Source organism: Podarcis vaucheri, assembly GCF_965113315.1.
Source record: "Podarcis vaucheri genome assembly, chromosome: 14".
Lineage (NCBI taxonomy): Eukaryota > Metazoa > Chordata > Lepidosauria > Squamata > Lacertidae > Podarcis > Podarcis vaucheri.
In genome coordinates, this window is record NC_138752.1 from 28,312,202 (window position 1) to 28,384,290 (window position 72,089).

At 46.6% G+C, this 72,089-nt stretch overlaps 1 long non-coding RNA gene across 1 annotated transcript; it reads left to right on the forward strand.

Moving 5' to 3' along the window:
• Positions 1–3,350: 3,350 nt before the first annotated feature.
• On the forward strand, positions 3,351–31,908 carry LOC309518578. Its single transcript, XR_014213517.1, has 5 exons — positions 3,351–3,567; positions 4,433–4,759; positions 7,630–7,694; positions 24,325–24,454; positions 30,725–31,908. It is a non-coding gene; the product is annotated as an uncharacterized lncRNA (long non-coding RNA).
• The last annotated feature ends 40,181 nt before the right edge of the window (positions 31,909–72,089 follow it).

The following is a 72,089-nucleotide window of genomic DNA, read 5'->3' on the forward strand; positions in this document are numbered from 1 at the left end:
CTTGGACATACTTCTCTTCCTTGCTTTCTCTCAGGCATACTTGCCAGCCAAAATCTGTAATGAAGATCTCCTTATGGTGACTTTTCCGTTAGTTACAGTCCTGCATGTTGGACTTGTTTAGCTGTGATTCCTGCATTGCAGAGGGTTGGACTGGATGACCCTGTGGGTCCCTACCATGTCTACAATTGTATCATTCTGTGATTGTAAAAAAAAGGTAAAGGTAAAGGTCCCCTGACAGTTAAGTCCAGTAGCAGACAACTCTGGGGTTGTGGTGCTCATCTCGCTTTACAGGCCAAGGGAGCAGGCGTTTGTCCGCAGACAGTTTTTCTGGGTCATGTGGTCAGCATGACTAAGCCGCTTCTGGCGCAACGGAATGTTGAAACCAGAGCAGCGCACGGAAACACCATTTACCTTCCTGCCAGAGCGGTACCTATTTATCTACTTGCACTTTTTGATGTGCTTTCGAACTGCTAGGTTGGCAGGAGCTGGGACTGAGCAACGGGAGCTCACCCCGTCATGGGGATTTGAACTGCCAACCTTCTGATCGGCAAGCCCAAGAGGCTCAGTGGTTTAGATCACAGCGCTACCCACATCCCTCTGTGATTGTAGGGACCAACTAAAGGGCAGAGGCCTGGAGCCTGAGGTTTCACGGGTCCTGAATCCTTTGCAGTGCTAGGATTTCCGAGGCCAGGCCAACCAGCACCAAGACTGGCCATTTTAAAAACAATATTGAGCCTTTCTTCTCAGTTTGGGGCACCTGTGAGCTCACATTGGATCCCTAGTCCACTTGGCAAGCATTCTTCCTTGGCATATCCTAGCACTGCTCATTCGGTACTCAATTTAAGTGAAAAATTATTGTTTCCCCAAACTTGCTGCAAGGTGGGGCACCAACACCCAGTTAAACTTTTTTGCCTTCTGGTCTTGCTGATGAGAGTTTTATCTCACTGGAGATTTGAGACTTTGGCAGTTTATTATCAGGTGAAACATGCTTGATGCAACTAACAGATTAATAGAGAGGAGTTGGGGAGTGCGTGGGGGGGATGTTTAGCAACTGACTGTGCATGTCAAATATTAATTATGTTTCATTTCATATGTAGATGAAGCAATCAGCTGTATAGCGCCGAGATAATGCTTGCGTCTGGACTTGTTTTTTGACCTTGAAAAGGCTGCATGGCTCAGAAATCAGAATTCATATCTTAATTATACTATGTGACCGGAGTTAACACGAACCCTTCCAGAAGATAACAGGGTCCATGGTACTGTACAGACTTTGCCTTCAGATCATAGCTTTCCGCTGAGCACCCTGTAATCTGTTTGACCTCGGTGCTGACAACAGCAATGTTTTTCTCAGCCTCGTTTTTTGAATAATGGGCGGGAGGAGAGCCAGGGCAACTTCATTAAAGTTGCACTTTGCGTGCGGAAGGTCCCTGACTCCATCCCTGGCATTTCCAAGTGGGGGCTAGGAATGCCCCTTGCCTGGAACCCGGGAGAACTAGAGCTGCTGCCAGTCAGTGTTGGAACACAGAAAGGAGATGTAGACCAAAACATCTGGAGATCACCAGGTCAAGGAAGGCTAGCTTATGCAGTAGCAAGGCTGACCCAATGAAAAGTTTAATTATAGCTGATGCCCGCCCACTAGGCAATCCTACCACCCCTTTTGGGAACCACTGGTGGTAGAGAGTAGGGGCAGGGAACCTTTTTCCAGCCCAAGGACTGCATTCCAGTGGTAGGCGAGGCCAGAGGCAAAAAGGAGGTGGACATACCCTCCAACATTTCACAGACAAAAATAGGGACATTTCTCACTCCCCACAACTGACTCCCCATTTTTGGTCCCTCCCACCTGCAGAGCATTTCCTATCAGAAGAAGGGCAAGTGGTGCCACAACCACAACACCATTTTCCAATAGTACATTCCGGTTGCCACATTTGCCCATTAGTTTGCTTTTTTCAAAACGTCCTCATGATTTTTTTTTTATCCCCCCCCCCCTCATTTTGCAAATATTTTAACGGAAAAGCAAAGTCTTGACATAACCAATCTGGATTTCCCTCGACTTCCTTCCCCTCCTTTCTGGGGTTACTTAGTTTATATCTTTTTGTTACTGCATATCCAGTTCAAGCCTATTTACTAATTTCCCCTTCTAATTATTTCTTTCTGCGCATGTTTATGTCGACCCTGCTAATGTTTTAAATTGTTTACAGTACATCTTCAAATAGTCAATAAATTTTCCCCATTCTGTTTTTAAAAGTATCTCTTCTTGGAGTGGATCTACAAACAGGGGAAAAACGCTATAAATAAGTCAGAAATAAAATCGTTATAACAAAAGAAAAAAATGCTATGTAAAATTGCATATAACACATTTAAAACACTGCTTTTTTCTTACTAATGTATCTGAGTCCTTGGTTTCTTATTCTGCCAGTAAGTTTCGCCATTTCTGCATACTCCATCAGTTTTAATTGCCACTCCTCCTTCGTTGGAACTGTTTCTTCTTTCCATCTCTCGGCATAAATCATACGAGCAGCTGTAGTAGCGTACACGAATTATTATTTTCTTTTCTTTGGGTATCTCTCCACCGATTATACCTAAAAGAAAAGTTTCTGGGTTTTTTTTTAAACAAAAGTTATCTTCAATTCCCCCCCCAACTCATTATAAATCATTTCCCAGAAAGCTTTTGCTATCTTACATGACCATCAAAATGTCCTCATGAAAGCCTCTCTTCTTTTTATAGGGTAAGTAGCACTGGAGATGAGCTTATGGAATCCAGTCAGGGCTCAAAAAAGTTTGCAAACCACCGATCTAGTCCAGTGCTCTAACCATAACACCACACTGGCTTAAAAGGGCAATGCTGTTTGAGGCATGGTAAGAGTCTGGCAGTCCTCCTTGCAGTTTAAAATAAAATATGAGGCCGAGGGTTTGTGCATCTTGCTTCCATCCTCACCGATAACATGGTGTGACCAGGTAATGCTTGCAAGAAGTCTGGGAGGTAACTTTACCCAGCAGGTCACGGGGATGGCTGGAATTCCAAGGCATAAGCTAAGCCTGCCTTTAATTACCTTGGAGAAAGCATCTTGATCCACGCACGATTAAATATTCATTCTGTATAACTAGACGGTTTCGTTGGATGCAAAGCCATATGAAATTTAGCTGGCGCAAAGCCCTACCACCCAACACATCTAATAAATTCTTTGCGAGGCCTTGTGGCTTCGAACCAATCTTCTTTCCCTCCTCCCCACCCCCCTGCTTCCAACCTACTTTCTCGATCTTATTTAATTTTGATCTCTCTCTCTCTCTCTCTCTCTCTCTCTCTCTCTCTCTCTCTGCCTCCTTCACCTTTATGTCTGAACAATCAGGGCACATATGGGATTTTTTAGACAGGAGGAAATGATGGAATCTGGGCTCGGCCTGGGAAAAATAAACAACCAAATTGTTCAGCGAGGAATAGAGGCAAGAGGAAAATGTGATTCTCTCTCTTTCTCTCGTTTTCACAAGCGTTGCCAGCTAACTACTTTGGCAGCCAGAGCCACGGATAATAATAATCAAACCTCTTTTTAAAGTCAAGGCAGAGCTGAGGTAAATATTTGTATAATATTTTATTACAATCTGAATTTGTTCCTTGATTGAGAACATTTCCTACGGACGGGCCCACTGGAAAATCAAATTGATATGTAATTGAAGTTGCTGGGATTTGTATTTGTTTTTTAACAAGGGATTCTAGCTGGGCTGCCTACAGAATACTGGCCAAGCCTCTGTGAGTATCAGGACAGATTTCAAATTGCACTGCTCTTGGAATGAGAGGCAAAGAGGTGGGGGGAAGCCCAGGTAGCTCAGCAGATGAAAATCTCATTTTATACTGTTGTGGGTTTGAGGGCTCAGTCTGGATGATGCCCCAAGCCCCCTTCCAATTCTTGGGGTCCTGTACCCAGTACTCTATACTTGGGGTCCTGTACTTCAGTTAGAATTTAACTGAAGATTCTATTGTTTGAACTAGTCAGTTTCTTTGTAAGACAGTGACCTGATCTGGCCACATAAGTGTCCTCATCAACATCCCAAAAGAATTAGCTAGGCTGTGAGAGCTGTAACTGAGTGATGATGCCCTTCAGGCAAAAGGGTGGGCTTTCCTCTACCCCTCTCACCTAGCTTCTAGGTAGAAGAATAAGAGCCAGAGTAGATGTGTATGAGCTGGAAGACGGCTTGGAAGCTGGAGCCGTAGAGACCTGCTTGCTCTGCGCTCCTACGCCGAAACTAATGGAGAAGCAACTTCTGCTGGGTGTGTGTGTGTGTGTGTTAGTGCTATGAGCCCTTCCAGCTTATTCTCAAGTTGTATATAAGAGTAAGTAAAACCATATATCCTAAAGGCACCACAGTCTCTGTTAAGTTCTGGGTGAACATATCAGACGACACAGCGATTCTTCAAAAAGCTCTTGTTTATTCACAGGCTAGAACAGAACTGAACTGAAGGGTTCAGCCAGCCTGCTTATATAGAGCTCCACTACAATGCAACAGTAACCACTTTCTGTAACTATCCAATCACTGAAAGTCACTTTCAATCCCTTATTTGCATATGTGAACCTGAGTGAAAACTATCTACAGTATCCCCCTGCTGCCCAGGGTGGGAACTTCAGTACATAACAGTCTCCTCGTTCCAAGGAAACTGAACCTGGGTAAGTGCCTGGAACCCCTGAGTTCTCTCGCCACTCAGAGATTGGGATGGCATGTACCAGTATAAGAAGGTCCCAGGATGAATCTCCGATGGCATCACCAGGTAGGACTGGGGAGGACACACTGGAGAGCTACTGCCCAGTCAGTGTGGAACAGTACTGACCAATGGTCTGGCTTGGTATACGGCAGCTTGTTCCAGAAGAGCCAGTGAGAACCCACTTGTTTTTCTTGTCTGTAGGAAACTATGTTCATGTAGGCTTTTTCTGACGTGACCTGGGTTTCGGGTGTAAAAAATGGCGTCAGGAATTTTGCTGAATCGACAAAATGTCAGGGAAAACCTGAATGTATGGCAACGTGATGGAAAAAGCAGCGGAAACAGATCAAAAAACTTTAAATCACTATTTTTGGGTTAGGTTTCCCCAAGGAAGCGCAACAATTTTGGGGGCTTCTTTAAAAAAAGTCCAGGAATTTTACTTTTTGAAATATGGCAAACCTAGTTCATGGCAAAGCAAGCCTGTCTCTTTTTGAAAAATTCTACACAGGCAGAGACCCTGGGAGATGAAAGCTAAGTGGAATATCTCCATGTGACCTTGATCCTCTAAGGCAATGAAGACACTTTCTTCTTCTTCTTCTTCTTCTTCTTCTTCTTCTTCTTCTTCTTCTTCTTCACATTTCTATCCCACCTTTGGTTCTTCCCCTCCTCATTCAATCCCCACAGCAACACAGCGAGGTAGGTTAGGCTGAGAGGCAGTGATTGGCCCAAGGGTCACCCAATGAGCTTCAGGGCCAAGTGGGGATTTGAACCCTGGTCTCCGAGGTCCCCGTTCGACTCTCTAACCACTACGCCACACTGGCTCTCATCAATTCTGCCAGGAGGCTGCAGCGTGAATGATGGGCAGATTTCAGAGAGCTGACTCACACAGTCTAGGCAGAATTCAGTCTTAGCAGATGAACTGTTGGGCCTGGGCTCTAGGCGTTATATGTAGGGCTGCTTTTGAAGATGGTTCTGAAACTGCAGAGGACCCAGGTGTTGTGACCTCTAATGGTCCTCCTCTCCCCCATTTCATACTAACCAATCTAACCACTACACCACCACTGGCGCTCCTATGGCCTCTGGTTGGGTTTCTAGTGTGTGTTAATGAGTCTGCTTCACTTACATCTTCTGGTTGGCAGTGAGAGGTTCCTGTGAGCTCCTTCAAAAATAATTTGCTTTTCAGAGGGGTAGGAAGTGCTTGGGAAGCATTATATTTTTACTGGTGTGTGTGTGTGTGTGTGTGTGTGTGTGTCCATCCCTTGGAAGTGAGCACACACACATCCACCTGAAGCAAAGAAGCTTCCTTTTGAATTTGCTTACGTGCAAATTGAGGCGCCCTTAATGAGGCAGCCAAGGCTGGCGGATAAAGCACAAAGCCAATTAGCTGTCTTGGGGGAAAAAAGAAAAAGAAGAAAACCCAACGTGTTCATTAGCATGAAAATAAAGCTAAACTTTTAGAAGATAATTGCATCTCCCTTTAAAAAAAAAAAGTATTCTTGATCTATGACAGTCTCATAAATATGCATTCTTATATAAATACTCTTCCCGAAGGCAGGAATATGTGCCCCAGAAATATTTGAACCATTTCAGACAGTGACAAAACCAAAGCAAAAGGAATTATTCTTCCTTTCCTAAGCCTCCCTCCCAATATGACAAAAATCATCGGCAACACAATCCTGTCCTTGAGTACCAAGCAACACAATCCTGTCCTTGAGTACGCTTCAGGTTACAGCCTCCGCTAACCCAGAAATATTACCTCAGGTTAAGAACTTTGCTTCAGGATGAGAACAGAAATTGTGCTCCGGCGGCACGGCAGCAGCAGGAGGCCCCATTAGCTAAAGTGGTGCTTCAGGTTAAGAACAGTTTCAGGTTAAGTACGGACCTCTGGAACGAATTAAATACTTAACCTGAGGTACCACTGTATGCCTATTTTAGACTTCATACAGCACCCTTCAGCCTCTGCAGGAGAACCTATGTGGTGGGCCTGGGAGACCTGGGTTCAAATTCCCCACACAGCCACAAAGCCCACCCTGGGCTTCATGCTATCTCTAGCCCAGTCAGTAGATTATGAGACTTTTAATCCTGGGTGTCGTGAGTTTGAGCCACACATTGGGTGAAACATTCCTGCATTGCAGAGGGTTGGACTAGATGGACCCTCAAGGCCATCTCAAGGTTCTATGATTCTATTCCGTGCCTAACTTACCTCACAAGGTTGTTGTACAGATAAATGGGTGAAGTGTGTACATGCTGCCTTGAGCTCCTTGGAGAAAAGGTGGGATATAAATATAATAATAAATAAAACCTTGTGCCTTCTATAGAGTTCTGTGGGCTGGCTGGTGTCTCACCCTGAGCCGAATTGGGCCGACTGTTTCCTCAACTCCCTCACGAAGCTGTGCTGCATCAGGAAGGTCTTGAAAAAAGAGAGGCAGTGTGTCTAGAGTGTTGGAGACCAGGGTTCAAATCTTCCCACTGGGCCTTGAAGCTCTCTGGGTGAGCTTGGGCCTCTCAGCCTGACCTACTTCACAGGGTTGTTGTGGGGATTAAATGAGGAGAGTTGAACTGAGGAGGCCACCATGAGCTCCTTGGAGAAGGTGGGATATAAATGCTAAAAATGATTATGACGGTGATGTCAGTAGAAGGGGGCTGATGGGAAATGAAGTCCAAAACATCTGTAAGATGCCAGGCGGGCAAATGTTTTCTTAGAGAGTAGCTTTTAAGATGTCTGGCTTGGTAGCCCATAATAAGACCCCCCCCCTCCCAGCTTGTTTCCATGTATTTCCCAGCCTCAATCTCATCTTTCAGCTGTGGGTGTCAACACCGACACAGATGCTAAACCAGAATTGCTTAAATAGACTTTCCAAATGAGGGGGCGGAAAGCCATCCTGCAGTTCTTTTTCCTCTTAAGGTGTTAAGTGCTGAATTCTCTGACTCCTTTGCAGAACCCAAACACTTAAAAGATTAAGCTGGGAGAAGATCTGGGCATGAGCAATTGATGGCTTCTGTTGTGAGTAGCACCACCAAGAAAAGAAAAAAATAACCTAGCTTTCCCCTGGGGCTTTGGGCATGATGTGTGAGAGAATTGGCCTGTCAGGCACAGAGTGGGAGTGGGGTGAATATACCAACAGCAGGAAGAACCCTAGATGGATAAAGTGGTACCTCAGGTTAAGCACTTAATTCGTTCCGGAGGTCTGTTCTTAACCTGAAACTGTTCTTAACCTGAAGCACCACTTTAGCTAATGGGGCCTCCTGCTGCCGCCACGGCACAGGAGCCCGATTTCTGTTCTTATGTTGAAGCAAAGTTCTTAACCTGAAGCACTATTTCTGGGTTAGCGGAGTGTGTAACCTGAAGCGTATGTAACCCGAGGTACCACTGTATTGGAATGGCTGCTTAGGAAATGCTAGAAGATGGGCATTCACTTGCTGAAAACTGCGGCATAGGGCAGGATGGGAAGGGAAAAAGGAAATCATGGACTTGTAAAAAGGTAGGGTTGGGAGAGATCTGAGGGGTCAACTAGCCTGACCCACTGCAATGCAGGAAGTCCATTGTCTTAGACCTCATTGAAGCTCATCTTTTCACCCCCTCGCTGTTGGCTTGCTAGCTGGCACTCTCCCCCCAAGTATTGTAGGGGGCGAAGTAGATGACCCTTTGAGCCCCTTCCAGCTAAGTAGCAATGAGGATTGAGTCACAACCTGTACACGTCTGCGGACAGGCGGGGCCTTCTTTGCTCAGGCCCCTTGCCACTCGGAAAGCATATGTCAACATTATCTCAGAAGCAGAGGTGAGAATACGCTGCCTGGCGCTCAAAACACAGCTGATCAACAGCCATATGTATGAACTGAGCAACAGTGTAGTTTACCCCTCGCAGAGCTACAATTCCCAGCACCCTTAAACTACAGTTTCCAGGATTCTCTGCAGGGCAGTGGGAGTCTTTGTTCCCCGCCTCTTTGGTGTTCAGGGTGCTGCCTCTGTCTTCACAGACATAATTGGGTTTGGCAGCTAAATATAATAGCCAAGCACCTGTTCCCCACAGCTGTCATGAAAGCCGCTGCTAATGGCACCAAAGAGAGGCCTGAGGGATTGGTTGCAAATACTCTTTGGGCAGCAGGTGCCGGGAGCAATGGCCGGCCTGCTTGAGCACTCTGAAATACAAGCAGCTAATGGGTAACCCAGGACGAGGGAGATTGGAGGACCTAATGGAGGGGATTAGCAAGGACCCGAGCTGGGAAAGGCCACAGTCAGGCCTTCTTCTGAGGCTGTGATGGCCATTTTGGAAAGTGATCAAAGGCCGGTCTCTCTCTGACAAGGGTCTGTCATCAGGAAATCACTGTCCACAGCCAGCCAGCTGGGTGTTAGGGACTGTTCTGTATGGGTTAGGGATGGCAAGAGCTACTCAGAGCTCCTCTCTCTCTCATGCACACACACAAACACACGTCTCATGAATACATTATCTTCAAGCAGATTTATAGCAGAATTCCTTGAGTTTATGCATTTGAGCAGAGAATAAAGCTTTAACTGACAGAGCTCTAGCACTCTCCCACCCTGGCCCTGCTATCATGGTGGAGACTACCTCTGTATTATTGGACATTTGGAAAGTGGTACATATCAAGCCCTATGCCTGGTGCTTCCCCATCATAATAACATAAGCATAGCCTGCTGGATCAGGCCAATGGCCCACCTAGTCCAGCATCCTGTTCCCACTGAGATGTCTGTGGGAAATGAGCAATGGTGGAAGCAGAGGATAGCATAGCCAATAGCCCTCTCCTCCATGACTCCATGAATTTATCTCATCCTCTTTTGAAGCCATCCAAATTGGTGGCCAGCACTGCTTCCTGGGGCAGCATAGTTCAATTTTGCACTGTGTGAAGAAGAATGTTTTTTAAAAAATCTGTATTGAATCTTCCAAAGATCTTGATGATATGAGAGATAAAAATTTTCTCCATCTGCTTTCCGCATGCCGTGCATAATTTTTTAAAACTTCTATCATGTTGTCTTCTTCTCACCTTCTCACCCAATTGCTGAAACCTTTAGTCATAGGGGGGTTATTCCACCCCCTTGATCATGACTCTGGAGGAGCCAATTCTGCCTGACTCGCTGGCTATTCAGGGCTCCACCACAACATGGAGGATGTGCCCTAGGAAGGGCAGTATGGGGAGGAGTCCCAAGTGCTGTTTAGAATAATATAATTGTAGAGTTGGAAGGTCAACGAGTCTACCCCCCCCCCCACCGGCCTCTCCTTCATCCCATCTTCCCTGCCTTGAAAAAACAACTTGGCAGAAAAGTTGGGATATGTCAATTTTGATTTCTCTCTGTTTTCTACTTCTCCTGTTTCTAGTCTTAGGTTCTACACGTCAGCTTGTGATTTATTTATTTTTTAAATAAGTTCTCATGGAAGTTATTCATCATTTTAGCACGAATTTCTCCTGATTTGTATGCAATTTTCTTTACTGCGTGCATTCTCCTGGTATAGTGCATATTGATATTTTCACTAATATGTATATGCATTTTATTCTGTTAGATGCATTTTCCTACGCATTGTTTGGCTGAAGAACTGCGTTGCAAAATTCAAAGAATTGTTACTTTCAAAGGAAGGTGTTTTGATTTGCATAATTAGGCAGATTAGATCACCTCTCATTTAAAAGCAGACTTCGTTGAACTTTTGTCTCACTCATCCTCACAACTCCTTCCTTGGCCACCTCAAAAGTAAGGTAAGCATGAGGCAACCCAGCGATGAGAATTTCATTGAAATCTTCTTTCCCTTTTGATCATTTTGGAAGGCAGTTTCTTTTCCCATTAACTGATGGAGAACAGTTTTTTTAAAAAACCAACAAGAGGGATTTTTCAGAATGTGGTGCTTCTAAAGACAATATTCATGACAATATGTTAATGATAAAATGCAAATATTTATGTATTGGCAACTCCTGGAAAATTAATATGAAACTCCGAGGTAATCTTGCAGGTATTTCTATAACAAATTTCTTAAGTGCCGTCCTCTTTTGCGTGAATACTCCCAGTCCCTGTTGCATCCTGCATTTATTTCTGTGCCTTTGAAAAGGAGATGGGCGGCTGGGAAACTGAGCTCGGGGAACACAAGGTGAACTCTGTTGCTCCGATATAAAGTGCCCTGTAATTCTATATGTGGACAGGATGTTGGCTTAACATCGTATCAGCAAGACGGGCCTTCCGGGGCGGCTGGGGCTTTTAACATGCTGCTGACAGAGAGCAAACAGGCTGCCCTCTTAATGCAGGAGGGCTTGGGTTTCTCCCCCATCCATCACTCCCATAATAGCCCCGAGGACAAAAAGGGTTCAAAGACACCCAATCTCCAAATCTTGGGATAAACTGCAGGCACAGGGGGATGAATTCCAAGATTTAAATGTTCCTTAAAAATGAGTGAAAGTGATCTCAAATCTGGAATTATAATGAATTCTGGTGACATTTAAGGGCTGGGGAATGAGTATTTACACCGTTGTTCCCTGAGGGTCTTCATCAGTTACCACAGCCTTAAAAAGATTCGTAGGATATATTATGTAGCTTATTAAGAATCAGTGCCTGAATTTGTTTGTTTTTCTGTTCTTGGCATCTGTGAATTTCAGTTTCAACCAGTTTCCCATTTTTTTCCCCATTGGAAAAAAAAGAAAAAGGAATATTATGCAGATAAACAACAAACAAACCAAAGAGCGTTGCAGGAGGGGGGAGGGAGTCTTTGCCAGCCATATCAGCAAAATCCAAAGGCTCCTTTGCACAGTAGCTGTAGTCAAGAGGTAAAGTGCCCAAGGCTGGACACAATGTGCTTAAAATGTCATTATCCCTCTTAATAGGAGTAACGGTGTTCTGTTGAGTAAACCGTCTGTTTGCTTTGGAGTCAACACAATGGCTGGCCGGCGGGTTTGATGAATGGTTCAACGTACATATAAGTCACTTATTAATCCACTGTGACAATGCAGACCGTGCTTTTCCCATGTTCATTGTCTAGGGGGCATCCTGCTACCTGTTTCCACAGATTACACTTACACACACATCTCCCACGGCATGTTTCATAAATAGATCCCTCGAATTACGATCAGATAATTTCGATTTGAATGCTATTTGCACAATGGGGCCATGTGATGATATTGTATGCCTTCATCCATCTTGACTGGCTTTGATGGCACCTGAACCTGTCTGGCTTGTGCCTCCTAAGTAGGAGGAGCTTCGGGGCAGCTTAGGAGGGGTTGGTTAAGGAAGATCTTGCCCCACCCCCAAAAAACACTCTGGAGTGGCTGCTGGCACATGAGACCACAAGGCACAATACATTTGTCAGTCTTTAAGATCCGAGAACCGTAGTTGAGTTGGAAGAAACCCCAAGCCTCATCCAGTCCAATCTCCTCTACAATGCAATGAATTGCAGCTAAAGAATCCTTGGCAGATAACTGTCCAACATTTGTTTAAAATCCTCCCATGCCATCATCACATTCTTGGTTCTTCAAACATTATCTTGACCCGTTGTAATCTGTCCATGTTTTAGCACCAAAACAAGAGCAATCTACCTGTGTTCTCATGAGCCAGACCTTTGGATTTAGTAAGTTAAGCATATAAAGCTTACTTAACAGTGTGTGGTCTGGTCATTACGAGAGGGGTAAAGGGAGGGAGACAAGAGCTTTAAAGCCGACTAAGTGGGATATGCAAACCTATTTTCCACTCTGAAAGTGATTTTTACTCTGCTGGAGGCTCTCTCACTCAAGAGAGTGCGCAGAGCCCTGCCTCTTGAATCCAGGCACCCACATTTTCTTATGTTAATTACACACATGTGGGTCAGATCTATTTTCCACCTCCAGGGACCCTGCACCACTTTCCTAACAACACTCCAGCAAGCTATTGAGTTTGTGTAATGCTGTTGTTGTTCTTGTTGTTGTTTGAAGGGTGGGATTTGGCTGAAATCTGAAATTAGTTTAGTAGATTTCAATAAGGGACCACCTTCCTTCCTCCCCTCCTCATTTCAGAAATTCTTTGAGAGGTGAAAAGCACATAGTTATACTATGGAACTCACTGCCACAAGAAGCAGTGATGGTCACCAACTTAGATGGCTTTAAAGGAGGATTAGACAACATGGGAGAGAGGGCTATTGATGCCTACTCACCACAATGGCTATGCTCAGCCTCTACAGTAGGAGGCAGCAATGCTCCTGAATCACAGGAGGGGAGAGGGTTCTTGTGCACAGATCCTGCTTGCAGGCTTCCCACAGGCATCTGGTCACGCCCCCCCCCCTAGATGGGCCATTGGCCTGATCCAGCAGGCTCTTTTGTACTAGCTCCTAGCCCTGAAAAAAAGGACACCTATCCACTATCTCAACGATTATTCATTTAAATGTTAACCTCTTGACTAATCTGCCTCATTCTCACTGGAGACCTCTTTTGCTATCTGCATTGCAATGTTTATCCCCTGCAATTTCTGAAAGGATAAGAGGACCATCAAGCTTTTCCTAGTTAAACGCAACCCTGACATTTCAGGTAATCCAGGCGCTGGCCTCAAGCTGCTCTTTGCCCGCTCTCCCCTCTTCCTCCCTCACAATGATTAACTTTGCTATCCACACAACAAGGCCCGGCTAATCTCTGCACTGCAAATACGGTTGTTAGCAAGAGCAAGCTATAATGAGCGCAAAACGCAACCCTTCCATTTAAAATGCAGCCTATCTGTAAGCTCAGGATGAAGACCAAGAATGTACGATGCCTTAAGAGGTATTCTGAGAATGGAGATGCCAGCGATTGAAACTGCAGCCTTCCGCATGCAGGGCAGATAGATGCTCTACCCCTGAGCCATTCTCTTCCCAGAAAATGGGACTTTAAGCTTACAGCCCCTGGCAATTTTCCTGCACGCTTGAGCTAATCCTAAGGTCTGTAGTGCATCCCCTCCTCACTGTCACCACTGGTGTGCGGCATCCCCTGCTGGACTCGCTTCCCTTGGTTGGGACCACTGGGGCAGGTCTGCAGGGTCTGCTCAAATTTGGGTGGGTGGCATTTGGAAAGTTGCTTTTCTTAAGGATGTAAGAACCACCTGCTGGGTCAGGCCAGGCCAGCTTCCTGTTCTCACCGTGGCCAGCCAGAAGATTGGGCTGGGAAGTCCTTAAGCCGGACCTGGGCACAAGACCACCCCTCCTGCCATTTCCAGCAACTGGTATTCAGAAGAATTCCTGCCTCCAACCATGGATGGCAGCAATTTCACATGACACCTTGCAGTGATGGGGAAGAGTTGCTCCTTTGGTGAGTGGGGGTGCTTGGGTGCTGTGTCCTTTCAGCCAGACCCCCAGAATTTATTAAAGGTAAAGGTAAAGGACCCCTGACAGTTAAGTCCAGTTGCGAACGACTCTGGGGTTGTGACGCTCATCTCGCTTTACAGGCCGAGGGAGCCAACGTTTGTCTACAGACAGTTTTTCCAGATCATGTGGCCAGCAGGACTAAGCCGCTTCTGGCGAAACCAGAGCAGCACACGGAAACGCTGTTTAGCTTCCCGCTGGAGCGGTACCTATTTATCTACTTGCACTTTGACGTGCTTTCAAACTTCTAGGTTGGCAGGAGCTGGGACCGAACAACAGGAGCTCACCCCGTCGCGGGGATTCGAACCGCCGACCTTCTGGTCGGCAAGCCCACGGCTCAGTGGTTTACACAACAGCACCACCCGCCTCCCCAGAATTTATAAGCAACCCCCAAAATTGTTCAAGGAGACAGCAGGCCTTTCATGTGTTGCTTTCACCAAACTCCCATATTAGAGATGAACCCCTGCCTTCTCGAAAGGAGAGGTCCCAAGTCCTAGCACTGTCCCCCTTTCCAGGAGCATTCCTTATTCCCTTGCAACTTAGCCTCATTCAGCCCCCTCTTGGCCTCGCGAAGAGCTTGGCTTGGCCTCGAAAGAGTCCCAAAGGCAAGTAAGAGGTGACATGATGGACGTTGATAACAATTTTTGATAACAAACGTTGGACAAATTAATGGAGGAGAGGGCTAGCAATGGCAACTAGCCGGGATGGGATACCCACCAACATTTATCCGATGAAAATATGGACATCCAGTGGCTATGCTCTTCCCCCACAATTTGAGGCGGTAATGCCTTTGAATACCAGTTGCTGGAAAGCACAGGGAGCGAGAGGGCCCTTGTGGTCAGGTTCTGCTTGAGGTTTTCCCAGAGGCATGTAATAAAAAATTAAGGTACTTTATACAGTGGTGCCCCGCAAGACGAATGCCTCGCAAGACGAAAAACTTGCTAGACGAAAGGGTTTTTCGGTTTTGCGTTGCTTTGCTAGACGAATTTCCCTATGGGCTTGCTTCACAAGATGAAAACGTCTTGGGTTTTTTTTTAAAAGCCGCTTGAAGAGGCGCAGTTGCGACGGACCCTGCTTCGCAAGACGAAAAACATCGCAAGACGAAAAGACTTGCGGAACGAATTATTTTCGTCTTGCGAGGCCAACAAGAAAATGCAATCAGATAAGGCCTTATCAGATAACCTGGCAGACAGGAAAAACAACAACATTCAAATTTCTGTTGTAGACCACCTTTTCTGTGATGTAGGTATGATGTTTGTGGGGGGTGGTCTTGGGTTACACCCCTTCTGTGATGAATGGAGGGGTGGTCTTGAGCTCCAGAGAAGGCAATTTAAAATGTCTATATAAGGGCAAGCACACCTTTGTTCTGGGTCCTCCTCCTTTCCTGCGTATGAGGGGAGCACCCTGTTGCAACAGTTCAATAAAGATCAGGCTTATGATCTGCTTTGCTTCTCAGTACTCTCTGGTTGCCCTCTGTTATTTTCTCCTGCCAATGGAGAACTTACAAAGGACTCTGTAAGGGCTCTTGTGTCCCCTATAAGGGAATAAGGGCAGATTTTGTTTACAACAGGCACCTGGTTGGCCAACGTGAGAACATGATGCTGGACTAGATGGGGCACTGGCCTGATCCAGCAGGCTCTTCTCATGTGGCTATGTTAACACCGAGATGACTCAGGGCGGTGGGGAGCCTCTCAGGAAGCCTCAGTTAATTTTTATTGCTTCATGGATTTAAGGATTTGGAGGAAGATAAATTCCACGGAGCCCTCCACTGCCAGCTCACCCAGATAACATTTGCATGCTCTGGGTGTTTGCTGCCTTGCTGATCCCTCTCAAATTCCGCTCCCTGTTCAAACTTTTTCCCCCTCCACCTTGCGAAGGATCAGTGGCTACATCAAAGGTTACATGAAGGTTGTCCACATTCCTTCCGAGCTGTTTGCACAGCCCTCCAGTTTGCTCTGCTAACACCCCAGGCAGCTCTCCTTGCAATCGCTCTGTTTGCCCAGCATTAGGCCCCTGTTTGCCCAAACACCTCAGAGAATCCGAGGGGGGCGGGGCGGCCGGCTTTCTAAACATTGGGTCCCATCTGTCAATCAATAACACCAATCAGTTTCCTGATACAAACAGCAAACTCTGCCAAAGCCAATATTTGCCCAACTTTTACTAACTCTTTGTGTGTCATTGGGTTTGGCTTTTTTTAAAAGCGTAAAATGCATCTGAGCAGACGTTTTGTACACAGAATTGTCCTCTCTTAATGGTTAACTCTGGGCAAACAGAATGTATGATTTCAGTTAACGGAAGGGGCAAAAAAAAGAAGAAGGGGAAAAAACAACCGGGATTTTTATTGCCACCTTTTAAAGAGGAGAAGAAAGGGAGGCGATTTGCATAAATACAGGGGTTGTTATCTGTTACCATAGGCAGTAATGAGAAAGGGCAAGAAAAAGGACTCCATTGAGTCAGCCATGTATACACCCAGCCCCACAGGCTCACCTTTGACTGGTGTTTGTTTCAGGTGATGTTTATGCAGGCTACAGACCCATAAACCCACTGATGTCATTACTGTGGAATGGGAACAGCACGACACTACAAGATCCATGCACACATCCTGCAAGGGACAAAGTGCTCCATGGTCTGCCTTGGGAGTCCAGGGGTGCCAACTTGAATAAAATATTGGGGCGGGGGGAGGGTTCCAGGTAAGCCTTTCCCTACATAATCAATCACAAGACGATTCACTGGAGGTTTTAAGCTGAGGTTCGGTGGCCACTTGTCAGGAATTCTTGAGCTGTGATTCCTGCATTGCAGGGGGTTGGACTAGATGGCTCCTGGGTGTCCCTTTCAACTCCACAGTTCTATGATTCCATGACTTGTTTACAGGCTGTGCTTCAGTCTTCGGCTTTCTTCCTCCTTGCCCCCTTTTAAGTTCTTAACATTTCTTTCGTGCCTTTTCAATATCCCTCCTGGAGCTTGGCTTGCGTCAAAGCGATTAGATCTCACAGCCCCCCTAAGGATGACAATACTGCTTGTCTTGTAAAGGTATTTCTTTATTATATCATTTTTTTATTTTTGCTGGAGGTTTGTTCAGAGAGAGAGAGAGAGAGAGAGAGAGAGAGAGTGCTTCTAGCAGCTCAGTTCATGTTTAATTCATGATGTTTTGCCAAGAAAAGGAAAACCCAGGAAGAACTGGGCCAGATAATGATCTGCCAAGAGGTGTGTGTGTGTGTGTGTGTGTGTGTGTGTGTGTGTTTAATATATCACGTTTTGGTAATCAAATAAATCTCCTTTTGAGATAAATGTCAGAAGTATTTTAAAAGCTTTTCTTCACAGGGAAGGAGCCTTTCGCTGAAAGGGGCATCAAACAGTCATTTTCACAAGGAAAAGATCCCTTAATTGGGTCTGACAAGGATGGAGAGAGGAAAGAAAAGATACCTGAACAGCAGCCTCCCCCAAGCTGGTGCTTGCCAGATGTTTTGGGCCGTGGCTTCCATCAGTCCCAGCCAGCTGTTTTCTTCCCCTCTTGTCTAAATGCCAGAACTTGAACTGCCCTGTGATCACCCTCTTAAATTTTGTAGGGAAGGTAAAATCAGCAGGAGGCAAACAGGTTGAATCATAGAACTGCAGAGACACCAGGGGTTGTTTAGTCTAACGCCCCACAATGCAGGGGTTTTAACTAAAGCATCCATGACAGAACAGCCATCCAACCTCCAGCTTAAAAACCTCCAATGAAGGAGAGTCCGCCACCTTCTGAGGGAGTCCGCTCCACTGTCAAACAGCTCTTACCATCATTAAGTTATTTAGTCCAGTGTTTCCTAAACTTAGGTCTCCAGCTACTTTTGGACTACAACTCCCATCATCCCTAGCTAACAGGACCAGTGGTCAGGGATGATGGGAACTGTAGTCCAAAAATAGCTGTATTATACAGTGGTATCTGTTTATTAGGACGCTAGTGGTGCTGTGGTCTAAACCACAGAGCCTAGGACTTGCCGATCAGAAGGTCAGCGGTTCGAATCCCCATGATGGGGTGAGCTCCCATTGCTCGGTCCCTGCTCCTGCCAACCTAGCAGTTTGAAAGCACGTGCAAGTAGATAAATAGGTACCGTGCTGGCAAGAAGGAAAACGGCGTTTTCGTGCGCTGCTCTAGTTCGCCAGAAGCTGTTTAGTCATGCTGGCCACATGACCCAGAAGCTGTACGCTGGCTCCCTCGGCCAGTAAAGCGAGATGAGCGCCGCAACCCCAGAGTCGGCCATGACTGGACCTAATGGTTAGGGGTCCCTTTATCTTTTACCTCGGGTTACAGACGCTAACCCAGAAATAGTACCTCGGGTTAAGAACTTTGCTTCAGGATGAGAACAGAAATTGCGCAGCAGCGGCACGACGGCAGCGGGAGGCCCTATTAGCTAAAGTGGTGCTTCAGGTTAAGAACAGTTTCAGGTTAAGAATGGAACTCCAGAACGAATTAAGTTCTTAACCCAAGGTACCACTGTATTACATTTATATTCAACCTTCTCCTCAAAGAGCCCAAGGTGGCAAACATAACTTCCCCTCCTCCTCATTTTATCCTTACAACAGCCATGTGAGGTAAGTTAGACTAAGAGACAGCAACTGGCCCCAGCTCACACAATGAGCTTCACAGCTCATTCAATGGTCCCAGGGTGGGGGCTATAACCATTTTAGAACACAATGGGCAGTATCCAGCTAGTGTATCCCATCATTTCAAGGATTTCCGCTTGTGCAATGGAACTCCCTCCTCTCCTCCCCCTGTGCCCTCCCCAGATTTGCTCTGGAGGTTCGGGGGAACCCCTAGAATAAATTTAGTCGGTGCCTAGGAGGAAGGGCGGGAAGAATATTTGCAAATTCTTGTGTTGACGAGACATGATAGTTGTTCAATATTCTATTAGAATGGGACTCAGTGTTGCCGCTGCGACCAGAAATTGGCCAGGAGGGGACCAGCAGGCGCTCACACCTCACTGGTAAACTGTGGAGATTCTCTTGGTCCCCCCAAAAGCCAATACTTAAATTCAAACAGAAGGTGGCGCTAGATGAAAAATGATGGCTTTTTACCCTCCCCACCCCCCAGCTTCCTGTTCCTTCTTTATTGGAAGCAAAGATTGTTGAACTTCTGATACCATCAGAATGGTTCACGTGGAGGGGGTTGGGGATCTGCAGTGGTAGGAAGAAGAATATGTGTACAGTGAACATCTCCCCATCCGCTAACTTAGAGTGGTGGGCCATTATTTATTCCAGCCTTGCCCTTTCCAAATGCTGGCAAGCACATTTATTTATTAGAATCGTAGAGAGGCGCCCCAAGGGCCATTTAGTCCAGCCCCCTGCAACGCAGGAATCCCGTCTATCTATTTACTCGACTTATTTATTAGCAATGCCCCTTATTCCCCCTGAAGCCAGGAAATGTTGCCACCGCTGGCAATCCAAAAAAAATAAGGAAGCCCAGAGGCTCCCAAAATCTTACTAGGTTTTATAGCAGTCCAAATGTATTGCTTATTTATTCAGAAGTGAACCCTGTTTAAATCAGCGGGGCTTTCAGCCATGAAATATTGAAGTGCACAAACATTATTGACAGGCCCAGTGCCGTCAAATGAATCCAAATAGAGTAATGCAGTGATTGCCACTTTGCCGCTAAATAACCTACAAATATGTGGTCTCTAATCTACAGTTCTTGGGAAGGGAGATTCTCTTCTCTCCATTCATGGAGCCTCTGCTTTGCATGGAGAATGTCCCAGATTTGGTTCCTGGCATCTCCAGGGAAAGTTGCTGGGAAAAGCTTCCACTGGAAATCATGGAAAGCCACTCCCAGCTGGTGTCAACATTGCTGGTTGACATCCATCTGTCTAGGGAGACAGCGGAGGAGCGAGCCTTTGGAACTGTATATATTTTGCTAAGAATTACATAACATACCCTCTAGATGGAAACCCAGGCAGATGGGCAGGGTACAAATAAAGTATTATTATTATTATTATTATTATTTATTATTATTACATTTCTCTGATGAAAATAGAGATGATGGTGATGATACTATTTATACCCCCCATGTGACTGTATTGGCCCAGCCACTCTGGGTGGCTTCCAACATGTATAAAAACACAATAAAACATTAAATGTTAAAAAAACTTCCCTATATAGGGCTGCCTTCAGATGGATCAGGATTCAGATAACTCCATACCCTCCACCATTTCTCAGATAAAAATAGGACGCACTAAGGGAATGTGGGACATTCTGGGATCAAATCAGAAACTGGGATGGCTTCTGTAAATCTGGGAATGTCCCTGGAAAATAGGGACACTTGGAAGGTCTGAAAACATATACAGTGGTACCGCTGGTTAAGAACTTAATTCGTTCTGGAGGTTCATTCTTAACCTGAAACTGTTCTTAACCTGAGGTACCACTTTAGCTAATGGGGCCTCCTGCTGCTGCTGCACAATTTCTGTTCTCATCCTGAAGCAAAGTTCTTAACCCGAGGTACTATTTCTGGGTTAGCGGAGTCTGTAACCTGAAGTGTCTGTAACCCGAGGTACCACTGTAGAAATATGGGGCTCAAAGCCTCCTTCTGGACTGCTTGTTCCCAGTAATCTGTACTGTCTGTCTCCCCACCCACACCCTCCCCGTCATCGGGCCCTGAGGATAGATATTGGTTGTGGCTAATAGTGTGCGTCGATTTCTGGCTGTTTGTGTTGCATGGGTACACAGGGTGCCACCACAACCTGTGGTTGTTTGAACTAGCGGGGAGCGTCGATGCCAGCATGAAACCCAACAGCTGTACTTGGGCAAGTCCCACCCCCATGCTGCACCGCTCTCACTCCCCCTTCCCATCCCAAGTACCATTATGGCACCATATCCTACATGGGCCTGATGGATTGGTTTCCCTGTTGTGCTCTGTGTTATCGCAGCCCTGTTCTAATACTAGTCAAACATCATCGTGAATAGCCCAACTCAATGGCAGCCGTGTTGGGCTGGAGAGTCAATATTAGCTGAGCAAACAGCGCAAACAAAGAGTTGCTATTTGCGTAGCTATGAGGAGCTGTGTGCTTTTGTCACCAAACAGGCCACTTGGAAATTTCGTGAAAAGGAAAGCTCAGAATTCTCTTGCTCAGCAAATGCTCTCTGTCAGGGCTAAAAACAGGCTGGGTTTTGTTGTTGTTGTTAAGCAAGTATATTTAAGATCAAGACTGGTTCCCATGCTTTCATAAGAGCCTGCAGGATCAGGCCAATGGGCATCTTGTCCAGCAGTGGCCAGCCAGATGCCTGTGGGAAACCCGCAATCAGGATTCGAACACCAGAGCCCTCTCCCCTGCTGCGGTTTCCAGCAACTGTTAATCAGGAGCATTGCTTGCTTGGTAGAACACGAGACTCTGAATCTCAGGGTTGTGGGTTCGAGCCCCACATCGGGCAAAAGATTCCTGCATTTCAGGGGGTTGGACTAGATGACCCTTGTGGTCCCTTCCAACTCGAAAAATCTATGATTCCATGATTCCAACTGTAGAGGAAGAGCCTAGGCATCATGGCCAGTACCAACAGAAACAAATGATAAGCATTAGGAAGAGCTGTTTGACAGTGGAGTCACCTCTTCGTTGGAAGTTTTTAAACAGAGTTTAGATGGGGATTCTTGAGCTGTGATTCCTGCACTGCAGGGGGTTAGACTAGATGTCCTTTGGGGGTCCCTTCCAACTCCACAGTTCTATGATTCTATGCCCATCTGACACATTGCTCCCTGGGTCCCCATATGGGTGGCAGAAGGGCTGTCAGGCTTCCTGATATTTAGTCTTACACACATGTGTGTGAATCAGCAGCTCTACAAATGTGCACATTTCAGCTTCAGAATTCCAGCGCGGTGGCCTTGTCACCGAGGAAGCTCATTTACGGTGCAATTATGGCAGGAGTCAGAGGCTGTTTGGAATAACGAAGCCCCCGTGGCAGACGCCGTTGCATTAATTTTATTTATCTCGAGTGGGTGAGTGGGAACGAGTGGCAGAGGCAGAAAAATAATTGTTTTGCTTCTAGGTCACTGGGATTGCTTATCGGGAGGGATCTCGGAGGCGCTGCTTTCCCCGGCAGAGAAGAGCGTGATATGAAATGCAGGAGGCACAGCCGCGGTGCATAAATACGAACATAATTTCTGAAAAATGGAATTAATGAGGCAATGAGGTTGTCTTAATGAGTGCAAGGTCTGCTGTAAATGTCACCGCGCCAATGTCTTCATTGTAAATTACCGTATGAATTTCTGAACACCATTTTGAGAGGCAGAAATGAGTCGTGGGGTGGGGAAGAGGAAGGAGAGGCTGCGAGCGCATTGGGGGGTCAGTTTCCAGGAGAGGGACAGGCAAATGTGCTGTGAAATTTGGCACACTCCCCAGCCCAGCAGGATGGCAGGTACAGGGCGGCTGTGTGTGCTGTGTGTAGTTAAAGGTAAAGGGACCCCTGACCATTAGGTCCAGTCGTGGCTGACTCTGGGATTGCGGCGCTCATCTCGCTTTATTGGCCAAGGGAGCCGGCGTACAGTTTCTGGGTCATGTGACCAGCATGATTAAGCCACTTCTGGCGAACCAGAGCAGCACACGGAAACGCCATTTACCTTCCCGCCGGAGCGGTACCTATTTATATACTTGTACTTTGTGCTTTCAAACTGCTAGGTTGGCAGGAGCAGGGACCGAGCAATGGGAGCTCACCCCGTCGCAGGGATTCGAACCGCCGACCTTCTGACTGGCAAGTCCTAGGCTCCGTGGTTTAACCCACAGTGCCCCAAACAGACGTGACACATAAGGGAAAAGGGATGGGGTGGGAGAAGGGGGGAAATGCAAGCTTAGGCACTGGTTCTTAAAAATTACAGTTCTTCTTAGGAGCAGCTGGGATGGAAATGGTTTGTGTAACCTATGTTTCCACTGCTTTTCATTCCGAATTTTAAATTTTAACCTGTCCTGGGACCTGCTGGTGAAGGGCGAGTAATAAATTTAAGGATGATGATAATGCTGCCAGATGGGGTGACAGGCAGTCAGGAGATCCATGCAGAGCTTCGGTGGGCTTGCGCTTTCCATCCAAACATCGGGGATGGAGGATGCAGGATCAGGGCGAGGCGAGGCGGAGTCTATGGCTAGGAAGTGCACACCTTCCACTTGTTCAGTGGTAGCTCATTTCCTTGCATGGGAACTGTTGGATAGGGGCCAAGGGGTATCACCTGGTTTGCTGTGACCTATTGGGATAAAGAGGAACACCTAGGTGCATAGTCTACAATGGGCCAGAACCATGAGGTACCAGATTGAGAGCGGTTGCAGACATTTTCCCCATTTCATTTATTTCATTTGCTATATTAATATCCCACCTTTTCTTCAAGTAGCTCAAGGTGGTTGCGTGGTTCTCCCTTGCCCCATTCTATCATCACAATCACCCTGCGAGGTGGGCTAGGCTGAGAGTTACTGGCCATTTATCTCATAGTTCACTGCAGCAAAATCAGGCCACTAACATAAGGTGGTGGACTCTCCTTCATTGGAGGTTTTTCTATCAGGGATTCTTTCACTGTGATTCCTGTGTTGCAGGGGGTTGGACTAGATGACCCTTGGGGATCCCTTCTAACTCTACAATTCTACGATCTTATGATAATTTATGCATAAATTACATTATCCCACCCCAATCCTTTTAGTGCAAGGGAAACGGAATGCAAAAGAATGAGTGGGCAGGGGGAACATAATATATTTTATATTGTTTGTGGATTGGAAGCAACAACCATCCAGTCTTTACTGGGCTGATTTCCGTTCTGGATGGGGGATGAATAAGCAAATATTGACAATTTCTGCTCCCATTTCTGTTTTCACTGAATTCTCCGGCACTTCTCCTTGAGGAGTCTCATGGGGAGAGAGGCCATTCTGCAGAGCAGCATAGATTAGGTTTGCTCGCCCTATTGATCTGAACTGAAACTCCCATTTTCCAAAGCCAGTCCCATGCCTATTGAAGGACCCGATACAACTTGACTTGGAGGAGGACAGCGCCAGTTCCTGCGTCTGGATTCGCACTCGCCTCTTCGGTTAGCATTCCAAAGGTGCATGTGCTCATTTGACTGATGCTCTCTATCTCTGGAGCTGCTCCTGTGAAAAGTGGCTGTGCTTCTAAGGAAGTCAGAATCTTCCTTTGGGTGCCAAAACCTTCTTTGATGCAGCTATAAAACAAACAAGACTCCTTGGGCTCTCTCCTCCTCTTACCCTTTCAACAAACAGCCTGAGTCAATTTTGGCGCTTTTGCCACCTTCAGATGCATAAGATGGCTGTAGCTTCCTTTTCGGATAGAAAGGGCGCCCGTCAACGCCCTGAAAACGAGCCAGGAAGATGACGATTCTTTTCTTTTTTCCAGGCAGGTGTGGTCTAATCAAAACATGTAAGTGTTTAATTCCTCTCATTCAGTTGAAGAAGGCAAATGGCAGGCCTGGCACACTGCTCCTCCTCTGCTCCAACAAGCCCAGTGAATTCCCACTGTGCTTCCGGTGAATGACTGGCCATTTCTGGGTTCCCTAAGCAGAAGGAGGGGCTGATGGCTCTGGGCAGCTAAAGCACTGCCCTGCTTCCAATTGACGTGCTTCTATTATTATTATTATTATTATTATTATTATTATTATTATTATATACACTGCCCATCTGGCTGGGTTTCCCCAGCCACTCTGGGCGGCTCACAGAATATATAGATGTTACATACTAAAACATCAAACATTAAAAACTTCCCAATACAGGGCTGCCTTCAAATGTCTGATCCCTATGGATTAGGGATGCCGGAATCTGTCCAATTTGAGTTTTCTCCATTTCTCATTTTTCTGACTTCAAATTCAGGTCTTTACATTGCCAAATAGTTAAAAATTTTAAAAAGATCCCCATTGAAAACCAGTATTTCAGTGCAAATTTCATAAAATCATAAAGTTGTAGAGTTGGAAGGGACCTCAGGGGTAATCTAGACTAACCCCTGCAATATTTGAATGTACATGTTATTCTGCCTAATAGATACATTAATTAATTATTATTATTATTGCAAAGCATATTGGGTGGAATTCAACTCAGTTTTACTCAGAGCAGACTCGTTGAAATTAATGGACCTAACTTATATAAGACCTTAATTAAGTCTATGCTAAGTAAAGCTTAGTTGAATATCACCCAATTTCTCCTAAAATAATGCATTTTTGTATATTCACAATTATATGTATTTTTATGCACACTTTAAGTAAGAGTATGCATTTTTGCACACATTACTTGACTAGAGAAATGCATTTCAAAACACAGAGCACGGGGGCTGTTAAAGGATAGCTGTGTTTCCATTTTCATATTGCATACATGCAAATTAGATAGTTTCCTCTTCACAAGCAAACTGTATTGAATCTCTCCCCCATCCAGGTGTTGCTGGACTACAACTCCCATCATGCACGGAGACTGGCCATGTTGGCTGAGGCTGATGGGAATTAGAGTCCAACAACATGGGAGGGTACTAGAAGCCTGAAATAGCATCATGGGGTGGTGGGGATTTCCTTCACCACATTCATCGTCATAAAAAGAAATGCTTCTTTCACATTTATTCATTCATTTTATCTAACAGAATGTGCATGCTGCTTAATTGTAAAAACCTCTGAGCAGTTGACATAAAATACAACCGAAACCTATAGATAAAAGTCAGAAATTAAAAACAAGATAAAATCAGCCTTGAGGTTTTTAAACTGCTTTGAGGTTAAAGTTATCGTTGTTATTTAATAAACAAATCATGCATATGAGGTTTCACTTTTCCTGAAGATGCTTTTTTAAAAAAAACAAAAACAAAAAAAACACCAACAAGGAACTTCTGTTGCTTGCAAACAAAGGTTTTGCAACTTCCAGACATCCCTCTGTGGCCTTCCTTCTCTTAGGCCAATTAGGAGGTGCCATCTGCCCAGCGTCTGTTTGCTTTCTGAAGAAGGAAATGGGGTAAAAAATCGACAAAGGGCTCTCTCTCCCCCATCAAGAAGTGTCAGCCTTTTGTGAAGATGTTTGCACTCAGCTTACATGTCAACAAACTCTTAATCTGCCTGGTCTGGTAGAGGGAAAGACAAATATTGATTCTCCAGGCTCACAAGATGGCCTCGCCATTGTTTTCATGTCAGCTTGATCTCAGGAGGTTAAGGAATGATTTTGGAGGTTCTCTGGTTTGGGCTTGTAGTCAACCAACCAAGTTCTACTCAGAGAAGACTCATAGGGTAGAATCATAAAATCACTAGGGTCCATTAGGGTCATCTTGTCCTGTCTCACGCAATGTAAGAATCTTTTTGCAAAAGAAGACAAAGTTCCACCCAGAGAGGAATGGCTGATGAAGATGATGGACTATGCTGAAATGGCGAAACTGACTTGGAAAATCAGAAACCAGGAAGAGAAGAATTTTAAGAAGGAAGTTGTGCATCTCTACGCATCTTCCACTGCCTAAACTCCAGGGATGGTGGCTGCAAGCGCAGCTCACCCTGGCATCATCTCGCCTCGCAGAACTGGCTTGGCAATGATGCCAACCCCACAGCTGCCAAGTTGGGACTTGATGGGCAGGCGCAGCACGAGTGCCTGCTGAGAGAGAAACTTGGCAGCGGGCGAGAGGCCTTCTGAGTGGCGTCTCTCGGGTATGTTTAGCCTCCCTGCCTGAGAAAGTGAAGAAGCCCCAAGTCGGCAAATGTGCAATCTTTCCTGGAGCTATTTATAGAAGGAGATGATGAGAGACAAGCATCATTCAAGGAGTAAGGGTGCCGGGAGGCGGGGGGTGGGTGGGGAGGAGAGAGAAAGAGAAACAGAAGGGGAGGGAGGAGTGCAAAAGGCTGGCAGCTTCCTTATGGCTCAGCCCAAGTCGAGGCACCTCAGCTGTCAATCTGCATCTGCAATCTGGCTGCATGTGGGCCCCAGCCACAGGAAGCAAGGTGGGGCTTCTGAGATTGGCAGGGAATGAATTTAAATATAAGTATGAATATGAATTTAAATTTAAATAAATATTTATTTATTTTGGAAAGGGCATGTGCTTCAATGGCACACATGAAAAAAGGAAGAAAGGAAGGAAGGGAAAATGCAGATTTGGGTTGTTTTGGTCACAATTCCTGAAATAATTATGATTACTGGTATTGGGAGCAGGGGTAGCATACCCTCCAAGTGTCCCAATTTTCCAGGGACAATACCGGAATTACGAAAGCCATCCCAACTTCTGATTTGACCCCGGGATGTCCCTGTTTCCTCTGCCAGCGCCATAAGTGCTGAGCTCAGGGAGGAGGATGAGCCAACGCTTGTCCCAAGTGACGATGACAGCAGTGGCAGAGGCTGCCAGGAAGCATCCCGTTGTCTCTCTTAAATGACAAGTAAGGAGATTCCAGCAAAATCTCAGGAAGAACTTTCTGGTGGCAAGAGCCATTCGACAGTGGAACAGACTACATCAGAAGGTGGTGGACTTTGCCACCTTGGAGGTTTTTCAACAGAGGTTGGGTGCTCATCTGTCAGGGATTCTTTAGATGTGATTCCTGTGTTGTTGTGGGGGTTGGACTAGATAGATTGGGGTCCCTTTGAAATCTATGATTCTATGAAAGCTGGCTTTTGCTTACGAAATGCCCTCTCTGACGTCACAGCCTGGCTTGCAAGACAAACAACTCACATTCCATGGTGGGAAAAGACTTCAGATGCAATAATTGTGGCCTAGAGTTGGCTGTTGAGATGTGGAGTTTGGGAGGGGAAGATAGGCAGAACATGTGAAAGCTATTGATCTCAGAGCATCCGTGAACACACTCTTATTAACCAACAGTAAATCTCAGCTGCTTTATAATTAGGTTGCTTCCTTCCCTTTGAACTCTCATTGCAAAGAGCCATTACTTAATTTGGCTGCCGTGATTTATATCTGAGAGGAAATACTAGGTTTGCTGGCATCACCGCTTACGCTTGAAAGGGTGTTCACATTTGTTGGGGTTTTCTTCCCCAGGGAATTGTGTTTCTCTCTGAAGCTTTTGTTGTGTAACCTGTGTGGGATCACACAAACATACCCATCGCTGCCCCGGGGGCTGTATATTGTCAGTGGTGGTTGCCTTTGGTGGAACAGAACACTGTCTCCCAGGATCAGAGCTGTGATCCAGGGCACGTCTACTCTGCAAATACGAACCGGTTTCAGATGTGTATCACTATCATATCAGTGCCATCGGAACAAACTGCAATCATGTTAATGTTTGCATTGCAGTAAGATGCAGATCACTCCTTTCTGCCTATGTTGGATTTCTGGAAATATGGCTGAAATCAGGGGTTGCCAGAATTGGATGTGGTGGTGAGGAAGCTGAGGCTCATTTGGGTAAAAGGGTTGCAAAGGTATATGAGGGTAGGATGGAAAGGCAGTGTAGTGTAGTGGTTAGAGTCTTGGCGTTGTAAGTGGGAGAGCCAGGGTGACTTTGGACCAGACACTCCCTCTCTCAACCTAACTTACTTCACAGGGCCATTGTGGAGATTAACTGAGGAGAAGAAGAATCAGGTGGTTACCTTGAGCTCCTTGGAGGAAAAAGTGGGATATAAATACATAAGTAAGGTGGGGAAAGAAGCCTTCTTCTTCACACCAGAATGGTCAAAGGGCTGAAGCAATTCCCCTATGAGGAAAGAGCACAACCTTTGGGCCTTTGTAGCTTGGGCAGGGGAAGTCAACAGCAGCAGCAGCAGCAGCAACAACAACATTAATAATAATTTCTATGACGGCCATCTGACTGGGTTGCCCCAGCCAGTCTAGGCAGCTTCCAGACAAGTAAGGAGGGGACATGATAAAGATGTCTAAAATTATGTGGAGACTTCCTGTGGGCATCTGACCAGCCACTGTGGCTACATTCACACTACACACTTAAAGCATCACTTTGAACTGACATGGCTTCCAACCAAGGAATTCTGGGAACTGCAGTTCGTTAAGTCATTAGGAGGCCCCCTATTCTTCCTCCCAGTGCCACAATTCCCAGAGTTCCCAGTGAAGAGGAATCAAATGTTGAACCACTCTGTGGAATTGGGTTTCCTGACAACTCTCAGCACTCTTTATTTTATTTTATTTTATTTATTATTTATACCCCACTTCTCTCCCCACACACACCCCAAGGAGCTGAAGATGATGTACATGAATCTTTCCCTCATTTAATCCCCTCAACAACCCTAGGCTAGGCTGAGAGTAAATGACTGGCCCAAGGGGAGCTCCATGCTTGAGTGGGGTTTGAACCCTCGACTGTCCCAGGTCCTAGTCTGAAAGTCAGGAGGCACTTCATTTGGTGCCACACTCTCACAGGAGGCCGTTGACTCGTGTGAGAGCATGGCACCACAGCAAACTCCAGTGCCAGCTGCTCCTCTTCCCCAAGTTTGGCAGGGAAGGCGGTGCTGGAGGGGGCGGCGGAATGGGACATTCTGGGATCCAATCAGAAGCCAGAATGGCTTCTGTAATTCCTGGGTGTGCCAGGGAAATCAGGATGGTTGAGGAGTATGCACCACACTAGCCCTGACAGTTCCCAGAATCCTTTGGGGGAAAGCCATGACTGTTCAAAGTGGTACAATAGTCCTTTAAATGTATGGTGCGAATGGGGCCACTGTGAGACTAGGATGCTTGACTAAAAGGGGGTTCTGTTTAGATCCTGCAGCCAGATTTCTCTCCTCTTCTTAGCCATGCACTTGCAAACAGAACTGATATGAGTTTGGGGAGGGTTTGAGATCACGGGCTTGCTGGGGAAAAGTTCAAATGGATCATCTCTCGAGCCAGGAGGCGTGACTGGTTGGGGGCCTCCCGCAGCTCTTCACACGTTGAAGAAGAGAGCCTCAGGCATGGCTGGCTCCAGGAGTCTCTCAGATGTTTGTTTTAAAATTTCAACGCTGCCTTTTCCACTTCAGTCGAGATGCTCATGGAAAGTAAGGGATGGGATTAGAACAAAATTCAGAGTAAAAAAAAAAGTGACATAAACAATAAAACAGCTGGTGCAGTGTAGGAGTTAAAGTGTCAAACTAGGGCCTAGGAAAGACCAGGGTTCAAATCCCCACTTGGCCAGGAAATTCACTGCATGACTTTGGGTCAGTCACTGTCCTTTGCAGCCTAACCTACCTTGCAGGGCTGTTGTGGAGATAAAATAAAGCATACCCTCCAACATTTCTCCGTTGAAAATAGGGACGTCCCCTTCCATCATGATAATTTTACTATTTATACCCCACACGTATAGCATAGCCACTCTGGGCAGCTTCCAACATATAGAAAAACATAATAAAACATTAAACTTCCCTATACAGGATTGCCCTCAGATTACTCGGGGGTCAGATAACTCCATACCCTCCAACATTTGTCCAATGAAAATAGGGACATCCTGAGGAAAAGCGGGACATTCCGGAATCAAATCAGAAACCGAGACGTTCCTGGAAAATAGGGACACTGGGAGAGTCTGATAAAGGAGGCAGGAGAGGACTGTGTCCGCCACCTTGAGCTCCTTGGAAGAAAGGAGGAATATACTGTAGGTGGGAAATAAATGCAATAAAATATAATAAAAAAGTAAATAAATTATGACTCTAACCAGACCACCCAAGCCTCTTGACACCCTAATCTTTCCTCCATCTTAACCAGGATTATTTTTTCTTCCTTGTGAGAATTAATAGTGTGTGTGTGTGTGTGTGTGTGTGTGTGTGTTTGGTTGTAATAGACCTCGGTTGCCCTTGGCAACTTTGTCGGAGTTCACTTGTCTGTTCACTTCTCTCTAAATCTTCCTTTTTCTCCCCTTCGGGCTCTTTCCTGTCAGGTCGCAGCCGAGGAGAAAGTAAACAGAAAAGAGAAAGAACAACAACCCTGTAGCTGACACAAGACGGGCTTGGTTTCCCCAGGTGCCCCTGAGGATTCTCGCATCACCTCTGCTGTTGACAGATGGCTTTTGCTTTTCGCTTTTGAATTTTGTGTCAATGACTTTCCAGTGACTGGAATACATTATGTTCTCGGGTCCCGCCCTGGCTCTCGAGATGCTTTTAATTTGTAGGTTTAAGCTTAAATTCCTCGACGGGTGCCAACTTTTCTGTTTGTTTTCCTCGGGAGCGCTTTGCACTATGGGTTTCGGTAACTGTTAACCGTTGGGGGGCATTAATTGCAGCTCCCGAGGTCATCTTTCAGAGCTGACTTATATTTCTGTCGACACCAGAGTTGCTCCTCGACGACCTGCCTTTCTGCTGCGGCGCAGCTTTTTTTTTGACTCCTGTAATTACCCTCTGAATTTAAGCTGATTATGTCGACTTTGGAGGCTGCGTGTTTGTTTAATTCATCCATTGCTGGGTGTTTGCACAGCAGCTCCACGAGTAAACACAAAACTGATTGCGCATCTCTCAGAAAAAAACGGGTTTGCCCGATGGCTGTTTCCCCAAAGATACAGTCAAGTAAACAAGATGAGTTTCTCCAGAGCTGGCTGGTATCTGCTCTCTTTCACAGCCGTGTGAAATGTCAAATCATGCAGGCTTTCTGCAAATGTTTCCAAATGGAATCACCTAAAAACCAGCTACTGCCTCCAATGAGCCACCTCCTGCTATTGACCAAACCGCTTTTGATGCCAAGGAATATTGTTTGATGGAGGAAGGAGCCAGGCTCGGAATGTTGGCAAACAGTTCGGCTTCTGTGTGTGAAGTGAAAGGTCCATTGGGGGAAAATGCCTTCAAGCAGGGCTGTGCTGAAACAGGACCTCTCATTTCTCGATATTTTTGCTCCCCTGAGAAAGAAGCTTCTGCTTTTTCTCCTCATTCTCAGAGACTTTGAAAATTTCTCATACCCTCCAACATTTATCTGATGAAAATAGGGACATCCTGCTTAATAATAATGATAATGATAAATTTTATTATTTATACCCCACCCATCTGTCTAGGTTGCCCCAGCCAACATATATAACATGCAGCTTCCAACATATATAAAACATAACAAAACATTAAACATTTTAAAACTTCCCTATACAGGACTGCCTTCATATATATTCTAAAGTTTGTGTGGTTCCTTATCTCCTTGGCTTGGGGGTCGCATAAAAGCTCTTTATATGCAGGGTAACCCCAAGCAGACCTGGCACAAGAAGAGCTTTTGTCTCCACCTTGCTTGGATTTACCTTACTCAATTTCAACCAGCCTGCTTTCAACCACGTATGGTTGAAATCACACAAATTAAGTCGCACATAAGCTGTAACCATACTGGATATTATTTAAGACTATCAAATACTCAAAAAGTAATCATCAGTTTGGTCCAATGATCATCAGTTGGGAAATGCCTGGGCGAAGAAGATGTGTTTAGTAAGTTTATGAAACATGCTGTAGCTAGAACCTCCTAAATGCCAGAGCAGAGAACCATAGGCGCCGACTCCATGGGGCTTGAGGGGGCTCGAGCCCCCTCAAAAAAATTTTTGGGGGGGCTCAGCCCCCCAATAATCTCGGGCGGGCGCCCTTCCAGCAGAGCGCCGCCGCCGTCCCCCGCCTCCTCCTCACCTGCTCCTTCGCCAGCCAGCCAGCCGCGCGCCCTAATCGGAGGCACTGCCGGAAATCCCGCGAGAACAGGGGAATCCCGACTGGCCACACCTCCCAGCCAGCCAATCGGCTGGCTGGGGGGGGCGTGGCTTGCCCTATTTAGGGCCGGAGCCACTTTATTTGCATATTCATGAGCTTATTTATTATTCATGAGCTTTCCCGGGCCCCCCCAATATTTTTTCTAAGTCCGCGTCCCTGCAGAGAACATTCCAGAGATAGGGGCCACCACAGAGAAAGCCCTGCTTCCATATTGCCTGTAGGGAGCAGCCTGCATGCCATAGCAAGGTCGGCAGAGCCTCTTCGGATTATCTCGGTGATTGCACAGGTATGTATCGGGGAAGGGAATCCACTAGAAGGTATTCTGTGCAATTGGTATCTCTCTCTGTGTGGGGGATATGATTTTGCCCCTTCCTCTGGGTTGATGTCTGACTCCCTGGAGGGGGTTATGGCACACTGGCAGTGCATCATAAGGACGCCACAGGTTTGAAGTCCTGTAATAGCACCTCTGCAAGCAAACTCAACAAAGCTTTGATGTATTGCGATGATGCATTATTGGGACAATGGCAGTTTGATGCATTGCATTAAAGCATCATCAGAACAAAGGCACTTTGATATATTGTGGAAGCGTCTTGGCGTATTATCTTCCTCTGCTGCCGACGGGATGGCCTCTTAATGTATTTTCAATAATACATCATTATAGAGACAGACAGTGCTTAATTTCTAGGAGAGCGGCTGGAATTGAGTCTCCTGGAACAGAGTCGAATAGTGTTCTCCAAAATAATGCTCCTCTGATTCATTTCAGAGACACTTGTGCAAGAGGACTTTGTGATGGTTTTGCCCCCTTAATAAAGGGGTAGGGGTCCTTTTGGCTATGGGGGCCAGTTCTTTATCTGCCCCCACCCCGTGCACCAACTGTGACCTATATTACCTATAAAGTCCTAAATGGCTTGCACCCAGGCTCCCTGAAATTTCGTATCTCCCTATAAGAACCTGGCCAGGTGTTAAGAGCCCCAGGTGAGCACCTTCTCTTGGTCCCATCACCATCAGAGGCATGGTTGGTGCTGACATGAGAGAGAGCCTTTCTGTGTCTGCGCCTATGTTATGGAACTGTAGAGTTGGAAGGGACCTTGGGGGACACCTAGTCCAACCCCCTGCATGGCAGAAATCAAAGCTAAACAATCCTTGCCCATCCAACCTTCAGTGGAGAGTCCTTCCTAAGTCGCCCTTTCCACAGCTGAGCAGCTCTTACACCAGAAAGTTCTTCCTAATGTTTAGGCTTCAGGCACAGCCCTCTGGAACATGAAGCACAGATAATTTGTGTGTTGTGGGTCTCTCTCTGAAAAGGTCTAGCATGGCCTGGGAAGTTGTCATAATTGATGGGAACTGTCAAGGAGGTTCCAGGGAGCCCCTGCTCCTGAAAGTGGCAAAATGCAAAGTCACTGCTGCAATCCAGTTCAAACTGGACCTATCTGACTGGGATCTGCTGCTGTAGAGTGTAGATGTTAAGTTGTGGGTGAACATATCAGACGACACAGCAATTCTCCAAACAGCTCTTGTTTATTCACAGGTCAGAATAGAAGTGAACTGAAGGGTTCAGCCAGCCTGCTTATATAGAGCTCCAGTACAACGTAACTGTAACAACTTTCTGTAACTATCCAATCACTGAATGTCACTTTCGATCCCATATTTGCATATGTGGACCTGAACTATCTACAGTATCCCCCTGCTGGCCCAGGGTGAGAACTTCAGTACATAACAGTAGACACTCCAAGCTCTTTTGGACACCCTTTGCCAGCTTGGTACCCTTGAGATGACTTTGTAGGGTTTTGCCAAAAGTTGTCAAACTTTTCTGGGCAAAATCACAAGAAATGGAAGTTTTGGGGCTTTATGAGTTCAATTAAAAGTGTTGGTGCTGACCTTTAAAGCCCTAAACGGCCTTGGCCCAGTATACCTGAAGGAGCATCTCCACCCCCATCGTTCAGCCCAGACACTGAGGTCCAACTCCAAGGGCCTTCTAGGGTTCCTTCACTGCGAAAAGTGAGGTTATAGGGAACCAGGGAGAGGGCCTTCTCGGTACTGGCACCCGCCCTGTGAACGCCCTCCCATCAGATGTCAAGACAATAAACAACTACGGTATTTTTCGCTCTATAAGACACACTCTTTCTCTCCTAAAAAGTAAGGGGAAATGTTTGTGTGTCTTATGGAGCGAATGCAGGCTGTGCAGCTATCCCAGAAGCCAGAACAGTAAGAGGGATTGTTGCTTTCGCTGCGCAACGATCCCTCTTGCTGTTCTGGCTTCTGGGATTCAGAATATTTTTTTTCTTGTTTTCCTCCTCCAAAAACTAGGTGCGTCTTATGGTCTGCTGCGTCTCATAGAGCGAAAAATACAGTATCTGACTTTTAGAAGACATCTGAAGGCATCCCTGTTTAGGGAAGTTCTTAATGTTTGATGTTTTATCCTGTTTTTAATATTCTGTTGGTAGCCGCCCAGAGTGGCTGGGCAAACCCAGCCAGATGGGTGGGGAATGAATATTATTAAATCACCAAAAACGGCACTGCCGACATGGGTTGCCATGTGTCCGGGTTTTCCTGGACGTATTTTTGGGGAGGCTGATTTCCACACGGACACGGTTTCCGACAGCAGTATACTGGGTATGTCCGGGAAAATCCGGGCCTATGGCAACCTTCATTTTTGACTACAATTCCCATCAGCCCCTGTCTCCAAAAACACTTGGAGGGCACCAGGCTGGCCACTTATGCTCCTGCAGAGCTCATGCCAAGCCCATAAATTTATGCCTGATTTTCTCCAAACAAATTCAGAGACCGAGAGTGAGGCAAAGCTGCTACGGAGGGCTGCCAAGAGGAATCTATCTCAGAAGAGGCGCTGTGGGAGCGGCGCTAATACTTTTGGAGATTGAAATGCCGCCCATGAAATTACAGATCATTTATCATCGCCAAGCGCTTTATGGAGAAAAATGGTTATTGCTTTTTAAACACTGGTGATTGCAGAGAAATTCTATCTAATCTTGCCTCTTTAATATGCATCTTATGAAAATGTCTGCAAGAGTGAGAGTGGGGTAGCAGCAGCAGAGGTTTTCAATGCGTGTTTAAATGCAAATATTTGCTTTATACAGTTTATTCCACTGAAACCTTGAAACCGTCCGGTGTCAGAATTTAATCCAAACTCCATTCTTGCCGCTGAAATAGTTTTCTGTTGTTCTGTTGGGAGGGAGGTGTGATGTGCTTAGAGTGCCAAAAATAGCACTTAAAACGTTCATGGTATTTTTTTCAGGTCAGCGGCCACACTTCCTTGTGGCCAAGCTTCTGGCAGCCATGGAATCATGGAGATGGAAGGGACCCTGAGGGTCATCTAGTCCAACCCCCTGCAATGCAGGAATTTATTGCCCAACAGGGGCTTGAACCCATGACCTTGAGATTAAGAGTCTCATGTTTTGCCAACTGAGCCATCTCAGCCAGCCAGGTGCCAGCAGTGGGTGGAGCCAGAGCCTAAAGTGGGTGGAGCCAGATATGAATTTCTCCACCTCCAATGCAAAGAAGCAAGTCCAGGGACTTATTCAAGCAAAGACAGAAGGCCTTGATGATGGGGTGGAGCAGTGCTAGTGAGGGGAGTGGCCATGGAAGGGTTCATGGCCCAGGGAGAGTCCTGAGGGCCAGATTGAGGTCTGAAGAGACATTTGTCTCCCAGGCCTAGTTTCCTACCCTGGTGCAAAAGACTCGTGGGGGGGGGATCTATTGAACATGTGCAGAGTTCTTTTCTCTCATCCCAGGGTCTGCACATCTAGGAGTTCAGGAGGCTGGGGCCTTCCAAAGTACAAAGGGGGGGGGGCATATAATAGACTTCTATCTAGAAACTTTTCTTAGGTCAAACTCAGCTAATTCCCACCTTGTTGGGGGAAAACACAACCATCCATCAGATTTCAATCTTCGCTGAAATTTGCAATATACTTTTTGACTCAAAAATGAACCCAAAGTATGCGTTTCAGGATAAAATACATTTAGAAATACATACGTTGAGATAAAATATGTATTTGACAGCTGTCCTGCCATGTCCTAACACCCCCATGGAACTCCAGAACACCAGGAAGTCTCCCTTATCTTCAGAGCCCCTCCCTCCCACTGAGTTTGGGACTCTGGTGGGCTCCAGTTTGGGGAAGCAGGGGCTTAGATTAATCTGGGGGCAAATGGGCTGGAGAGAGGAGCACCTGCATTTCTCACCTGATACCCCAAAGTGCCTTTGGCTGGTGCTAAAGTGTGTTTCTCTGGGCTGCAAAAAGAAACATGAGAAATTCCTTCTACTGCAGAGTTCTCCCCATCAGTTTATTTCCTGTATTCAGTAAACAAGGATCTCCCACAAGCTAAAGTTTGAAGGTGTCATCATCCATCAGAGGCATTGCGCTTGGAAGAAAATGCATTAGGCTTTTCCTTTTTAAAGAATAATAACAACAAAAAGGTGTTGTTCTTTTGTGGGGTTGGTTTCTCTCTCTCTCTTTTTGGCTTGGGTGGAGGAAGAAATCAACTCTGGAAAAATGCTTCTCAAAATGACAGCAGCCCCAAGAACCCCTTGATGGGATGGATAGCAAATGTGCAAAGTTAAACTATGGAACTCCCTGCCACAGGAGGCAGTGATGACCACCAAGTTGGCTTTCAAAGAGATTGACCAATTTATGGAGAAAAGGACTTTTGACGGCTGCTAGCCATGATGGCTAGGGACGCGGGTGGCGCTGTGGGTTAAACCACAGAGCCTAGGACTTGCCAATCAGAAGGTCGGCAGTTTGAATCCCTGCAGTGGGGTGAGCTCCCCTTGTTTGGTCCCTGCTCCTGCCCACCTAGCAGTTCGAAAGCAGATCAAAGTGCAAGTAGATACATAGGTACCGCTCCGGCGGGAAGGTAAACGGCATTTCCGTGCACTGCTCTGGTTCGGCAGAAGGGGCTTAGTCATGCTGGCCACATGACCCGGAAGCTGTACGCCGGCTCCCTCGGCCAATAAAGCGAGATGAGCACCGCAACCCCAGAGTCGGTCACAACTGGACCTAATGGTCAGGGGTCCCTTTACCTTTACCTTTACCTTTAAGACAGGATTTTGGAAGGAAAAAGACAATGGGGAGGTTTCCCACTTTGACCTTGCAGAGAAATAATTGAGGTCAATTTGTTCAGGACTTTTTTCCTGTGGGGTTTTCAGACATGTGGTTTATATATTTATGTACGTGTTTGCTGGGTACATTTATAAACATTTATTACATATCTACAGGGGCGCGGACTTATAAAAAATATTGGGGGGCCCCGGGAAAGCTCATGAATAATAAATAAGCTCATGAATATGCAGATAAAGTGGCGCCGCCTCCTCGTGAGCGAATAGGGGAGAGCATGCTGCGCCTATTAATCAGCTCCGAAGGAAATTGGGTGGAGCTTTTGTTCGGGAGGGAGGGCAGGAGGCATGCAGCCCGACCCTGTGCATTTTGGGCTGGGGGAGGGGCGGCGGTGGCGCTCTGCTGGAGGGGCGCCCGAGATTATTGGGGGGGCAGAGCCCCCCCAAACGAATTTTTGAGGGGGCTCGGGCCCCCTCAGGCCCCATGGAGTCGGTGTCTATGCATATCTAAGACCTTAAAATTCTTATCACACTACTCTCTACCTCCACAATTGGAGGCAGCAATGCTTCTGAATACTAGCTGTTGGAAACCCAGGAGGGGAGAGGGCTCTAGCACTTGAATCCTGCTTGCAGCTTTCCCAGAGGCACCTGCTCAGTCAGTGTGAGGAACAGGGTGCTGGATGAGATGGGTGACTGGCCTGATCCAGCAGCCGCTGATGATGCTCTTATAGTCTTGGCAAGACCTAGACAGCATCTTAAAAAGCAGAGATATCACCTTGCCAACAAAGGTCTGTATAGTGAAAGCTATGGTTTTCCCAGTAGTGATGTATGGAAGTGAGAGCTGGACCATAAAGAAGGCTGATCGCCGAAGAATTGATGCTTTTGAATTATGGTGCTGGAGGAGACTCTTGAGAGTCCCATGGACTGCAAGAAGATCAAACCTCTCCATTCTTAAGGAAATCAGCCCTGAGTGCTCACTGGAAGGACAGATCCTGAAGCTGAGGCTCCAATACTTTGGCCACCTCATGAGAAGAGAAGACTCCCTGGAAAAGGCTCTGATGCTGGGAAAGATGGAGGGCACAAGGAGAAGGGGACGACAGAGGACGAGATGGTTGGACAGTGTTCTCGAAGCTACCAGCGTGAGTTTGACCAAACTGCGGGAGGCAGTGAAAGACAGGAGTGCCTGGCGTGCTCTGGTCCATGGGGTCACGAAGAGTCGGACACAACTAAATGACTAAACAACAACAACAGTCTTGGCAAATCCTGCCACAGGTGTTAGAGGCCAACTGCTGGCTGGGAAGGATCCCTGCCGCCCCCTCCCATCGTCTGCCACCCCAAAGAAACAACATTTGTTGCTCTCTTCTCTCCACAGCGCCACCCCCACCCCTCGCCGTGTTCCCTGGCACATCATGCAATGCGACAATGAATATATATTGACCTTATTATAGCAGCCGGCTGCTGGTGCCAGAAGCAGGCAGGCATACTTTGCTCAAATTAAAGCTGTCAGCCTGTAATTTATGGTTCGTTGCAGGAGAGGAGCTCTGAGGGGAGAGCTGTGGAGCTGGGGAACAGGCAGGCAGGTAGGAAGATGAACCCTGGGGGGAGGTGGGGGAAAGATCTCGCTAATGATGCCATGCTAGCGTTCAAGTGTCATCTCTCTCCTGATTTTGCACATCTTTCAAAGCGGCTCGTTTGCGGGAGGTGATGTCTTGCTCCCCTCTTGCCCGCCTCTCCTTGCCTTGGGATTGTTTCTCCCCCAGAGTTAAATTACTGGTTATACCTGAAAAGGATGAAGTAGGTGTGATAACAGAGGGCTAGACAGAAGTTGTCTGAAGACAATGGGGTAGCTTTGTGTCTTCCAGCCTCATAATATGGTATCGTTTTCCTAACAGAGCTAACAGGCTTGTCAGATTAAGACTCTGTGGGTGGGTGAGAGAGAGAGAGAGCAGTCTTGCTCAACCTGTACAAAAGGAAAAGTCAAGTGTGTTCCTCCACCTACTTTTGCATGTGGCCCTGTCAACCCTCGCACACAGCTCCTGACAGGGGGAGCATAGCCCCATGGCTGACAATGTTCCCCCTGTGGGGCAGGAAAAATAAACATAGTTCACCCGTGTGAGGGAATTAATAAAAGACTTGGCTGGATCCCTAGATCCTAAGCACAGGGCTAACCACACTCTTCAGCAAGACAGAGCCCCCAGCTGAGTATTAAAATCCTAGAATCATGCAGCACAGTGACGCAAAAAGGAATACAGGCTGTTAGACCTTTTAAACACCCCATTTAGTCTGCTTACAGAGCTTCCCCTCTCCACCTTTCTCACAATGAACAGACCACACTGTTAGCAAGTTTAAATGCTTTACTTACAAACTCCGAAGGTCAGATTTGTGCATTATTCCATGCAGCAGCAAGAAGAACACAGGTAGAAATCTTGGGTTTACAAAATACAGAAAAATATTTCTGAGCGCGTGGTCTGGGCTTGAAGGAGTCAAGCCCAGACATGTTGCCAGGGCAGCATCACATGGTGGAAGGGAACGAAGTAAGAAGCTTCACTTCCTTCTTCCCTGGAAGTGAGGGGGCAAGACCTGCCTGAGTCCAGGAATACAGATCTGTAGTCCTAACCCCTTCATGCATTAACTAGTCCTAAGCTAGTGGGTGGGGGGAATTTGACTGCAATTTCCCCACCCCCACCCTTCCTCTCCTGGCAGATAAAGGCCCGCAGCGAGAATTTCAGGGATTCCTTGGGAATGATATGTTAAACTTTTCCGATCATTTCGACTGTTGATATTCCAGTTGTTCTGTTATGACGAGCCCAGCTGCGCACTGCCGGTCAGATCTGCTGGCAAGGGGCCTTTCTGAAGGGTATCTCCATGGCTACCTATGAAAGGATTACAAGAAACATTAGCATTATTTGTTTTTAGGTCACCCTTCTCCCAACTTAGTGCCCTCCAGCTGTGCTGGCTAGAGTTCAGAGGCATAGCCTGGGGGGCAAGGAGGGGCAGCTGCCCCCTAAATCAGTAAAAATCAATAAAAATACATAGCAAACTGAGGTTCTGCCCCCCCCCCAACAAAAGGCCTGCCCATCTCAACAAAAATCCTGGCTACACCTATGCTGGGGTTAATGGGAGTTATAGTGCAAAACATTTGGAGGCCACTAGGTTGAGGAAGGGCATTCCTTGATGGGTAAGGTAAAGGTAAAGGTAAAGGAACTCTGGACGGTTAAGCCCAATCAAAGGTGACTATGGGATGCAGCATTCATCTCGCTTCAGGCCAAGGGAGCCAGTGTTTGTCCGCAGAGTACATTCTACAGTACAGTTGAATACAACTGGTTTGGCACAGAAATTCTATGCTTGAGCCAGACCCCCAAATTCTTATGCAATGTACAATACTGAACATGATTTCTGAAAAGGATGAAGGTTGGCTTGGGTTCCATTGGAGCCCCCCTGCAATGAAACGGCTAGCACAGTGGGCCGACTCCTGTGGATTGACCTCAAAGGGATGCCATCAAAGTGTTTTTAGCCTTTGGGAGGCATAACTCTGGGAGTCACCTCAAGGATGAGGGTGCTACCTTCATAGACCTTGTTTATGCCCCCCCCCCAAGCTTGGGTGAATATGTTGCTTGGCGAAAGAAAAGTTTCTCGTCACGAGAACTGCACTGCCAAATCTATGTGGGTTTTGAAGGATGGCGGTGTTTTGGTTTGTGGATTCCTTCAACAGTTATGAATGAGGTAAGGTAAATGTAAAGGGACCGCTGACCGTTAGGTCCAGTCCTGGACGACTCTGGGGTTGCGGTGCTCATCTCGCTTTACTGGCCGAGGGAGCCGGCGTACAGCTTCCGGGTCATGTGGCCAGCATGACCAAGCCGCTTCTGGCGAACCAGAGCAGCGCACGGAAACGCCGTATACCTTCCCGCCGGAGCGGTACCTATTTATCTACTTGCACTTTGACATGCTTTTGAACTGCTAGGTTGGCAGGAGCAGGGACCTAGCAATGGGAGCTCACCCCGTTGTGGGGATTCGAACCGCCGACCTTCCGATCAGCAAGCCCTAGGCTCTGTGCCTATAAATGCGGAACGAATCAGGTTTCTCTCTCAACCCTGCAACACGCCAAGCATCTACAGTAGACGTAGCAAGATGGAGATGACTTTCTAGAGGATGGGAAATCAGCCTAGACTCCAGCAGAGTCAAGCAGGGCTGCTTTCCTTTCCCTGATTTATTAATTAATGTATTACTAGGCTGAAACAAGCATTTGTTTTGCTCATTGAGGGATAGCGTGAGATGGCGCGGACAGTGGCGGCGGCGGCAGCAGCAGGGAGCTGAATGACCTCAGCATGGAAGCATTTTTATTTTCTCGTTCCCCTAGATTTAGGACAGCGTTCTTTTTTGTGATTAGCACCTCTGAGCAGGAAGGAGGCTGGGGCAGCTGATGGTGGCTGAGTGGAGCAAAAGCGATCCGGGAAGCAAACTGAGGTCACGCAGTCTTCTTGACAGCCCTATTTGGACGCCCAGGAATCGGTGGCCCGAATACCTGCGACTGGAGGCCTGGAATAGCGTGAGGGACGGAGTGGAAAGAGACACCCTCAGCACATTGCAGGCTGAAGAAGCAGAGGAGAGAGCCATGGGGAAGGGCAGGCTCTGGCATTCTTGTCCATTTCTAGAGCATCGAGCAAATTTGGATGGTGGGGTGTCACCATGATCCCTGCAAGAGCAGCATAAGATGGCTGTTTCGCACGTTACACAGAGGCTAGGGTGGGTTGACCGCAAGAGTGCGTGCCACAAGTGCCTGCAGCCCATCCTGGCTGTGTGTTGTTGACGGAGTTTGGGGGAAGGGTTGTAGCTCAGCGGGAGAACATCTGCTTTGTGTGCAGGAGGTCCCAGCATCTCAAGGTAAGGTGGGGACTGTTCTGTTATAAGAAAAAACTGCTCCTTTTCCCTTACAGGGTACCCAAGAGCCCGTATAGAGTCCTTAAGTGGGTTCCCTATTGGCAGGAGAAAATAACAGAAGCCAACCAGAGAATATTGAGAAGCAAAGCAGCTAGTAAGCCTGATTTTTATTAAACTGTTGCAACAGGGTCCTCACTCATCACATGTAGGAGGAAGGAGGAACACAGAACAATGTTGCGCAAGCCCTTAAATAGACTTTTGAAATTGCCCGCCCTGTAGCCCAAGACCACCCCACAAAACATCATACATACATCACAGAAGGAGGCCGTCTACAGCAGAGGAGGCGGTCTACAGCAGAAATCCTGTTTTGCCAGGATACCTGACAATGGTCACTGATTGCTTTACCTGGGCAGTCTGACCATTCTTTTGTGATGGTTAATAGTTTAGTTCCTGAAACCAGGTCACAGGCTCACCCTATTCATACACAAATATGCCCTTAAGAAGGATTTGTAAGCAAAAGACAATGGGGGGAGGCTTTCCCATTTCCTTTCTCCTTGCAGGGAAATATTTGAGGTCAATTTGGGAGAGTCAAAATGGCGTCAGGATTGCTCTCCTATACTGTTTCAGACACATGGTTTATATACTTACGTATGTGTTTGCCTTGTAAATTTATGGACATTTAATTTATATATTTGAGACCTTAAATTCTTCTAACAGTTCCTTTCCTGACACCCCAGGGAGTCATTGCTATGTAGACCAGTGGTTCCCAAACCTTTTTGGGTCTCTGCCCCTTTGGTTCCATAAACTCATCCCCCCTGCCCCCTGCCCTATAAAAGGCATTATTCAGAATAGCAATTTCCATGACCCATTAAGGAAGGTAATAGCGCAATAAAATTCAAAACAGCAACAATGCATTGCACATTTATTCAAAATCCAATTTAATTCAACACAATGGACAAACCTGATCCAGCGATAGCAGCTTTTCAAAGTCTGATACACCTCCAGCAGGCTTCCTTAACTTGCAAAATGCTGCAAGGTTGCCACAGGTTTGGAGGGGATTCCAGATTTCGGGGCTTGCAGTTAACGAAGCTCCTCCAGCACCTCCTGCTGCCTCTTAGCACCCCCTAGGTGATCCCACTGCCCCCATGGGGTTTCCCCATGCATTTTGGGGACTCACTAGCATAGACAATTCTGAGCTAGGTAAAGGTAAAGGTACCCCTGCCCGTACGGGCCAGTCTTGCCAGACTCTAGGGTTGTGCGCCCATCTCACTCAAGAGGCCGGGGGCCAGCGCTGTCCGAAGACACTTCCGGGTCACGTGGCCAGCGTGACATCGCTGCTCTGGCGAACCAGAGCCGCACACGGAAACGCTGTTTACCTTCCCGCTGTAAGCGGTCCCTATTTATCTACTTGCACCCGGGGGTGCTTTTGAACTGCTAGGTTGGCAGGCGCTGGGACCGAACGACGGGAGCGCACCCCGCCGCAGGGATTCGAACCGCCGACCTTTCGATCGGCAAGCCCTAGGCGCTGAGGCTTTTACCCACAGCGCCACCTGCGTCCCAATTCTGAGCTAGATGTTCTCTTATAAGGCAAGCTACCTTTGTTCCCTCTGCTGCTCCCAATTGAACAGCCTTCCCCACCCTGGTGCTTTCCAGATGTTTTGGACCACAAAACCAAAGGCAACATCTGGAAAGCACCAGGTTGGGGGAGGCTGTTGAGGAAGACGTTGGCTTGCGAGCTCTGGTTTGATAAGTTTGTCTGGTTGCATTTTTAGGTGAGCACTGAAAACAGGCCTGCCTGATAGAACTCAGGCAGCTGCCTTACCCAGAATCAGATCACGGGTCCATTTAGCTCAGCATTGTCTGCACTGGTTGGCAACATCTCTCCAGGGTTTGGGGCAAGAGTCTCTTCCCAACCCTGCCTGGAATGCTGTTGGGGATGGATCCTGGGATCTTCTGCATGAAAGTCAAGGGCTGTACCACTCAGCGATGGCCAGACCCTAATGGTGGGGTCAGCTCTGCAAGCCATCAAGGGGGGAACATTTCTGCATGCATAAGCCGCCACCCCCTTTATTTTGGGAGGAAGGCGTGCAGATTTTATCTCTGTGCTTTATTTCCCTTAGAAACAGCCCAAGCCTTGATGCTCCTTCCTTGGCTCCTCAGTGGCCCGATTCCCTCCCCAGCGTCCTAAGGCAATTTGACAGATTTGGCAGGGTGGGGTCAGCAGCTAAATAAAGCTGCCATTCTAGCTGCATTGGATAAATGCACCCTTTGCTCTCCCCAGAAAGCTATTTGCAAGTCAAAATGTGGCACAGGGTGATCTTGAGCTGTCAGCAGCAGAGGTTTTTTGTTTTGTTTTTTGAGACTGCGGCTCACGGCCAGCTCAGCAACATGCTCAAGCCCTGAACCTAAAAATAAGGAGGCAGCAGGGCCAGGCTGTGGTTTGTGGCAATGGGGGCGGGGCAAAGAGCAAGTTGCGATTGACAGGTGCCTGAGCAAAGCTGCCTTCAGGTCCTTCTTCAGAAGCACAACAACTGAGTGTCTTCTTTCTGGGCTGCAATTATTACTTCCATTACCTTCATTAAAAAAAATATATCCTTGATGTTTGCAGATGTTCACACACTTTCACATCATACGCCTGCGGTGTGGGGAGGAACAGATGGGCACACAGAAGAGTGGTTCCGGCAAACCCTTTTGGTTGCAAAGAGATTTAGCCATCACTGCTGCTGGCCCCCTGAGTAGAACCTGTTGCTCAGGGGACACCTTCAGATATATGAATAGGCACCTCCTGGAGTTCAGGTGGGCTGTGCCTGTGCTGGATTTACACAATAAGCTAAACAAGCTATAGCTTGGGGCCCCACTCTCTTGGGGGGGCCCAAAAAAATTTGAAGAAAAAAACCCTGGATGTACATTTCCAAAATATAAGATAAAAAACAAATAAAATAAAACCTGCATACAGCAACAGTGTTTTGTGTTGTGTAGGCTCCTATGATGTAAGTAAGAGGCCCTGCCTGCCAGCCTGCTCCCTAAAATATCACTGATTTGTTCATTAATTGATAAAATACATATTTTGTTATCTGCAAATGGCTTTAGATACCTATTAAGTCCATAATTTACCATATAGCATATATTCAATGCAAAAAACAGTGACAATTTGTTGTTGACAAAGGACAGCTCCACATGTAAAGGGCCCCATTACCTTCTGTAGCTTAGGGCGTCATCAAACCTAAATCCGGCCCTGGGCTGTGCATTTACTTGTGGCAGGGCACCCCTACAGACGCATGAATTTGCATGCTCTTACCATGTGCAGGGAAGTGGTGAGTTGGTTTTCTTTTCTTTTCCTTTTAAACTACCAGCCTAAAGTGACATCGTCCCTGCTTGGCACCTAATCATGCAAGCCCACTTTTCCGCTCGGGGGTGCATTACAGACATTCAAGTCTCCTCTCTACCATGCAAGAAAAATCAGCTAAAAATATGCCCAGGGAGGCAAGCTGCACGAAACTGCCTTTGCTCTTTGATTAGGGGCCTGTTGTCTGTGTCATTATTACCTGCTCCAAAGGCTGCTCTTGCACACTGTGGTGTCTTTCTCATTCCAGAGAAAGCTTTCCCATTGCTTGCCTTCTCCCTCTTTCTGCACAGGCTACCAAGGCTTTAATAGGGTGGCCTCGATGCTCTGCAGTGATTTACAGGGGAGCAATTCCATAAATGGTTTCAAACTCCTACCGCCCCCAAGATTTATTTGCTTTCCAGCTAAAAGCCATCCAAGCTGGTCCACCACGTATGCTGCTTAGGTTAATGATGCTATTTATACGTAAGATAAATTGTTTAATGGGCAGGATGCCAGGGTTGCTGTTTAGTTTGACGCTAATGTCTCCTAGCAGATTTTGCTATATATGTTATAGATATATAATCCTGCTGAAAGTTTGCTCTCCCTGCACAGAAAGAGCGGGGAAGGTTTCCCCAAGCTAGACGGTGCCCTACTTCAGAGTACTTTGCACTACCAGGAGATGCCTCTAATTCCCTATTAATAATTCCCTTTGCTTCTTCTCCAGCCCGGTTCTCAAAGGGAGGAAGAGGCGAGCGAGGCACAAAACAGAATGTTCACGTCCGATTTCCAAAGTGTGTTTCCTCACAAACACTTCCTTTTCAACCTGCTTCCTTTTAGGATTTCAGCCCATTTTCTCAGTCCTTCAATTCTCTTGGTGCCTTTTTCATATCCCCACCACCACCAACCCCCTTTCCACGGAGAATTTTACACCAGTTTTTGTTTTTGTTGCATTGGCATTTTGCCAACAGGGTATTCCCCTCCCATGCCCCGACTCCTTCTTTAGAATATAAGAGCCCAGCTGCTGGAACAGGCCAAAGGGAGACACATCCAGTCCTGTATCCTGTTCTCACAGTGGCCAATCAATAATAATAATAATAATAATAATAATAATAATAATAATAATAATAATAATAATTTATTTATACCCTGCCCATCTGGCTGGGTCTCCCCAGCCACCCTGGGCGGCTTCCAACAAAGTATTAAAATACAGTGGTCTGTTAAACATTAAAAGCTTCTCTAAACAGGGCTGCCTTCAGATGTCTTCTAAAAGTCTGGTAGTTGTTCTTCTCTTTGACATCTGGTGGTAGGGTGTTTCACAGGGCGGGCGCCACTACCAAGAAGGCCCTTTGCCTGGTTCCCTGTAACTTGGCTTCTCACAGTGAGGGAACTGCCAGAGGGCCCTCAGCGCTGGACCTCAGTGTCTGGGCAGAACGATGGGGGTGGAGACGCTCCTTCAGTGTACTCTCCCTTCCTGTTGTTTCCAGCACCTGGTATTTCCGCCTCTGACCATGGACGCAGAGCGTACCTATCATGGCTAGTAGCCATGGTTGGGCCCTTTTCCAATAATTTGCCCAGTTCTTTTTCAAAGCTATCCAAGTTGGTGGTGACGCTGCCTCCATGTCATGAACTGGCTGGATGCAGAGGGGCATGGGGTGGGAGGCACCATCTGTGGAAGCCCCAAGGGAAGAAGACTCAGAGCTGGGGGATTGGTGGTAGGATGGCAATGAGTGGTAAGAGGGAACATGAGGCGTTCTGGGCTACAGTCGCATAGCTGGGGGTGGGTGGGGATGTGTCCTGGGAGGCAGGGGCAATTGGCAGGCCCCCAGCTGGCTCCAGCCCACTGGCCGGCAGCTGGGCAAACTCTGGTTCTCGGAACAGCATCAAAAACCGTGACTCAAGCCTCAGAGACCTTTAGAGACTGAGCACGCAAGCCAGCAGAGATAAGAACTCTTTGCAACGGAAGGGCGGACAGAGGCATATGTAAGCATTTTTACAAGCATTTATTCAGCATCAGGACAAAGGAAAAAACATGTCTGCTTCCGTTCGTGTCCAAGCAAAAACAGCATAGGCAAAATCTATATACAACGGAAGTTCCCAGCAGACTGTGCTGGAAGTAAACAGACATGTGACATACAACAACTCCACATGCCTGTTCTAAAGGTGGAACGGAACGGTATCTTGTGTCAGGCGGCAGAGGAACCAACCCCCACGGCAGGTTGCCAGGAATGGATAAGACAAGGAAAAGTCCTTACCACCTGCTTCTAAGGCTCTCTGGGTTCTGGGAGATGGTGGGTCTGGAATGTTTTCTAGTGACAACGTGTCAGCCAGCTGTTCCTGCTCTGCCTCCTTCTCCTCTCCCATTATTTCCCACCTTTTCCCCTCATCTTCCTCTGAGCTGTGATCTCCCTCAAACCCCTGTTGTAATTCTGAACTTCTCTGGAAGGGTCAGGCTAGAGAGGCGGTCTGCACCATTCCTCCTCTGCCCAGTCCCTGGCATCTTGGGGACAACATGCTGTGCCCAAGGTGACGCCCAAGTCCAGGAGCCCCAGAGCACGGCGTGCCACTCCTAAAAGCAGCACGGCGTGCCACTCCTAAAAGCAGCACGGCCCAGGGCCATGCTCTCAGGGCACCAAGAGGGCAGCTGAGAAAGACTCTTTTGGGAATGATGCAGTGGGCTCTGGGGCCTGCAGGCACCACTCCACCCGAAAAAGGAGCCTGGGGGTGCCACCACCTGTCACCTCCCCCTCAGCCACCCTCCAGCTAAGGGGTGTGGGGGGGGGCAGACTCCCTGCAGCCTCTGTGCTCTCAAAAAAGCAACACGGGCCTGCAGGGCATCCGAGAAGAACGCGGCAGCTCAGACGATGGGGTTCCAGCAGCATGCCCTGCTGATGGGATTCTGCGCACTATCCCGGGCACCCAGCTAGCTACGCCACTGCTGGGCTGGAGGGTACCTTTAATGCAACTTTCATTCATTTCATTTATGCACTGCTTAATATGCTTAATATGTACTGCTTAATATACCTGAAGGAGCGTCTCCACCCCCATTGTTCAGCCCGAACACTGAGGTCCAGCTCCAAGGGCCTTCTGGTGGTTCCCTCAGGGCAAGAAGTGAGGTTACAGGGAACCGGGCAGAGGGCCTTCTTGGTAGTGGTGCCCACCCTGTGGAACGCCCTCCCATCAGAGGTCAAGGAAATAAACAAGTATCTTACTTTTAGAAGGCAGCCCTGTTTAGGGAAGTGTTTGATGTTTTATCATGTTTTTAATATTCTGTTGGGAGCTGCCCAGAGTGGCTGGGGAATCCCAGCCAGATGGGTGGGGTATAAATAATAAATTATTATTATTATGCAAAATCCCTAAGTGGTTTACATAAAACACAATAAGATCATTTTTAAAAAAGGAAAGAAAAATCTGCATTGTATCCAAAGCCACTCATCAGTAAAAACAGAGAAACCCTATCAATAAAACATTTGGTTAAATATCCATAAATAATAAAACACAGCAGTGTGATGAATCTTATGACTAAACATTCAGTGGAAGTTTCTGACAAGAAGAGCTGTTCAAGAGTGGAACAGGCTCCCTCGGAAGGCGGGTGGACTCTCTTTCGCTGGAGGTTTTTTAAACAGAAGTTGGATGGCCGCCTGTCATGGATGCTGTAGTTGAGATTCCAGCATTGTAGGGGGTTGGACTAGATGACCCTTGGGGTTCCCTTCCAACTCTACAATTCTATGATTCCCCAAGGAAGGTGGCTGGGGGGGTTGATTCGGTCGGCACAGACAGGCGAACCCACTTAGCTGACACTTCCCCCCCCCAAAATACGCAAACCGAAACAAAACCACCCTTTGAAATTTTTGTAAACTACTTTGAGGTTTCATTACAACCAAGTGGTAATGATGCAGAAGATACCGAGGTCTGACTCTTGCAACCCCCCCTTTCTTGTTGGCCACTGGAACTGTACTGTCTTCCAGCCTGAGGTTTGCACCAAGAGCTGTGGGGTTAGGGCTGTAGCTCAGATATAGTGTATCTCCTTTGTGTGCAGAAGGTCCCAGGTTGAATCCCAGATATATCCAGGTAGGGCTAGGAAAGACACCTGAAAACCTTGGAGAGCCACTGCCAGTCAATACCGACAATACTGAGCTAAATGGATCAATGATCTGATGTGGTATCAAGCAATTCCCTATCAAACTCTCCCCCCCCCCAATTTTTTTTTATTAGTTTTCCACATTTATAACCATTATAACATATAAAACACACAAAACAAAACACATTACAATACTAAAAAATAAAAAACCACATATTCCTTCTTATATTCATTTTAAATTCCATTGTTAAGTGACCTCCTCAAATCCCCTCTTACTGAATTTCATTATGTCACCTTGTAACAGTTCTCCCAAACATCTTTCTAAATAATTAGTTCCTTCAATTAACTATATTCAACTCTTTTCTTATTGTCTTAAATCCATATTTCTATACCACATTCTTATTGTTGTCCTAGGCCTGTTTAGTACTTTTAAGAATCTTCTCAATTATCTTATATTACAATATTTAGCTAAATAGTCTTTAAATTTCATCCAGTCTTCTTGGTATTCCTCCTCTTTCTGTAATTCCCTATCAAAATCTTAATTCAGCACCATGTGGACTGAAATATTGCCAATGCTCTAGGTAAGAGTTTCTGCTAGGCATGCAGAAGTCCCTGGTTCAATCCGCCCCGCCCGCCCCCCCCATCAGCATCTCCAGGTCATAGCTGTCAAGTGTCCCTTATTTGAAGGGACAGTCCCTTATTCCAGCGCCATGTCCCGCTGCTGTCCCTTATTGATGGATGTCCCTTAAATGATGTCCCTTAAATTTCAACGGAAGCAGCTCCTCTCCCTCCCTCCCTGCCGGCTAGGGAGGAGGAAGGCTCCAACTGTGTTGCTTGGCTGTGTTGCTCACCCAATAAGAAGTCTAAGAACGACTGGGGGGTGGAGCTTGCATGCCTTGTGTGTGGCTAGTTAATGCAAGCTGAGGGGGTTTTTGAATGCTGGACGCCATTTTGTTGCGCGTGCTGCTGCAAAGTTTGCAGTGCAAAGCCAAGCCGGGGAGCCATCTTAAGTTGAGGCTGCATAGGCCTTGTGGTGCATGTGATTGAGATTCTATTCAGTTGAACCTCTGGTTACAAAGTTGGTTGGACAGTGTTCTTGAAGCTACCCAGCATGAGTTTGACCAGACTGCAGAAGGACAGGAAGACTGGAGTGCCTGGAACAGGTGAGGCTGCAGGTCCTTTATTTTGGCTGCTGGTCCCTTATTTTCAAATCTGTAAGTTGACAGCTATGCTCCAGCTAGGGCTGAAGACCCCAGAGGGTTGCTGTCAGTCATGTAGACCACACTGAGTTAGTTGGACCTGGCATAAGGCACTATCCCCTCTGTTCTGACACCGGCTCATTTTAAACTTGAATTCCTTATTGCCCCAAAGCCAGCTCTCTCCGGGACCCTTCAGGCTGTGAACATTCGCTACGAGCTGGCTGGCATCTCGCCCTGAGCCAAATTCAGCAGGCTGATTCCTTGACTCTCTCACAAAAACGGCATTTCATCCGGCAGGTCTTGAAAAAAAATCTTCTGAAGGCCTGGGAGGAAGTGGGCTTGTGTGAGTACATTCCAGGCCTTGAGCTCTTCCCAAGTTGCGGTTTTCAAGGCTGCACCAGAAAGGATGACTAGGCTGGCTCCGAATCCCTCGGCTCAGACCACAGAAACCCAAATCTCAGTGTTGTTTTAATGCAAGGTTCAATTTGATACTAATTAAGCCAAGATCAAAATATTATCTTAAGGGTTACCACCACATAAAGCTTGCAGAGGTGGAAACACTCAGCAATGGAGCGTTTTTGTACCAACTTTTTATTGCATCTTTGAGAAGCAGGCCAGAAACAAGCCTGTTGCAAAGATTTATTTGTGGGTTAAGAGGCTGGATTTTTAAATATGACATCTTTGGTATGCTAGCTGCTTGTTTCCTATAAATCTTAGCTAGTATTTCTTAGAAAGCTTTTCATGCCAACGGCTTTTTGGCATCCTAAATCTTTCCTTAGCAGCTGTCTTTCAAGAGATTGAAGTGTTTCAAGGTTTGAGGTGGAAGATGATGAGGCAAACTTTTAAGATGTTTCATAATGATGGGTGGTTTTTAAAAAACCAACAACTGCCAAATCATACACTTTCCTAGTGTATTAAGGAAGAGCTTCCAGCCATCTGCTTGCTGTCAACCAATGTTTGTCTGGCACGGGATTTTACGGCATTTTCCCCATCTAACACTCCCATTTTTACAAGTCGTTGACTGAACTTCATAAACGTCAACTTTCTCTGTAAAATTGCAAGGAAATTCTGATTTAGGAGATTTCATCAACAGTGAGTCGCCCTTTTTCTTTAATCAACTGGAAATGGAGATCCAAAAAAACAAACAAACACAAATAAACTTGAACTGAAAAGCCGTTATTTGAAATATCCTAGGAGGAACCGGAGCGTGTTTTCCTAACATAATTATTCCCAGGCACGATCAAACTTCTTCGAGCCCGAGTCAAGCCCCAGCTCAAATTAAGACCAGCTAAATTGGAAAAAGATGGATTATGGAATGGTTATTTATCCAGGGCAGAAAGAGTGTTGCAAAGTCAAGGTGTCCATAATTCCTCCTGGCAGCTGAGGCTGGAGAAACATTCCACTTGTTTCCTGTTTCCCCCCCCCCCCAAAATATCCTTTGAACTGAAATGCCTGGTTTGTTTGATTTGATTAGGAATAGTGGACATTTTGATTCCAGAGCATGAGCGAGCCTGTGCAGGAGATTCAAAATGGCGCAGGGGTGTGTGTGATGCTCATGGGGAAATGACTGTGTGTCGAGGCTAGGTCCATGGGTTGCTGAACTCAAATCCGGGCAAGGGCCTCCAGCTCCAGGTCTGTGATGGGGTGGAGAGACACAGACCCAGGGCCAAAAGTGGCTCTTCATGCATCTCTAACCAGCCCTTGCGAGTCGCCCCAGACCATTGCTGCTGGCTTCCTCAAGTGCCTTTGGCCTTGAAATGGGATGCTGCTTCTTGCTTGCTAAGATGGAGGTGTGTGTGTAGAGAGAAACCTTTCACTTTTGCCTGTCTGGTATGTAGCCTACAGTATAAAGGTGAAAACTGTGGGATAAGCAGCTTCATGTAACCAACATGCTTAAGTCTAATTAATACATGAAGGGGTTAATACCATAGAGTAAGCTTTTCTGCCAGGCTTGGTGTGGTCACTTCCCCTTACCTTGGGAGGAAATGGACAATCAAGCCTATTGTTCACCCTCCGGCCTACCAGAAAAGCTCAATACATGAGTTTTGAGTTCCCATACCAATAACTGAGGAACAATTTAGGGCAAATATTTGCATGCCCTTCTGGGGTAAGAGGCTGTAAGATCTGGGCTCCTAAGGTCTTTTGGGACATTGAAGGATCCCATCAGGAATGCAAACAGGAGCAGACATTGCCACAATTTCCGTGTTTGCCCGAGGTCAGGAACAGTAGTCAAGTGAATTCAAGCAGTATTCACTATCATTGGTTTTTTAACCCGCAAATATCACGTAAATAATCACATTATTTTCTGCATTGTTTTTGATATTTCTCTTCCACTGGAATTAGCCATGTTATGTATATAGTTATGTTATCTTATGTACCGTATATAGTTATGTTATGTATATGAATTAGTTATTGTGTTAGCTTTGGCCATTATGGATAATAAGACAAATGTCATCCACGGGTGCAGTCAAATGCAACATTCCTTATTTCCCGAGAGTGGGCACAGGCAGGGGGACATCCAGTCAGTGTAACTTCCTGTTCCACTGGTCTGGAGCTCCTCCCCCTGCATGTGACCTGGAAAATGGGCGTGGCCCTGGCTCACTCCATAAAAGAGTCGAGTCATGCAGGCATTTTCTCAGTACGTCTTGATCATGGGTAGGCAAATTAAGGCCCGGGGGCTGAATCCGGCCCAATCGCCTTCTAAATCTGGCCTGTGGACGGACCAGGAATTAGCATGTTTTTACATGAGTAGAATGTGTGCTTTTATTTAAAATGCATCTCTGGGTTGTTTGTGGGGCATAGGAATTTGTTCATATATTTTTTCCTTCAAAATATAGTCTGCCCCCCCCCCAAGGTCTGAGGGACAGTGGACCAGCCCCCTGCTGAAAAAGTTTGCTGACCCCTGGTCTTGATCTCTCTCTTGTCTTGTTCTTTTGCTGCCATGCCGCTCCCCTGCCGCCATTTTGTTATCTTAATGTAATTTTGCTGTCTGCTGGCTCTCAGCCAGCAGCACATGAGTTCAGTCTCCCTATGAGATGAACTCACAGTTTCTTTGTGTAGCTACCAAGTAAAGTCTGCCTTTCAGGGATCATATTGTGAACTGAAATGTGAGTAAATGCTTTGTTACTTTACTCAGAAAGACTCTTGTGTCTTTATTCTTTTAGGAGGGATCAAAGGGAACACCAGCAAATAATCTTAACTAAGAGATTCAAATGAATCTGCAAACTGCTTCCAGCTATATTGAGGGGAATTTGCTCTGCCATATCACTTCACTAGCGTGAGTGAAGGAAGGATAATACTTATTCAATATATCCTTTCCTACTATCCTTAACATTCCCACAAGTAAGAGCTGTTCAAGCGTGGAACAGACTCCCTTGGAAGGTAGCAGTCTCTCCTTCCTTAGAGATTTTTAAGCAGAGGTTGGGTGGCCATCTGCCAGAGATTCTTTAGCTATGATTATTTCACTACAGGGAGTTGTACTAGGTGATCCTTGTGGTCTCTTCTAACCTTACGGTTCTATGATTGGTTCGAGTCCTGGAGTCCCTGTCAGGTTGGAGGAAAGGGACAAGTGCTAGGGGGGAGATCATAGAAGCTGCACCCTATTACTGGGTAGCAAGAAGGTCATGAGACACACATTCATGCTTCTGGACCTAAATTCCCCAGAGCTGAACCCAACCCATCTCCACTGTTCACGGCCCACTTGTGATTCGGTTCCTGTCTAAGCATTCCAGATCACAGCCTGCTCATTCCTCGAGGCCTAATTAGCTATCATTTCATGTCTAGGCCTAGGAGGCTTTTTAAGCTGTGTGGAAAATGTCAGTCATCCTGGTGGAAACGTAACGATCCCAGTATCCGTTTCATTTTGGCAAGGCTTGGCAACGGCGGACACGACTGGAATGGCGCGTTAATGATCCGAGCCGTGCGGCGCAGCTAGTGCGGGGCCCTGAAAACCAAATTAATTGGGGTTACAGCTGGAGCAATACCCTTCGGAATAATTAAGAAGTCAAACCAAACTTGGAGCGAGTTGGGCGGCTGCACACAGGTGCCTAATTGCACTCTGGAGTGTGCTTGCACGCCATCTCAAAAGGTAGCAAACGGAAGAGAGGAGGAGAGAGAGAGAGAGAAGAGAGAACATAGATGTCTGTACATACGTTTAATAAAGGGATAGGAGGAACCAAGGCAGAGATTGCTGGCTCATTTCTATAGAGCACTAGGAATGAACATAGACCACTGCCCTGTTTCCAGTGTGGGTCGCCGAGTATCTCCTGGTTGGTGGGATTCTGGCCTGAAGCAACAAGGAACAGAGGGTGTGTCATAAGGAAAATGAATGGATATTGATTTTTATATATTTGTAATTTTTAAATATTTTAGTAACTTTGTATTACTGTGACATTTTTTATACAGTGGTACCTCAGGTTAAGTACTTAATTCGTTCTGGAGGTCCATACTTAACCTGAAACTGTTCTTAACCTGAAGCACCACTTTAGCTAATGGGGCCTCCTGCTGCTGCTATGCCGCCGGAGCCTGATTTCTGTTCTCATCCTGAAGCAAAGTTCTTAACCTGAAGCACTATTTCTGGGTTGGCGGAGTCTTTAACCTGAAGCGTATGTAACCTGAAGCATATGTAACCTGAGGTACCACTGTATGCAGCTGTATGTAAGACTTCGTTTAAATTGTCTGTTGTTTCATTTTTCTGTACACTACTTAGACATTTTACGGTAAATATAGAAATTACCGTATTTTCGCTCTATAAGACGCACCAGACCACAAGACACACCTAGTTTTTGGAGGAGGAAAACAAGAAAAAATATATTCTGAATCTCAGAAGCCAGAACAGCAAGAGGGATCGCTGCACAGTGAAAGCAGCAATCCCTCTTGCTGTTCTGGCTTCTGTGATAGCTGTGCAGCCTGCATTCACTCCATAAGACGCACACACATTTCCCCTTACATTTTAGGAGGGAAAAAGTGAGTCTTATAGAGCAAAAAATACGGTAAATAATCAATCAGCATAAGATGCAGGTGGAGCAAGAAATGTTGGTTTACTCAATGCACCCCTTTCAGACTTCCATCCAGATGAGCAAAAAGCACCATCAGAGTTCAAGGACTTCTCCTAGCCAGTCAAAATCGCATCAGGAACAAGCATAATTTTGTTCCAAGGGAGTGGAGGGGGAAATGTCAGCGGGTTCTTCCACTGCTTTGGCACTCCCAGCATGCCTGTGATGGGCACCATTATTTATTTACTCTCCAGGAAGCCAGAAGCTGGCAAACATTTCCTGTTTGGAGGGTCTTTCTTCTGCCCTGAGCCCAGTCTTTGTGGCACCAGAGCTTGCAACATGCACTCCACATTTTGCGTGTTCTACTCTATAAAAACGCTTTCTGAATCCAAGGAAATGGATTTTTAAGAAGAAAAGGAAAAAGCCTCCAGGATGTGTGTGTGTTTTCACAGGTTCCCTTCTTTATTTGTCCCTAATCCATCCCACTTACGATGCCTCATGTATCCTAAGCTCAACATCTGGCTCCCATCACACCTTCTGTCGACTCAAAAGGGAATAAAAAGACCCAAGATGGCTCCCAGATGCGGAAGGCTTTCAGCATCCCGTAAGGGTCCAGGTTGATGGCAGGACGGAGGGAGGCCAAAGAGAGACTGCCTGTCCCAAACTAAGAGGGCTCTGCGGGCATCACATCTTCTCGGTTAAGGCTTATGTATCAGGGTGTTCCCAATGGGCTCCTGGGGAACTGTCCTTTTCTCATTGGCTGTAACCTCACATGGAGCAAAGAAACTCTTCTCCAAGGGCAACGATAAATAAGCAAACTTATTTCACAGGCTGTACGTGCCCGTATGGGACATCTCAAGATGAAACTGCTCTCTGAACGCTCTGATTTTTTGAAAGTCAATATTTAGAGTCTACAAATGGATAGAGTCTACTGTGGATAATCAAATGATCAGAGAGTTGGTGGCCTACAAAAAACAACAACACAGAGCTGATAATTCTGCTCCAGGCTAGAAACAATCATTGGTAGTGATGCGGGAGACTCCAGGCTTGGTTGGGGAGTGAGCACTTATCCTTACACCATATTTCCAGGTTTTAAAAATGTGAAGACCTGTTTGACCACTAATGCAGAGAGTGGACAAAAAGAGGTTTTCTTCCCCTTCTCATAATGTTAGAACTTCGAGACATCAAATGAGTGAAGCTGAACATCTTAATATTTGGGACGCATGAAAGAACTTCTTCATGCAGCAGCACAAAATGAAATGGTGGCTTTTGCTCTCACAGGAGGTAGTGAACAATATATTATTTTTCATAATAGTTTTATTATTTATACCCCGCCCATCTGACTGGGTTACCCCAGCCACTCTGGGCAGCTTCCAACACATATAGAAACATAATAAAACATTAAAAACTTCCCAATAATAATAATAATAATAATAATAATAATAATTAATACCCCGCCCATCTGGCTGGGCTTCCCCAGCCACTCTGGACGGCTTCCAAAAGAATATTAAAATACTATAATACATCAAACATTAAAAGCTTCCCGAAACAGGGCTGCCTTCAGATGTCTTCTGAAAGCCTGGTAGTTGTTGTTCTCTTTGCCATCTGGCGGGAGGGTGTTCCACAGGGAAGGCGCCACTACCGAGAAGGCCCTCTGCCTGGTTCCCTGTAACTTGGCTTCTCGCAGTGAGGGAACCACCAGAAGGCCCTCGGTGCTGGACCTCAGTGTCCGGGTAGAACGATGGGGGTGGAGATGCTCCTTCAGATATACTGGACCAAGGCCATTTAGGGCTTTAAAGGTCAGCACCAACACTTTGAATTGTGCTCGGAAACGTACTGGGAGCCAATGTAGGTCTTTCAAGACCGGTGTTATGTGGTCTCTGCGGCCACTCCCAGTCACCAATCTAGCTGCCGCGTTCTGGATTAGTTGTAGTTTCCGGGTCACCTTCAAAGGTAGCCCCACGTAGAGCGCATTGCAGTAATCCAAGCGGGAGATAACCAGAGCATGCACCACTCTGGCGAGGCAGTCTGCAGGCAGATAGGGTCTCAGCCTGCGTACCAGATAGAGCTGGTAAACAGCTGCCCTGGACACAGATTTGACCTGTGCCTCCATGGACAGCTGTGAGTCCAAAATGACTCCCAGGCTGCGCACCTGGTCCTTCAGGGGCACAGTTACCCCATTCAGGACCAGGGAATCCTCCACACCTGCCCGTCTCCTGTCCCCCAAAAACAGTACTTCTGTCTTGTCAGGATTCAACCTCATTAGCTGCCATCCAACCTCCAACCGCCTCCAGGCACTCATACAGGTGATGGCCACCAACTCGGATGGTTTGAAAAGAGGATTGGACAAATTCGTGGAGGAGAAGGCTACCAATGGCTATGATATTGGAGGCAGTATGCCTCTGAATTCCTGTTGCTGGAAACTACAGGAGAGAGCTGTTGTGCTCAGATCTTTCCTTCGAGCATCCCATTAAGGCACTTGGTTGGCCACTTTGAGAAAAAGATGTTGGACCTTTGGTGTGATCCAACAGGGATCTTCTTTTGTACTTTTGTTCCTGTAGTGAGATATGGGACTAGACTAGAGGACCCTTCAAGATCCTTTCCAACTCTACAATTCTATGGTTCTACGAGAAGCAAGCTCCTGTGCTGTGGGAGAGGAAACTGTCTTTACCAAACCGTCTTCTGAACTACTGCTTGCAAACAGCCCATTTTGCCCAGGGCTGCCAATGAGAAGGTTTTCCTTGCCTCAGTTCTAGACATAGCCTCCAACCTGCTATTTGACTCAGGCAGATTCCTGGGGATGTCTGAGCTGATATTTCCACTCATAACACCGTTCCATTTTGTTGAGGGGATCGTGAGCATCATGTCACTGTCACACTGGCAAAACCTCCAGTTTCGAAGTCCTTTGATATTTCCACTTGTACCCCCCCCCGCCCTGTTCATCTCTTTGGCATTGATATAAATGCATTTATCTGAACGGAGAATCTGATTTCCATGGTTGCGTGCGAGACATTCATTGTCTCCTGACAATGAGATAAAATCCACCAATTATGGGCTGTTGTAAAGTTCTTCTTTGACAGAGAAAGAGAGAGAGCTTTCTTCAGATGCCCACTGCCGTGTGTGTGTGTGTGTGTGTGTGTGTGTGTGTATGTATGTATTTGTGTCAGATGAAACGGTTCTGTTTGCCTCGGGCCACTTCAGTCCACAGCAGGCAGACTCAGAGAGCGAAAGGGAAATATCACAGAGTGCAGAGATCCTCTCCGAGGCAAATGAATCTGTTTTCATCTCAAGTCTTCCTTTGATGTGTCAAGATGTTAAAGGCCTCCAGTCTTCTTTTCATACCTCTGTCCTTGTCAGAGGAGCTCCTTTTGGTCTCTGGATCTTTCCAACGCAGCCGCTGGAGAGATCTTGATGAAAGTGTACAAGCTCCCCCTCCCTGCCTCCCGCCAGGCCTTCGTGCTCCTCAAACCTGGGCAAGCGGTTATGAAAGAGGAAGAGACTTTCCAGGAAGGATGTTTCCCCCTTCTTAAAAAGAGAGAAATGCATCCTGTCAGGTGATTTACATAGTGACTTGAGGCATTTGGAGGCACAAACAGGACTTGCAAAGAGATGGCAGGCGGCTGAGATTTGCGTGGCGAGTTCCCGCCCCCCACCAGGATAAATAAAGACACGAGACACCATGGTTTAAGGTTAAATGGCGAATTAGGCCACAACTTTATTGAATTCAGGAATGAGAGGCATAGGCTTAGGCATTGGTCCTAGACTATCCGGCTCCAGCCCATTTGCTGGAGACATGGGGAAGGGTTAACACTATATCGAGGGAGTCTCCCGCCGAGGCACGTCGACTAGGAGCTCCCCCGGGTCACCGCTCGGGGGCGTGCCTTTGGCCCACACCTCCATAGGCTTCGGACAGGGCCACGCCCCCGGAGTCCTTTAACGGACCACCCTTCGCTCACTGGGGGGAGGTGATGGCGTTCCTCCCCCCCCCACATCCTCTTAACCCCTTCTTACCAATGCCTACCGCCAATGCCAAAGAGTTGTGACGAGTTGCAAGACTCAATATGGAGTCCAACTGGCCAAAATATTGGGAGATAGTAGAAAAAGATGGAGACATATGGAAACTGCAGAGTTTTGAGAAATTGAAGGACAAAGTGCGAGATTGGTTACATTATGGTCAGATTAGGGAGGTCTTTAATAAGGACAAAAAAACAGGCTTCCAGGTGGAAAAATCGAAACTAGAAACAGAACTGTTAGAACCAAAAACTAAGGTACTTTCAAGAATGTATAACCTGCTGTTAAAATGGAACACTCAGGATGAAACGGTTAAATCAGCTATGATAAAATGGGCGCAAGACATTGGCTACAATATTATGTTTGCTGACTGGGAACGGTTATGGACCACCAGTGTGAAATTCACGGCATGTAATGCCTTGAAAGAAAATATTATGAAAATGATATACAGGTGGTACATGACCCCAGTCAAGCTTGCAAAAATATACCATTTGCCAGACAATAAGTGTTGGAAATGTAAAGAGACCGAAGGAACATTCTTTCACCTTTGGTGGACGTGCCCAAAGGTTAAGGCCTTCTGGGAAATGATCTATAATGAATTTAAAAAGGTATTTAAATATACCTTCCTTAAGAAACCAGAGGCCTTCCTTTTGGGCATTGTCGGCCAAATGGTGCCAAAGAAGGACAGAACTTTCTTTATGTATGCGACAACAGCAGCAAGAATACTCATCGCAAAGTACTGGAAGACAGAAGATTTGCCCACTCTGGAAGAATGGCAGACGCAACTGATAGACTACATGGAATTGGCAGAAATGACTGGCAGAATCCGAGACCTGGGAGAAGAGATAGTGGAAGAGGACTGGAAGAAATTTAAGGATTATTTGCAAAAGTATTGTAAACTGTATGAATGTTAGAATGATGCAGGATATAAAGATAACGTGGCATTAGTGACATATTTGAAAGGAGTATGCAAAATTGGTTTACAAGAACAAAGGTAAAATCTGAACAATATTATGTCAAGCTCAAATAACTGATAATAAAGGGGAAAAATTGGAGACATAATAGCTGAAATGTATAATATAAAATAAGAGTTGAAAGAAGGTGAAGTATTGCTGAATAAGATTTTATAAATGGGAACACAGAAAAGGGAGATGTGAGGGAGTCAAGAAAGAGGGTTATGGAAATAATATCTAAGAAATTGAACCTTTTTTTCTATGTCTTTTTATGCTTTTTTGTTTTTTTGTACGCTTTGTATGTTTTTCTTGTCTTTTTTGGTTTTTTTATTGATTGTGATGGTGTTTTTCTTTCTTATTGGTTGTGAATTTGAAGTTTGTTGTATTGTTTAAAACCTTTAATAAATATTTTATTTTTTAAAAAAAGAGTTGTGACGAGTTGCTACGAGGTAGGCGAAAAACCAAATGGTTGTAAATTGCCAATTGGGAAAAATTCCTACCATGCCCCATGCGGCAAGAGACCGAAGTCCATAGCAAAGTCAGAGACCTACCTACCTAGAGCCTACCTAAAGGGAGGGAGGGCGGGAAAACGTGGGGGCTAGCTGGCGAAAAGAGGGTGAGCCCCCTCTGCACCGGCCCTAAATAGGGCAGACACGGCCGAGATTCCCCTGCTCTCGCGTTGGCTGAAACCAGCCCCTGCTCACGTGGGGGGTGGGCGTGAAGCCCGCAACTCCACCTCCTGGGCAGGCCGGAAGTGGCTTTATCAACCAGGGCCATCAAGTGGCTGGGGCATTTGGCTAGAGCAGCATTTCCCAGCTGAGGGTCATATGGCCTCCTGGAGGCCCCAAGGATATTCCAAGGGCAGCACAGGTAAAAATCGCATAAATGGGGGGGCCAGGATGCCAGCCTGGCCAGGACAGCTTTCCTTTTATACCATCTGGGCTCGATGAGGCATGTCACCCTCACCTGCCCCGAGTCTACTCCAGCTGAGGAATCACACCTCCTCCCTGAACTAGCGAGCCCCACCTGGGCTGGGGGTCCTTGTCTGCCTTCCCTTGGAACTGACAGCTGTAAGTTCTGGAATCCGGAGGTCAGGGGTGGTAGGTCCCGTTTTGCCACTTGAGACAAAACAGGAAGTGCCACCCTGCTCTACCACCCCCCCCCGTGTGGTTGGTGTCCTAGCCAGGCCGGCGTCATCAAGCACAAGGGTCACATGGATCGAGAAATACGTACAATGTCATTTTTTAAAAATGTGATTGTATTTTTTTATAAATTATAAAAATTATAAATAAAGCATGTTCTGTTTGCAAACAGAACATTTAAATAGCTACCTTACTATCGGTAGGACGGGGGGGGGTGTCACAGGAAGGAAGGAAGATCGGAAAAAGGTTGAGATACACTGGTCTAGACCAGGCATGTCCAACAGGTAGATCGTGATCTACCTGTAGATCACTGGACGTTTGTGGTAGATCACTGGCTCCCCCCACCAAGAAGCTCAACATCTTTGGCTCCTACTAAGAAAAACTCAACAACTTTGACCTGAACCCAAAAAAGAGGCGTTCCTCCTTCCTCCTCCCCCCAAAAATCTCAACAACTCAAGTTTTTAACTCTGTAAGTAGATCGCAGTCTCTTCGGAGTTGGCCACCCCTGGTCTAGACCAATCATCGCCGACCTAGTGCCCTCTGCCCCCGGCTGCTTTGGTCTACAACTGGGTGCTGGCTGGGGCTGATGGGAGTTGTAGTCCAAAGCAGCTGTGCAGGGGAGGGGGTGGGACACATCAACCTGGCAAAGGGGTGGTGGTAGAGGGTCTTTTCCCATGGGCGTAGCCAGGATTTTTTAAGGGGGCAGGCTTTTGTTATGGGGGACAGAACCTCAGATTTGTATTGATTTGTACTGATTTGGGGGGACAGCTGCCTCCAACCCCCCTTGGCAACGCCCAGGTCCCCCCCCCCCGAAATCCTGAAGAGGTTCTGCCACTCAGTGTAGACAATACTAAGCAGCATGAGCCAAGGGTATAAGGCATGAGACTTGGCATAAGGCAGCTTCCTATGTTCCAATAGCAGCTCGCATCCTGCCCAGGACCTTTAATGAACGATCCTGCTTTCAGGAGGACTTACTTCTGAACAGACATAGTTAGAACTGCACTTAACTTTTTCTCCTCCCTCCCCATCCCTTTTTCCTTCTCTGCTCTGTAAGCATGAAAGCAAGGATTAACTTTTTAAATAAATAAAAATTAAAAATAAGTGATGCTTTAGCCACTCTGACAGCCTTTCGTACTGAAGAGCAGGGTGATTTTCCTTTCTTTCCTTTGATACAGAAATAAATGATGGGTTAGCCAGGCAGTGCGGCAAACCAGTAAGATCAGAGTGGTAACCTATGTTATTGGGCTAACGGTTTATTTTATTTGATGTAATTTCCTAAAGATATTACAAGCCAAAGAGCTCCAAAGGGAAACGAGCCTTTGAGGCCAAGCCTTCCATCCCAGCTGCTTTTCATTATTCCGGGGTGACCACATTTTCCTACTTTACATTACCCATGTACGGCACATTCTGCCGCCTTTGGGATTTGCTGTCTTTTGTAAACACTGACTCCCCCTCCCAAAAAACCCCCCCTTTTTTGTGGCTGCCTCATTAAAAAAACAACAACACAAAACTTTAGATCTTGGAGGCAGGCAGTGCCTATTTGCATATGTATAAACTTTAATTTCCCCAAAACATGCTGGCTACCAGATGGGGAAGCAGAGAGGCCTCTGACGTTTATCTGAAAGCGGAGACATTTTCCTGTGTTCTTAACCTCAAAGGAAACTTGGTGGTTTCTAACCAGGCTGCCAGATCCTAACCTTAGCAGGGTTTTTTGTGTTTTTTTTTTTAAAAAAGGGTTTTTGGGGTTTTTTGACAGACAAATGTGGAGGGGAGGGGATGTAGAGGAAAGCTTTTCTCTCTTTTCCTTCAAACCAGATGGTGGAATGGAGTCATGAAAGACAGCCCTCCACATCTGTTTGCGTTGAATAAAAGGGGCAAGATTACCTACCAAATGCAAATAGCACTGTGGGAAGGGGGCAGGGGCTTGTAATGACAAGGATCACAGTGAATGGGGTGGAATTTAACCCTCTCCTCCACACGGCAGCGCTTCTGAGGTCTGTTCTGCACCATCTTGGAAGTGGGCCTTTAGTGCAGCAGCAACCTCCCAGCCTGTGGAACTCCCTCCCACTGCATAATAGGCACATGTCTTCTCTGCTGCCTGCTAAAGATGTTCCTCTTTCAACAAACCTTCTAAAATATTTACCCTGCCTTGAATTTGAAGTGATTGGACCAGAATGTAAGAAGACCCTGCTGGATCAGCCCATTGCCCATCTAGTCCAGCATCTGGTTCCCACAGTATCCAAACAGATGTGAATGGTGAGAAACCAGGGAGCAAGATTTGACCACAAAAGCCCTCTCCTCTCTTGTGGTCTCCACCATCTGGAATTCAGAATCATTGCTTCCTCCAACTGTGGAGCTAGAACATAGCTATTCTGGCTAGTAGCCATCGGTAGTCCTCTCCTCCATGAATTTGTCTAATCCTCTTTTAATGCCACCCAACTTGGTGGCCATCCCCAAGGGAGGGAGTTCCAAAGTTTAACTATGTGCTGCATGAATTACTTTCTTCTATCTGTCCTGAATCTTCCAATGTTCAACTTCATTGGATGCCCATGAGTTCTTCTACTATTACAGTGGTACCTCGGGATGCAGACGGGATCTGTTCCGGAGCCCCATTCGCATCCTGAATAGAACGTAAGACACGACAGCGTGTCTATGCATGCACGGGTCGCGTTTTGCAGCTTCCGTGCATGCGCATGACGTCATTTTGACCGTCTGCACATGCGCGAGTGATGAAACCTGGAAGTAACGTACTCCGTTACTTCCAGGTTGCCATGGAGCGTAACCCGAAAATACTTATCCTGAAGCATATTTATCCTGAGGTATGACTGTACATGCTGTTGTTGCTTTTAAACTGTTTTTGTATGTGTAATTGTTATTATTTTGTAAATTGCTTTGGGAAGTGATTCATAAATAACAACAAGCACAGCTCCTACTAGATCCTATTGCAAGTGGCTGTCAGCTTGGTTGAAAGTAGGCATGGGCTGAGCAGGATAATTCCGTCTAGTTTTTGCATCTCTGTAGATCTGCCCCAACCTCCATAAGGAGGATTTTCTAAAAGACAATCCCCAAAGTCCACATTTAAATTGAATGCACCATGTACACAGTTGGTGTAGTGGTTAAGAGCGGTAGTCTCGTAATCTGGTGAACCGGGTTCGCATCCCCGCTCCTCCACATGCAGCTGCTGGGTGACCTTGGGCTAGTCACACTTCTCTGAAGTCTCTCAGCCCCACTCACCTCACAGAGTGTTTGTTGTGGGGGAGGAAGGGAAAGGAGAATGTTAGCCGCTTTGAGACTCCTTTGGGTAGTGATAAAGCGGGATATCAAATCCAAACTCTTCTTCTTCTTCTTCCTCATAAAACATGCACTTTTCAATGCCTCTCCCTGTGAAATATGCATTTGTAAAAGTGTGACGTAGTATTTTTGTGCTTTTTGTGGACCAGCAGCCAGAGAAGTGTGCAAAGCAACTGAGAGTTGAGTTCTGACACACAGGCAGGTTCAGGAACATTGGATCAGGTTAGTACATTGCAAAAAGCAGACCAGACCAAACCTTCCTCCAATCCTACTTGAAAACTCCATCCATTTTCTTCTTTTTGTGTGATGGTGAGAGCAAAAATAGAAGAAGAAGCAGACACAGGTTTCAGTTAAAAATAAAAAAGAAGGCTTCTAATCCTTCTCGTGAAATTAGTCTGTTGGGTGAAAGATGCTGATTAACTGAGAATGCTTCCCAATGGGTGCTTATTATGGGATAGGTGACCTCCTGCATGCACACAACATGCACAGGACATTGCTGGCAGCAGTGGTCCCTGTCCCACCCATTTAATACAATATAGGGGTTTTTTAATTATTTAAAAAAACCTATTTGCAACATCTCAATTTTGCAAATTAAGCACATTGAATTTCCCCCAAGAGAACACAAAAATATCATTACCTTTTATTTGTTTCCAGTAAATGGAAAAATACGCTTAAGATTTACAGGGGCGCCGAATGCGTTGCCATCAGTTTGCAAACATGCAAGCCCAGTTCATCCCTCCCTTTCAGTACATGCAGCCAATTTCCCCCATGTAGCCTCCCTCGAAAACATGAGCTCCCATTATGAACAAAAAAATCTGTCCTCCATTAATTCATTAGAAGCTGACAAAAGGAGCTTTGATCAAGCCTGTTTAAAGGCTTCTCGATGACACATAGCAGTAAACCTCAGCTCTTGCACCGGAAATGTCGCCATAACTCTTCCTGCTAAATTTGACGATAGGCCGCCCCCCTCCTCGGATATTAATTGGCGCTTGAGTGCTCACACATGGTCTCCAGGCATGCTTTCGATCTGCTGTTTGAACTCTGGAGCTCGCGGAAGAACAGGAAATCTTGTGCTTGTTCCGTGAATGAGGAAAGCCAACACTGGTGTGTGTGTTTTTTCATCCCAGGGATCAAAGGGTTATGGAAAGCAAGGAGGTAAATTAAGACTGTTTGGGCATCTACCAGCCGATGGGCTGGCTTTACAGACAAAGAGAGTGTAGTAATGTCTAAATATATATCATTTCCCACAGATAGCCCATGTGATATAGTGGTTAGATTGTTAGACTAGGACCTCGGTAGACCAGGGTTCAAATTCTGCACTTAGCCCTGAAATGGAGTGACCTTGAGCCACTCACTGCCTCTCAAGCTAACCGACCTCACCTGCTTGTTGTGGGGATTAAAGGAGGATTAGTGTGGGAATGTTCTGGGGTGCAGGAGAGGATATATTGACTAATTATATCCTTATCCAACTTGTGCTAACAAGTTCCCAAAATATCAGCAGAGTTTATAGACATTCCCCTTTAAGTTTGCAACGGTAACGTGTGCACAGGTTCGCTAGAACCTCTATAATAATTACTCTGGTAATTTCCCCTTTGTTCCCTCTTAAAATCATAGAATCATAGAATCATAGAGTTGGAAGAGACCACAAGGGCCATCGAGTCCAACCCCCTGCCAAGCATACAAGACACAACACAGTCTTTATAAAAGTATAAAAGAGTTTACTCACGTTCTGTTCACAACATGATCCCAGAAGGTAGACAGGCTTAAAAAGGTTACATACACTTAGAATCTATCTTGTTGTAAGATAGACCTTATCTCCTCTCTTGGCTGAGAGCCAAGAGAGCATCTTTTAGATGCTTCCTCATCAAAGGAAAATGGCAGAGAGAGAGAGATGGCTGCCTGCCCTGTGCTTTTGTCATTTACCTGCACAGGTGAGGCCACACCCACCTCTGGTCACATCCGGAGGAAGTCCGTCCCCAGGAAGTTTACCTGCTTGCTGGACAGACATCCCTCCCCATGTTCTAACATGTACACTCTAGGAATGTTGTCATTGACTGCTCCTGTGTTTACATCCCACAATTAGGACCTGGGCTGCTTCAACAGAAGTCTAGTGTCCCGATCAAAGGAAGTAATAGTACTACTCTATTCTGCCTCAGTCAGACCACACCTGGAATCCTGTGTCCAATTCTGGGTACCACACTTTAAGAAGGATGTTGACAAGCTGGAATGTCTGCAAGATGATCAAGGAGAGAGCTTTCCAAACTTTTCATGTTGGCGACACACTTTTTAGACATGCATCATTTTGCAATATAGAAATTCAGTTTTACTAGCACACCAGAGGTTAAACCAGGGGTCAGCAAGCTTTTTCAGCAGGAGGCCGGTCTACTGTCCCTCAGACCTTGTGGGGGGCCAGGCTATATTTTTTTTGGGGGGTGAACGAATTCCTATGCCCCACAAATAACCCAGAGATGCATTTTAAATAAAAGCACACATTTTACTCATGTAAAAATACACTAATTCCCAGACCATCTGTGAGCTGGATTTAGAAGGCGTCTGGGCCGGATCCAGCCCACAGGCCTTAGGCTGCCTACCCATGGGTTAAACTAACTCCTTTCCTGTCTAAGGAGGCGCTCAGGGAGAGTTCAAGCAACACACATACACACTGCAGGCAATACACTAACATGTTGTGACACACAGTTTCGAAAGCTAAGGAAGGGAAGAACCATGTACACTGCTTTGGGCTCCTTGGAGAAAAAGGTGTGCAATAAATGCAATAAAAATTAATGTGCTGCAGCCTAGAAAACCTTATTTGTTCATCTTTCATTCTTCAATATTTCTGACCCCCACCCCAGGACAGCAGGCTTACAAGACAGCCTTAAAATGACCAGGGGCCAGAAACAATGGGAAATGGCGACCAAAGGTAACAAGGAACTTATTAAACACTCCAAATGGAACCTGCTCGATCCCACCGTGCAGAAAACGTAATGGCATTGGGTAGCTTTAAATTGGCTGGCCCGTTTAATATCACAAATATGCAGGGGAAGAACATTTCAATGCCGCGATTGTTGCTCGCTCTGCCCTCTCGCCGTTTGCGTGCACGAAGTCCGCATTCCGTTTGCACCCACACACACGTCAGAGAGCCCGACAATCAGCCATTATGAGCACAGAATACAGAATACCTCCATTGTACGAAAAGGGAAAGTGTTGGGCCTGTTTATTTTTCTGCCTCCCCATCCCGGACCAGCCGTTCTGCTGGCCTGCTGGGCTTGGCGGGGTGGGGGGCAGGGAGAGGAAGTGGGGCAAATACCTTTAAAAAGAAACCCCTCCATTCCATGCAGTATGCATGCTTTGCACGCAGTGTCAGATCTCAGGATCCAACCCTGGGATCCCTACCGAGGGAACGTGATTGTTTTGATTGTTTCTAGAAGGTTTCTGTTTATATTGTGATTGAGGCTGGAAGTTTGGGTACAGCTCAGCTTGCGTGAGAGGAGTTTTTATGGGGTTACAACAGACAGAGGGAGGGACCTCTGCATTCCCAGACGGCCCTTGTACCTTTAACCTCTCAGCTTACTTCTCTATCTGCTATTTAGACACATACATCTTAGGTTGTGTCCCATTTACAGCCTCCTCCATCTCCTCCTCACACCTCTCCTGCACCCCAAGATGAGAGGTAGTCTTTAACTATTCTCTGGGAGAATGAAGGATTCAAGCATGGCTGCCTTGCTCTTCTCTAGACTAATTATTTACATGAGAACTAGAAACCTTTTCTTTCCAGGCTATGTATTTCCTGCAATAAACAGCTGCACCTGGGAACTCCCTGCCCATTGACCTTAGGCAGACACCTTTAGCGTACTGCCGCCCAGAGTAGCTGAGGCAACCCAGCCAGATGTGTGGGGTACAAATAAAAGCAGCACCTTAAATTGGGCTTGCACCACCACTAAGCCATGGCACAATGTTTTCCCAGAGAAGCGTAGCCTTAGGATGCTGCCCAGAGCAGTGAAAAAACAGAACTGGGGGTGGGGGATGGAATTCTATAATTATTTATTACTTGTGCATCCCACATTTTTTTCTCCAGCGAGCTCAACATGCAAAAATGCACTCCTATAAATATTTTGAACCTGCTCCTCCGTTGCGATTTGGGAGCATTCCAGGCAGATGAGGCTGGGCTCTCCACCCCCACGGCAAACCCACCGCAGCAACGCAGAACAACAAAGCCAGAACGCAACAGGAGACCCCGTGCAGAAATCGGAAGAATGTGGCTAGCTGCAGCTGACCCAGGAGAGGTCTTAAAAACTTTCCTTTCAACTGTTAAATTGTTGCGCTCAGCTGTGACCAACCCTGGCAAAGAGGCCCAAAGAGTCTGCTCCTTGTTATTCACCGTTTAAATGGAAGTGAAGGAGATTTATCTGGCTGTCTTGGGAGACAGCGGGATGATGCTGTTCCATGCTGCTTTGATAGACTTTGGCCTACCCCAGTAGACTTCGGCCAAACCTTTTCAAGCCGCCCCCCTCCCCACCTCCATAAACTCATCCCCAGTACCCCCTACCCTACCCTATAAAAAGCATCATTCAGAATAGCGGCCGGCACAACCCACTAAAGAGGATAACAGCACAATAAAATTCAAACCAGGAATGATTAGTTGCACATTTATTAAAAATCCAAGTTTGGCTATTAATTCAATGAAATGGATTAACTTGATCCAGTGATACCAGCTTTTCAAAGTCTGGTAAACTAAAGGTAAAAGTAAAGGACCTCTGGACAGTTAGGTCCAGTCAAAGGTGACTATGGGGTGTGGCACTCACCTCACTTTAGGCCAAGGGAGCCGGCATTTGTCCACACACAGCTTTCTGGGTCATGTGGCCAGCAGGACTAAACCACTTCTGGTGCAATGGGACACCGTGACGAGTGCCAGAGTGCATGGAAACACCATTTACCTTCCTGCCGCAGTGATCATATTTATGTCTCCAGGGGGCCCCCTAGGTAACCCCCCTCCAGGGAGTGGTATCACCCACTTAAGGATTCACTGGCTTAGAATCACGCTGCCTTCTTCCCCCATTGCTGGGGAAAGTCACCCACCACTTACCACAAATGGTAGAGCATACCCTCCAGGTGTACCAATTTTTCAAGGACAGTCCAGGAATTATAAAAGTGATCCTGGCTTCTGATATGACCCTGAAATTTCCCTTTGGCTCTCCAGATGTTCTTGGGCTCCACTTCCCATCAGCCCAAGTGGTTAGGGAAGAGGGGATTTGTAGTCCAATGATGTTTGGAGGACTAAAAGTTCCCCAACCCTGGTCTCTGCTGACTGGCTGGCTGGCTGGCTGGCTGACTGACTGACTGACTGACAGCAGCTTTCCAGAGTTTCAGACCAGGCCCATTCCCATACCTGCTTGAGATGCTGAGGGACCTTATCCATGGAAGACAGGTGATGCTCTACCACTGAGATATGCACCTTCCCAGATTATTTTGTGTTGCCTAATGAGATACATGGCCTGCCTTGTTGCATCTGCCTGGATCTGGCTAAAAAGACCCATTTTATGTCAAGGAATGGGGAGCCCAGCTCCTTAGGAGAGTAGAGGGAAGGAAGCCTCACACAACTTGGCTCAGAAGAGGCAGTCCACTGGCTCTATGCCAGGGATCATATTGCAGAGACTGCAGACAAGGATTTCAATTGCTTGCTGACACTGCTGGAAAATGTCACTGTGGAGTCAAGTGTTCTCGCTACCCCCATTTTTTTCTTAGAAATGTTCTGATGACAAGCCAGGCTCTTTGGAAAGAACATTAACTATGATACACACTTGTGCTCGATCATCTTTGGTGCTTCAGTCCACACAAGGCCTCAACACTGCAGTTAGAGTCTTGTGAGGATTTGTCCAGAGCAGCTTTCCCCAACCTGATTCCCTACAGATGTTTTGGACCATAACTTCCATCAGCTCCAGAACAGAAGAAGAGTCTGGCTGGAACAGGCCAATGACCCGTACAGCCCAGCATCCTGTCCTCACACTGGCCAACTAGATGCCTAGAGTGGGGAACTCACAAGCAGGATTTGAGCACAAGAACAGTCTCCCCTCCTGTGGTTTCCAGCAACTGAGATTCAACTGCATTGCTGCCTCCAATTGTGGAGACAAGAGCACAGCCATTATGGCTACGGAGCTGTTGATAGCCCTCTCCTCTGTGAATTTGTTGAATCCTCTTTTAAAGGTTGGTGGCCATCACTGCCTCCTGTGGGAGTGAGTTCCATAGTTTAAATATGTGCTGTATGAAGACACAGTTTACCTTCATGCCACAGCTGTACCTACTTATCTACTTGCGCTGGCGTGCTTTTGAACTGCTAGGTTGGCAGGAGCTGGGACAGAGGAGCTCACCCCGTCACGGGATTCAGACCACTGACCTTCCGATTGGCAAGCCCAAGAGACTTAGTGGTTTAGACCACAGCGCCACCGTGTGCTCTGGTTTCTGTCACTGTGTTCAGGGTGTGCACGGTGTTAAGAACAGTTTCAGGTTAAGAACGGACCTCCAGAAGAAATTAAGTACTTAACCCGAGGTACCACTGTACAGTGGTGCCTCGCAAGACGAAAAGAATCCGTTTCGTGATTCTCTTCGTCTAGCGGTTTTTTCGTCTTGCGAAGCAAGCCCATTGACG